General features: G+C 36.6%; 4 protein-coding genes across 7 annotated transcripts; all 4 read right to left on the bottom strand.

Moving 5' to 3' along the window:
• Positions 1-23,429: 23,429 nt before the first annotated feature.
• Positions 23,430-34,657, bottom strand: stx12 (syntaxin 12). The gene is made up of 11 exons (XM_051137436.1): positions 34,558-34,657; positions 33,014-33,200; positions 31,233-31,302; positions 31,030-31,129; positions 30,744-30,867; positions 29,727-29,740; positions 29,055-29,098; positions 28,859-28,964; positions 27,032-27,104; positions 24,487-24,569; positions 23,430-24,390 (listed from the first exon to the last, which is right to left on the bottom strand). The coding sequence occupies exons 2-11, from the start codon at positions 33,108-33,110 to the stop codon at positions 24,298-24,300; spliced, it is 804 nt and encodes a 267-aa protein (XP_050993393.1). The 5' UTR covers positions 33,111-33,200; positions 34,558-34,657; the 3' UTR covers positions 23,430-24,297.
• A 993-nt stretch (positions 34,658-35,650) lies between these two features.
• trnau1apa (tRNA selenocysteine 1 associated protein 1a) lies at positions 35,651-41,717 on the bottom strand. 4 transcript variants are annotated; one of them, XM_051137115.1, is made up of 9 exons: positions 41,507-41,717; positions 41,280-41,377; positions 40,230-40,329; positions 40,045-40,097; positions 39,413-39,448; positions 39,200-39,319; positions 36,347-36,509; positions 36,158-36,188; positions 35,651-35,958 (listed from the first exon to the last, which is right to left on the bottom strand). In XM_051137115.1, the coding sequence occupies exons 1-9, from the start codon at positions 41,528-41,530 to the stop codon at positions 35,780-35,782; spliced, it is 804 nt and encodes a 267-aa protein (XP_050993072.1). In that variant the 5' UTR covers positions 41,531-41,717; the 3' UTR covers positions 35,651-35,779. The 4 variants fall into 4 exon arrangements, with proteins under 4 accessions (XP_050993072.1, XP_050993071.1, XP_050993070.1 ...); XM_051137114.1 differs by having other exon boundaries at positions 39,413-39,544; positions 41,318-41,377; XM_051137112.1 differs by having other exon boundaries at positions 35,652-35,958; positions 39,413-39,544.
• Positions 41,718-46,804: 5,087 nt separating this feature from the next.
• On the bottom strand, positions 46,805-53,548 carry sh3bgrl3 (SH3 domain binding glutamate-rich protein like 3). Its single transcript, XM_051137322.1, has 3 exons — positions 53,387-53,548; positions 51,164-51,331; positions 46,805-48,669 (listed from the first exon to the last, which is right to left on the bottom strand). The coding sequence occupies exons 1-3, from the start codon at positions 53,429-53,431 to the stop codon at positions 48,604-48,606; spliced, it is 279 nt and encodes a 92-aa protein (XP_050993279.1). The 5' UTR covers positions 53,432-53,548; the 3' UTR covers positions 46,805-48,603.
• Positions 53,549-61,226: 7,678 nt separating this feature from the next.
• Positions 61,227-67,264, bottom strand: paqr7a (progestin and adipoQ receptor family member VII, a). Its single transcript, XM_051137616.1, has 2 exons — positions 67,028-67,264; positions 61,227-64,579 (listed from the first exon to the last, which is right to left on the bottom strand). The coding sequence occupies exon 2, from the start codon at positions 64,481-64,483 to the stop codon at positions 63,395-63,397; it is 1,089 nt and encodes a 362-aa protein (XP_050993573.1). The 5' UTR covers positions 64,484-64,579; positions 67,028-67,264; the 3' UTR covers positions 61,227-63,394.
• Positions 67,265-72,089: the final 4,825 nt, after the last annotated feature.

The following is a 72,089-nucleotide window of genomic DNA, read 5'->3' as shown; positions in this document are numbered from 1 at the left end:
TACCGATTTTTTTCCAGGATGTTGCCTTTGATAATGAAATTTAACCACAGTGTCCTCAGCGGCTCAGATGGAGGGAGTCTATGGAGACTCCTGTGTTCGTTGGTGCATCAGAAAACACAACACTTGTAATGCCTCATTGGTAGAGGTCAACCGATGTATCGGTTGTGTTGATTAATCGGCACCAATAGTTGATTGGCGGAACTATCGGTTATCGGCAAAAATCCATGCCGATAGTTTTTTTCTGGGCTGGGTCTGTTGCTGGAATGGCTAAGAAGGTCGTCTTTATACAGCAATGTCCCTATAGTCTTTGTTATACAGTATGAGAGCGGCCTTTAGTGGCGGAAATCACTGACAGCATGTGCCATTTGTTTAGACATGTGACACTGCGCGCTGCAGATTTAAAACATCGACAACGAAACAGTGTGTACAGTATACTGTAGTGCATGTTTTTATGTCATTACTAAGCAGTGAATTTGTTGACTAGATGCTGCATTAGTGGAGAAAAGACAGCAGTATACTTTTGCCTGTTTGGTGATCAAATAAAGTCTTGTAGACCACCGCTTGAATTGAATGTGACGCGTCCGCTGTGTGTGATACTAGATAGCTGCGAGTTCTTCTATAGGTGGTGCTGCACTTTTGCCCGTTGCGTGACTAACATATTTTTATATTTTGATTAGATAACCACAAATGTTTTAGAATAGAAGCAGTTAAATTGTAAAAGTACACAATATCCATATCTATGCAATTTCAATACTGTGGCCTTTGTGTAGATAATGGTAACACTTTACAATATGAGTCCATTTGTAACATTAAGATTGATAAAAGCTGTAGAATAGAAGTATTGTTTTTTCTTAGAGTGTGTTAATTTTAGCATTTACTGATATATTTTAAAAATTTTAGTTGCTTTTGTTAACATTAATGAACAATAAACTAACTGTAATGATCAATATATAATTAATATTAATATTTTTATTCATTTACAAAGTATGTTTCAGTAGGCTACTTTTTTTTTCTTTTAATAGTAGAGCACTATTAATTTTCCACTCAGTATCCATTTTAAAAACTATCAGTCGATTAATCGGTATCGGCCAGTGTGGTCCAACCTAGTTATCGGTATCGGTAAAATCCAATATCGGTCGACCTTTACTCTTTGGGGCTGACATTGTATATCTCCAGTAATGGCAGACGGATGCTTCTCACTCAGGGCTGTGTGTATACTAATAGGGCAGAGATTGTCACAAATGGGCGGGAGTTTTTCCCTACGATGATATGTATGTAGGGAGAATCTGAAATAGCTTGTTCAAAGAGACTGTTTATTATTTAGTAGGATTATAAAAATGAGTGGGTGGATTTTTACCATTATAGGCTGGTTGCTTTCACACTGCGGCCACACAACTGCATTCAAACACCTTATAAAAGGGATTTTTGCATAATAGGTTCCCTTTAATCTGTAAATCAAGGTCTTGAAAATATCAAGTTGGAAAGTCTACAGGAAGTTAACTCTTCCTAAGCAGGGTTGGCTATCCTAGTTCTACAGCTATATCTCAAATCCACAATAATTTGATTTCCAAATGGCTACCAGTGTTCATGCATTAGCTCTGGCCTGTGCATACTGCTCTGTTTTGCACCATCCTTCACAGTCATGTGACCAAAGGGAGCTTTTAAGAAGACGAAGGGCTCCATCACGTTTCACCTTTGAGGAAGGCCCCTCTGTCATCATTTTAAAGTTTTCCTGTGTCCTTTGACCCCTTTATCTATTTTCGACGAGTGAAGAGTTTCCTTTCGGGAGTTCTTGGCTGCTTTTAGAGGATTTTCGGCAAGGGAAGGCGGCCTCTGGCTGCACTTTCAAAAAGCATCAAGGACATTTAGCTAAAGATCTTCACTGCTAGAAGGAAACCTTCAGAGAGACAAATAGAATCAGGGGAATTGAAGATGAGAGGAGGGAATGTTAAACACATCCACATGTGATCAGATAAGTATTGTGCAACATACCAAGACGTAAATAAGGGCCTTTTGATGATTCTCATTTGAGCGGTTCTTATGATTAATTATCTCTCCATTAAACGTAAAAACAATCTCGGAACATGAAGTGCAAAACATTTCACATTTCACAAAGGATAATTTGCGCTGACAGGTTAAATGTAATGCCCTTTTGTGAATAACATGACTACGTAAAGTGATTCAAGAGACTATACTGCATGAAGATTCATGATCAATGATATATGTAATGTTTTCAGGAGAACACAAGGTTTAAAGGTCAAATTAGGTGTTGTAGAAAAGATTTAAATTCTCTCAGTTTACATCCATGAATATGCCTTCACAGTTCTTCATGTGTTTGTATCCAAACTCATATCATGCTGAGGTCTATTGCATTCCGATCTGTCTATAATGGATTAAAGGCTAATGCAGAGCAGAAGCTAGGAACGGTTCCTGTACTGATGACTTCTGGTAAACATTAGCCATTATAATTGCATAATGGTTCAGTGTCAGACTAGGTGTAAAAATGTGAAAGCACATACAGTAATAGAGAGGGGAATGTGTTGCTAGATAAGACCACAGGTATTTTTACACCGTGTGCACTCAAGCTTCATTACACTTAACAAACAAACCAATGCATGTGCAAGACCAGCCGTCACCTTTTGGTGGAAACATTAGACACATGTTGCCATACATCCTATTTCTTTATATGACGCACAGGGATAAAAAATAAAGAGATGGATGATTCAGCTGCCCATGTATTCATATGATAGCACAGTTTCCATCTGCTCCTGCCACAACGAGAATAAAAATATTCCATGACAGCTCAAAGATCAGCTTCCATTGGGGAATCCACGGTGAAGAGCCATGGAATGGGAGACGGAAAGGTGCTAGATGGATAGATAGAATGGAGTCATAGCAAAAAATACCAAATACAAAGGGCATCACCATGGGAAGACCAGCCTTCAGTACAGCTGATCTCCCATAACTAAAGACTGGAAACAGTGATGATGATTTCTAACCTCACTGACACTCGAGTAAAGCAAAGGGCGCTCTAATAACAGCTCAGAGCCAAAGGCCTCATTGTGTCTGCATCTTGATTTATTTTTAATAGAGGGATCAGAGACACGTGGCATTTTTCCTAAGGGCAGAATGCCCTAGCGCATTCCAGTAGCCCACTATTATTATGTGCTTCGGAAAAACAGTTTATCAATGTAATTTAATTGCCAGCATATGCAGTGTTATGCCCGTCTACCCTCTTCACAGCTGTAAAATGTTCACAACTGAGATGCACTGAAAAGTATCATTGTGTTACTTTTTGGATATATTTCTTCGAAATATCTTGGAAAACCATATACCATTGGCAATCCTTCAGTACCATGATATGTATCATGAGGTTCTGATACCATCTCTCTACTGTTGCTCTGCCACAACACTTTTATGTAATAGTAATTCTTCCTTCAGCAGTGGGCTAACCTCGACACAAAACTGAGAACCTCACACAGAGCACTTAACATTGTGACAGCTGACGAGGCAATAGATTCAGAGACTTAAGTGAATTAACGTCAGGCTTCTTACCATACAGCAATTAATCAAGCTGCTCTTTGGCATTCGTTCACGAAAGACACACAGGAGTGGCTGATTTTTGTCTGACAACCAACTTTATACCAACTTTATATACTGAAAATACTGCTGATGACAGCTCTTTGGACCGGTATCATTTTGTGGTCATAGTACATCTTAAATAGTCAGCAATATTTGAGTTACAACAGTCCTAAATAGGAGACCAGGCACCACAACCAGGATTTAGCTTAAACTTTATTAATGATAGTTTATGTCTACAGAACCATTATAATGAATATCTTTATGCCTGTGTGTTTTAAAAATGACAGGGTCATTTACTGTTATAACAGGGATTTTTACTATTTAAAACCAGCACCATTGTATTTTTGTATTCTATTTAAAACCACCACACCGACAGAGGCCGGTCCCACAATAGTTGATTGACATGAGCATCTTACCTCAGACCTGTCAGCTGTAACAGTCCGACCTCTATTGTTTTGATGCTGGAGCTGGGATGTAAGTTAGACAAGAATATCTCCAAATGAGTTGTTGTGTTGCTGGATGTAATAATGAACATAGTGGTCGTCATTTACTCCCGACATATGAGCCGCTGAAGATGCAGTGGATTACGTTTGTTTGTGAAGGGAATGCGCCTCCCGATCTACATATATCCGTCTATGTTCGCACAAATCATTCGTGATCCAGCTTCACTTACAGCAGAAGTGAGTATAAGTGTTTTTTTAATGAATCTTTGCGATCTCCTAATAACGTGCTAGTTACCAAGTTTAGCGGCTAAACGTGGCTGAATGCGGCTAAAGTAAACAGGCTCGTCACTCCACAGAGAGAAGAGAGGAGTGGGGTGAGCGGAGCTCATTAACATTCAAAGCAACCTCAACCAGAACAGGATGATTTTTGCAGAGCTGATTTTGGCAAGGAAAAAAGGTGTTATTTACTCTACCATTGAGAAATTTTAACCAAAGCATGTTATAGACTTTTCATTAAGACCCTAAAGAATCATATCAACTTGTGGAAAATTGGCATCCAGTGATCCCTTTAAAGACCGAAAGGTTTATTCATGCCAACCCAACTAATAAAAATATGTTCTTAGAACTGGAGATTCTCATCAATCTATCCTCCATACCACTTATGCTCTCTATTGTCAAAAGGTTTTCTATCCCACCATCTCAGGCCACAAGAAGGGGAAAAACTCAATCTCTGCTCTCCTTGGGCTCAAACTGGGGACCTTCTTGCCTTGAGGTAACAGTGCTACCCACTGAGCCACTGTGCTGCCCTGCATATGGTTATGTTGATATTAATTTAAAGGATGAAAATAGATCTAATCTATGCAATTAATTTCTTAAAGCCACAGGCATGAATTTTAAATTAACAGAATTTTTAAAGGGGTAATGAACTGAGAAACCAAAATTCCTGTGACATTTTGACATATAAGAGTTCATTGTACTATAAGTTTCAGATCTTAAAACTTTCTCATTAGTCTAAAAACAGCTTATATTGAAGCCAGTCTGCCAAAACAACAGGTTGTGGAATGTGCCACTCTAAACAACGCCTCTGCAGAAGAAAATCAACGCCTGCTTTTACATCGCTGTCTGTTTAGCCCCACCCACCGATTCTACATCACTGTCTGTTCAGCCCTGTCCACTGATTCTACATCACTGTCTGTTTAGCCTCACCCACTGATTCTACATCACTGTCTGTTCAGCCCCGCCCACCGATTCTACATCACTGTCTGTTCAGCCTCACCCACCGATTCTACATCACTGTCTGTTTAGCCCCACCCACTGATTCTACATCACTGTCTGTTCAGCCCTGTCCACTGATTCTACATCACTGTCTGTTCAGCCCTGTCCACTGATTCTACATCACTGTCTGTTCAGCCTCACCCACCGATTCTACATCACTGTCTGTTTAGCCCCACCCACCGATTCTACATCACTGTCTGTTCAGCCCTGTCCACTGATTCTACATCACTGTCTGTTCAGCCCCGCCCACCGATTCTACATCACTGTCTGTTTAGCCCCACCCACCGATTCTACATCACTGTCTGTTTAGCCCCACCCACCAATTCTACATCACTGCCTGTTTAGCCTCGCCCACCAATTCTACATCACTGTCTGTTCAGCCCTGCCCACTGATTCTGCATCACTCTGTTCAGCCCTGCCCACCGATTCTACATCACTGTCTGTTCAGCCCCGCCCACCGATTCTACATCACTGTCTGTTTAGCCCCACCCACCAATTCTACATCACTGTCTGTTTAGCCCCACCCACTGATTCTACATCACTGCCTGTTCAGCACCACCCACCAATTCTACATCACTGTCTGTTTAGCCCCACCCACTGATTCTACATCACTGCCTGTTCAGCACCGCCCACCGATTCTACATCACTGTCTGTTTAGTCCCACTTACGATTCAGCATCACTGCCTGTTTAGCGCTACCCACTGTTTTTACATCACTGCCCTGTTTAGCCCTGCCCACCAATTCTACATTGCTGCCTGTTTAGCCCCTCCCACCAATTTGTGCATGTAGTGTAAATAACGAGTTACGAACACAGGTCTACACAGAAACTAAACAATAAAAATATAGCTCAGAAGACAACAAGATGCTTTGCAGTGCCTAGTTGTGGAAAAACAACTGATCCGAATGTTAGGAAAGAGTTTAGAATGAGGATGAACTTTATGTTTAATGAAGGTCCAGACCGTGTCAGTACGAATTTGGTCCTTTGTTCACTTCATTTTACATTAGATTCATTTACAAACAAGTAACAATTTCAACAAAAAGGCTTTTAATCTAAATATGTTAGCCTTTAGGGTCTTAATGAAAGGCCGATAACATACTTTGGTTAAAATTTCTCAATGGTGTGAAACAACACCCTTTTTAACATGTCAAAATGAGCTCTGCAGACATCAGCCTATTTTGTTGCATGTTGCTTTAAATGCAAATGGGCTCTGCTCACCCCACCCCTCTCTTCTGTGGAGTGCTCTGAGAGACTGTTTTTTAGCCACATTTATATAAAAAAAAAGCCCTTATACTCAGTTCAGGTGAAGCTGATGATTGATGAATGATTCGCGCAAACATAGATGCATTTATATAGATCGGGAGGCACATTCCCTTCAAAAACAAACATAATCCACTGTGTCTCCAGTGGCTCAGATGTCGGGAGTAAGTGACAACTGCTATGATCATTTTTATATGAACTCCTCAATCGTTTAGAAGCCATTCTTGTTTACTCCTGCTCCGGCATCGAAACAATGGCGGTTGAACTGTTACAGCTCACTCAGGGTGGGTCTAAGGTAAGACAGCTGTGTCAGTCAACTATCGTAGGAGCGGCCTTGGTCCATGTGACATTACACAGACAAGAAGCTGAGAATGGCCTGATTTGAAAAAGGGGATATTATTTTTAGGGAATAAATAAAAACCACTGGGTGGATTTTTATCATTATAGGGAGTATGTGTACACACACAGCCAACACAAATTTATGTTCAAACAACATGTAAAAGTGAATTTTGCATCCCCTTTAAGGTTATCTAGTATGCTTCAGTGACAAAATTCACATTTAGAAGATATATACATTCAAAACTTACAGTCTCTAACTTCTGCCAATATAGATCAACAATTTTGATGACATCACACTGCACGTCAGCTTCTCATCAAACTTTCTGTCCAGTCAAATGCTCTCTGGAATCAGAAGCGGCCCGCCCCATACATTATAAATAGACGCTGAAGCGGCGGCTGAAATCGGACACTTGTTAACATAATTAGTATTTCAAAACGATTCAGACAGTGTTAATATGCTTTCCGTTGGGGCGAATAAAGTCTGGCTTTGTGTTGTGTCACGCAAACCACCACAGTGCACACACAGTCTGCTCCAGTCCAGGGACAAGATAGCACAGAGCGCATCATTTGTGCGAGTCGCGCAGACCACAAAACTGAATTTGACCACATTTGAATTCTTGACAGAATGGTATATTTTATAGCAAGATGGGTGAGTTTGTGGCTGTCATACGCTGTCAAATGCGGCTTTACTGAGCTCAATGGCTCCGGCTCAAGCTGTAATATACAGGTGCATCTCAAAAAATGTGAATATTGTGAAAAGTCATTTTTTGTCAAAAACTGAAACTTTCATATATTCTAAATTCATTACATGTAAAGTAAAACATTTCAAAAGTTTTTTGTTTTCATTTTGATGATTGGAGCTTACAGGTCATGAAAGTCAAAAAATCTCAAACAGAAAAGTTCAGGTTCTTTAAAGTATGTTAGTTTATGTACTCAATACTTGGTCGCAGCACAAATTACAGCAAATGATTTGCTCCGAGCACAAATTACTGCATCAGTGAGGAGTGGCATGCATCAGCCTGTGGAACTGCTGAGGCACTACTGAGCCTTCAGCTCGTCTGTATATTTTTGGATGGACTGTTTCCTCATCTTTCTCTTGAAAATATCCCATAGATTCTCAACAGGGTTCAGGTCAGGCATGTTGGCTGGCCAATTAAGCACAGTAATATCATGCTCAACAAACCACTTGGAAGTGGTTTTGGCACTGTGGGCAGGTGCTAAAATCCTGCTGGAAAAGGAAATTACCATCTCCATGAAGCAGATGAAAGCATGAAGTGCTCCAAAAATCTCCTGGAAGATGGCTGCACTGACTTTGGACTTGATAAAACACAGTAGACCAACACCAGCAGATGTCACAACACCTCAAATCATCACTGACTTCAGAAACTTCACACTGAACTTCACGCAGCTTGAATTCTGTGCCTCTCCAGTCTTCTTCCAGACACTGGGATCATGATTTCAACATGAAATGCAAAATTTACTTTTATCTGGACTTTGGACCACTGTGCAACAGTCCAGTTCTTTTTCTCCTTAGCCCAGGTAAGATGCTTCTGACATTGTTTCTGTTTCAGAAGTGGCTTGGTAGCCCTTTTCCTGAAGACATCTGAGCGTGGTGGCTCTTGATGCACTGACTCCAGCTTCAGTCCACTCCATGTGAATCTCTCCCAAGTGTTTGAATTGGCTTTGCTTGACAGTTTCTCAAGCTTACAGCAATCTCTGTTGCTTGTGCACCTTTTCCTACCCAGTTTCTTCCTGCCAGTCAACTTTGCATTTAATATGCTTTGAAACAGCACTCTGTAAACAGCCACCCCTTTCAGTAATGACCTTTTGTGGCTTTCAGTCAGCAGTCTTCTTCATTACTGTGATTTCAAAGAACAAGAAACACCCTGAATTTATACTGTAGGGATGGACATTTAATGAAACTCAAATGTAAATATTGTAATATTTTGAGATAGCGGATTTTTGACTTTCATGAGCTGTAAGCTCTAATCATCAAAATTAGAACAAAAAAACTTGAAATGTTTATTTTACATGTAATGAATCTAGAATATATGAAAGTTTCAGTTTTTGAAATAAGTTAAAAATTAACTTTTTCACAATATTACATTTTTTAATATTTGATATGTCCCGCACTGGCTTCCTGTTTCAGTTGAAATTATGTCAACGCATAGAATAACGCTGCATGTTTCAAAGCACTTCAGTGGACCTTTAAATCTAATAGAGACCTCTTAGTGATGAAGGTCGAAATGACTAGTGTGCCCGTCTGTGCCTCCGCTGTGCGTTTGTGCCATTGTGACTTTATGTGCTTGGCATTTTCCCACCATGTCCGATATCAAAATCAGTGCGACAAACTTTGCAAAAAGCATGCATTGTCGACATGGCTTCCGAGATATGAAATTAAATTCTTTTGTCCAGCTGTTGTTAAATTTATATATTTTGTAATATAGTACAAATATGTATAAGGAGGCTTGGGCCATACAAATTACGGGAGTTTCCTGAGAGAAATAACAAAACAGGAGGGGGGCAGGAGAAGGTTGTGAAATACGGGGGATTCCTGGGGAAAATGAGATTGTTGACAGATATGCCCTTGATGTAACTAAATGAGGCACAGGCAAGTTTGGTCCTAGAGAGCCTGCAGTCCTGCAGAGTTCAGCGCCAACCCTGAAGAAAAACTCACCTGCCTATTAAAGCCTTAATGTGCTTCTCAATACTCAAATTGATGCTCAGCCATCTTGAGGGACATCTCAATTCTCTAATTGCACTGCGAGGAGGTGAGGAACAAGGAGTGAGGAGGCATCCAGAGGAGCTTAAAGATACACAGATGTATCCTATGCGGAAGTCATTTTCAGTGAAAAACCTGACACATATATAAATTCTCCTCCCCCTTCAATTTTTAATTTACATTTTATCTTTGCAGTTTAAATAAACCATACATGCCATATATATACACAAGGCATCTTGCTGCATTAATATTTATTATGAATGTCTTAACAAACTTTAACAACATAAGGGCAGATCCCTTTAGCGCACCTGATGGCGCTTTGAAGTGATGCTTGAAGGGTCAAGAATGTTCCACTGTATTAATATACGTTCCTTTAATTCCTCTGTCCTCATTTTCTTTCCTTGCATCCTTCTCTTGTATCCTAAGAGGGTGGAGCTAAGATGTGAGGAAAGGTAACAAGAATGCACAAGTAAGAAATGAGAAGCACCCTTAGTATTAGCTTGTTCAGTGTGTTTGGTTAGGGCTGGGGCTAGTTATTTTAGGTTAAAATGTATTTTAAACAACACAATTAACAGCATAAGGATGTTCTAAAAACTTTGTTCTAAGAACATCTTCTTTTAACATTGCAAAATTGTAATTAACTATACATTAATAAACATTATCTTAAGAACATTTTGTCCTAACATTTACATAACTTTTAAAGGGGTCATTAGATGCAAAGTTCACTTTTACATGTTGTTTGAACATTAATGTGTGTTGACAGTGTAAGTACACATCTACCCTATAATGATAAAAATCCATGCAGTGGCTTTTAATTAATCTCTAAAAATAATATCCCCTTTTTTTAACTGAGCTATTCTCAGATGCCTGTTGGTGTGGTGCCGCACCGACAGAGGCCGCTTGCACGATAGTTGATTGACATGAGCGTCTTACCTCAGATCAGCTGTCACAGTCCAGCCTCCATTGTTTCGATGCTGGAGCAGGGATGTAACTTCATTTGTGATCCAGCTTCACTTACAGCAGAAGTGAGTAAAAGGGTTTTTGTATGAATCTTTGCGATCACCTTTCCTAATAACGTGCTAGTTAGCAATTTTAGTGGCTAAACGCGGCTAAAGTAAACAGGCTCGTCACTCCACAGAGAGAAGAGAGGGGCGGGGCGAGCAGAGCTCATTTGCATTTAAAGGAACAACCCCTCAGGATGGGATGATTTTTGCAGAGCTCATTTTGACAAGGTAAAAAGGGTGTTGTTTTATACAACCATTGAGAATTTTTAACCAAAGTATACTATAGACTTTTCATTAAGAATCTAAAGAATCATATCAACTTGTGGAAAATGGGCATCCGATCTTTAAAGAACATTAGGGAAAGTTATGGGAACATTCCCTGTTACCCAGGAAGACGGCCTCCATCGGTCTAAATGAAGATGAAATCCACAGGCTTCCTTTCATCAAAAATACATATTGGGTGTGAATGGGCTTATTGAAAAAGCCGTGGACAAATGATTCCATATGGTATTTTGAGGTAATGAGCAGCTTTCTGTGTTTGGGTGGTTGAGTTGTGAGTAACACTGGTGTTATAATGTACTAGATGAAACTGCACTGTATGTCATCACACTGGGGTACGGTGTATGGAGTAGATGGGAGGAGTTGAAGGACATGTCAGAAGTCATCAGTTAAATCCTCTGAAGCGTAGAGCTTGGTGGAGCCGAGTGACAAAACCAGAGTGGGCACCCAGGGGCCCATAGGATAAAGGTGTAACCAACATCTGCAACCCATTGCGCCCCCAATTATCCTCGGGTGAACCTCATGGAAAATACGACACAACCAGCTGGAATGTAAACACAACCCAATGGGAACTCCCATTTATTTTCTCTCTTGCGTGAGCAGCAAACTCTATTTTGTTCTGTCTTTCCTCCTTTCCTCGTTTTGCTGTTGGCTGGCTGCTCTCGTTTTAATGTAGACAGACAGCACAGGTCCCTTTCATTAGCACGTATCCCATTGCAATTACGCATGTTTAGAATTGTTCCATTGTTCGTCAGGTGGTACCTGATTCACTCTCTCCTGTTTTGCCAGGAAGTGCCAGTAACTGCTACAACTGAAATAACGCAGTCTTTTCAGGATTCGTTGATGTTACAATTCAGGGTACATTGACTCCAAAATATTGGATTTCTCCACAACAGTGAACACATGTTTGTGTACACACTCGAGTCACACCACAGGTCTGCGGCCCAGCTGTCTCCGGTGAGGGTCTAGGCTTTAAAGACCTACCAATCTCGCAGGCACTGGCAGATTTATCCCAGCAATCCAAATAAACCCCAAATACCAGCTTGTGCAAATCCTAACGATTCCAAATGCTGAAACAATTATGGTGTATTGACAGGGTGTGAGAAACCATCCTCAACCAGTGCCGTTTGACTAGGCTTTGTTGTGTGATTGATAAACAAACCAATTAACATTCCAAAAAAGAGAAAATAATTTGGGTTGTGTTATGAGTATTGTTTGGCTAACAGTATGGGTTTTTAAATGACAGAAAGTTAGAGAAGTAATGACGGAAAATGCACAAACCAATTAAAGGAAGGTCCATAAAAGAGTCATTTTGTAAATTCACTAAACAGATCAAACCATTATGTGACATTCTGGAATATATTTTTATCTTTCGGTAAACATCTTTTAGATTGGTGCTTTAACATTGTGTTAAGCAGTGTTTCACTCTTATTTTGAATGGTAGTATATGTAAATGAAATTTAAGATATTGATTGTATTGCATTGTAACTTGCTTATTAAGCCTAAAGAGCAGGTCACATGGCTTTTCGAAAAATCTCTCTTTCGCATTTTGTAAGATATCCATCCTTCTAGTTATTAATCAAAAAGTGCATGGAAGATATTTTCTCTCAAAAGAAAGATTAGACTCAGAATCGCCTTAATGAGTTTTTCTAATCTTCTGCCTGTTACCGATATACGTCACTTGGTAACACATTTGCATAATCCCCGCCTGCCCACAAAATACTAACACTCTGACCCGCCCACAAACACTTAGTTAGTGTGTTTACATCATGTCGAGAAGAGCATCACAGCGAGTTTTTGTTTTCATTGCCGAAAGATGATGATGTGAAGAATCAGTGGTTAATATTCATTTTTTCCACGATACCACAGCAATACAATCTGAAATTTTGTTGTGTGCTCATCATTTTACCGAAGGACTGCTTTTCTAATTTCGTAGAGTTCAGCACTGGATAAACGCTTGTCTAAGAAAGATCAGTACCTTCTTTATTTGGACCAAAAAGCGTCTCCAAACCAAAACTTGTAAGTACGATTGATACATTATGTGTACATTTTTAAATGAGTGCTCAAAATATGAGGTTTTTGTGCTAATACTTGATGTATACCTAGTGCAGCTTTAGGCATTACTGTCTTACTGAAATAGTTCTGATAATTCATTGTGGAACCATTATTTCCTAAGAAGGTGTTGATTAATGTAGACTTAATGTAGGCTAACATAGTCGTTGTTCTACTTACTGTTTTTAATAATAAAGAATGTAGACAACTTTTGGTTTACATACTATATTGTTTCATGAGTTAGTCATGTTAGCACTAAGCTAATGTATCCACCATTATTGTTGTTGTTAAGTGTTTACAGTTTAGCAGCTAAACTTTAGCTGTGGACACGACTTGCCTGCATAGTGTTAATCAAATTATTTTTTTTTAATGTCATTATTTTAAGAACGGATAGACCAATTATAGAAATTCAGGTTAGATATTGGAATAGTCTTACAGATCCGAAACAAGGATGATGTTTTTGTGGGCGGAGTCTATCTGGTGATAGAAAATAATGGTTTTCAAGTGGTAGTCTATGGAGCAATGGAATAAAAGAATTAAAAAAAAAGATACATTTGATTTTATATTTCAAAATTCTGACTTTATTCTTGTAATTCAGAGATTACATCTCACAATTCTAATAAGGAAAAACAACTTGTCATTCTCCCTTTTTTCCTTCAGCTCAGAATATGAGTTTATATCCCACACTTTTGACTGTTTCCCCTCCAAATCGAAACTCACTATTTTTGAGTTAAATTGAGTTATAAAGTCTGAATTAGGAGACATAAACTTGCATTTGTGAGAAAAAAAGTAAAAACTGTGAGATTAAATAAATGTTATGTAAAAATGTTAATAGTAATAGGTTTAAATAATATTTCATGTTGTAACTGTAGGGCTAATACAATATGTCCCCTATGAACCGCATATGTGAATATTATGTAGACCTATTGTTTAAATTAAACTTATGCTTTAAAAGTAGAGTAATCATAGCAGTTGTCATTCTTAGTTTGTGCGTTTAAGAGTATGCATTTAGCTTCAAATTGCGTCTTTGATGACAGTGTTAAAAATGATTTGCGTTCAGATTGCACAAAAATTGTTTTTCTCTTATTCCATGGATTTTTCCTATTTACCTCCACTTGTTACCAGTGTTTTTCTGCAACCACTATCCGTGCACAGCTGCAAGTGACGTTAACTGTGACGTCTACTCCAAATTGGTCTATTGGAACATGCTTTGTCAACGGCAGCGCTCACTAATTTGCTCAAGTACTCCTCTCTGTGCCAGTCACAACTGGCTTGGCCAGCTGACCAGTCACAGCAGGGTAGGCTTATGGAAGGGAGGGGTTTACAGACCTTGAGCTCAGAGCTGCTTCGAACGAATTGTTTCGAAATCATTGACAAATGACTCTAATATTAAATGTACACTCTGAAAAAATGACTGTTTTCTGACATTACATGCATTTAAACCTGTTGTAGAAGACTCCAACACAATATTGGGACGTTTTAAATAAAACAATATGTGCATCAAGAGCACAATTAATTAAAGTTCACGTCTAAAAAGAAGCTTCTAATCACATACGAGAACTGTAGCTCCAACTACGCAAGTTTGCAATACATGACCTGCCATTAAGCATATTAAAAACACCAGACAGACATGTAAACAATATTAAAGACTTGTTCAGATTTGTTTGATCAGAGTTCGAGGGCCAGAGTTGGGAAACCCTAATATAGGTGCTTTTTGTAATTTATAACTCTTTGCCAAGAGTAAACTTCTTCACATTTAGCAATGTTGCACTTTTCAGCTCCTTCATGATCTTTTTGTGTGTTTTCCCCCAGTTGTAAATCACTTCTTGATAAGCTATGCAAATGATGGTTATCTATTTATGTATATTTCATATATGTGCATGTAAGGCTTTAGTTCCAGATTTTTCAGTGATGATGTAGTTGGGGAGTGTGCAGCTGGGATTCAATTCAAGACGTCTCAGAGCTGTGGTATAAGACCTGTGTGTTACACCTTCAGGGAGTCCTGATGGTCCTTCTCTGCTCACAACCAACCACCCACTGCACAAAGCTGTGAGGATAACAGAAAGTCCTTGAAAGAAGAAATATGGAGTCCCATTACCATCTTTTTCATCTCTCTTCCCACGCACCCCTCCAATGGGACCACGATTAGACCTGTCAGAGCTGCAAATAAGCATGCGTTTAGCCAGTGTTTATGCCAGCAAAAAGCGAAGGAATAAACGACACATGAGTGTTATAATGAAAAGGTCTGGACAACAAACCAAACTTCTGACAGTCACTTGTGGTTTGATTATGTAACGCTCCAGCAGGAGGTATGTGCAGCTGGAGTGTTAGTCTCTGCACTAGCTTCAATTAAAGAGGGACAGAACTCCAAGTCTAAAACCAAGAACGCGCTGCTGGCCAAGATACAGATGGCAGAAAATGTGCAATGTCAGAATTTTGCAACCAACTGCAAGGAACAGACAAAAAAGCGTTGAGTCATCAAGTTAAACAAGATAGACGCTAAACGTTAAACGGTTAAACGCTAAACTTACAATACAATTTAATGCAGAAACGCAATGACGGTTTTCAAGTTTCAAACACTGACACTGGTCGAAAGACTGAACTGCATTTTGAAAAACTTACCATAGTGATTTTCTCAGAGCTGGTATATCCTCATTACCAAGTACTGCAAAAGTGGCCTCAAAAATAATAAGAATAGGAAGTGATGTCATGCTGCAATACTAAAAGCCTGTAAAAGTCACGCTCTTGCTGGATTCACTTCCATATATTTCTGCACCTTCCTCACGAATATGAGGAAACATGATAGCTCTCATAATTACAGAGAATCATGCAAGAATTGTGACTCTCAACACAGATGGACAGGAGAGGCTTTAACTTAGAAACCACAACTGAAGAATGACCTCAAAGCTGCAGCATAAAGTAGGCTAAACCAAGAGGTTTCAGCTCTGGCCCTCGAGGTCCACTTTCCTGCAGAATTTAGCTCCAACCTTAGAGTTTAGGTTGCCTGCCAGTAACTTTCTAGTAATCCTGAAGACCTTGATAAGCTTGTTCAGGTGTGTTTGATTAGAGTTGGACCTAAACTAGGGCTGTGCAAATAATCGGATGCGATTATCATGCACATCTCGTCAGTAATGCCGGTTCCATGATTAGTCGTAAATAGAGGGTATGCATGTGAGTGGCTGCGGCTCCGCCCACTGAGTGGCAAAAAGACAGAACACACAAAACACCTCTAAAACCAGAACGAGCTTTGCGACTGACTGTAAAAAGACATTTGACAAGAAACCTAAGGTATATTTTTACAGACTGCTGAAAGCTATTGAAAAGAGAAGCAAATTAATCGCTGCAGTTTAAAGAAACAAATGATCTTCAGGCAGCAAAACACAGATTTGCAGTTATCTTTTCCTGTTTATATGTTGAATTATGCAGTAAAATCATATCCTATATATTGTATTGTAGTATATCATATTGACAACTCATCAACTAAATATTACCGTCTTAAATTCTGCATGACTGGGTGTTTTTAAATAAACACTGACAAAAAATGTATACGTTTTTCAGCTGGACGATATGACGATATATATAACATTGATATAAGTGATCACCCAGGGTTTAGACCAACCTGTTTTGCATTTACAAAATTTGTTCACAGGCAAATTTGCTTTATTTATTTTCCCCGGCATCAAAATCAGACACAAATAAGTGATAGAAAACACGATTGCTGGCTGCATCGACCACTGGATATTTGTTAAATTGTTAGGAACATTATACTGAGTTCAGCAACCTTCAGTTTAAACTGATTATTGTTTGTTTTACTCGCGTTTTTCACATCTTCCCTATTAAATTCATTCACGTTGAAGGCTCTTTTGCCACTCAGTCCGGCTGAGGGGGCGTGTCCCGGAGGGAAAGTGACGTCAATGCATACCCTCTATTTCCATCATGTGCAGTCAGATGGAGCGGCACTCACTACACAGAGCTGTAGTTCACTGACAAGCCGCGCAATATTGCGTTCATTATCAGAGATGTATCGCCTCCGATGATGAACGCGATATTGCGCAGCTTGTCAGTGAACTACGGCTCTGTGTAATATATGCAGCTCCATCTGACAGCAGGTGATGGAGATTTACGACTAATCACGGAACTGGCATTACTGACGAAATGCGCATGATAATCGCATCCGATTATTTGCACATCCCTAAAGCCAGGCTCACACTACAGGATTTTTAGCCCGATTTTGCCCCGATTTTCCCTTCCCAAGAATCAGAGCAAAAATCTTGTCGAGCACCTCGATCGGTCCCGATGTTCGGCACGGATTATCTGGTAATGTGAGATGTTCACAGATCGAATCTTGCACCTCCCGATCTGCTCTCACACAAATCGGGGCCGCCCCCGATCATATCAAACATGTTTGATATTCAGGATTTTAAACTAGGATGATCACGGCTATGATTACGTCAGTGCTTTCACAACAGCCAATGCGCGACCGCAAAAAACTGCTGTACGGTCCACTGGATACTGGAGATGGAGGAAACTGCTTCTTATTTTTTTGTAGTAACACTGTCTGTATAATATGTTGAAAACATACCACAACCGCATGGAGTAAGGAAAGCTCTGGAGTGAATCATCTCAGTTTTGAACATACCGGGTGAGTGCTGCTAGCACGCTAGCTAACATATGTAAACATTAGTTGCTGAAATGACGATCTGTTTGCGTAAGATCATGTGATGCGCTCCCTCCGGCATGATAATCTTAATAATATCTTGTAGTGTGTGATACGCCAAGATTTTCAAATCTTGTAATGTGTGCATGTTTAAGATTTCAGGAAAGATAATCTGCAAAGATTCTCCTTATGTGTGTGCTGCAACCAGATTTCATAATCAGTTAAGATTTTAAAAATCCTGTAGTGTGAACCAGGCTTAAGCTAAACTCTGAGAACACCTTAAGTAAACTAACAATGGTAACCAACACAACTTTTTCTAATCATTTAATAAAGAAGATGCTACATTACTTGACAAGATGCAGGAGTAGCCAACACTGCTCCTGAGGATTCCACTTTAATCCTAAACAAACACACCCGAACCAGCCATCAAGATGTTTAGGATTACTTGAACATTACAAGCAGGTGTTGGAGCAGAGTTGGAACCTTCTGGAGGAAGGTAGCTGTCCAGAAACAATGTTGGCTTCCCCTGTGCTACAGAATGTACTGACAGATTCGACTTTGTTGCCGGAGCATGCCCACCGCTTCGCACATGTATTTGTCGAACATATTTCAAGGTTCCAATGTTAGCTTCACTTCCTGCCTCCTGAGATACCTTCATCTGGTGGATAGGGGTCTGGGGATATTCAATACCTTTGATATCCCTCAATCCTGTGCGTTCCAATATGTGATGGTTGAGCAAAAAAATAAAGATGGCATCTGAAAGTTGAATTTTGTGGTCATGCATGTTTCTGATCAACTTCTTGCACTTTTTATGTTATTTCTAAAGAGAAATCAGTATTATAGTAATTAAAAATTCACTTAGTTGTCACCAAAGTTAATTCTATTTTGTTGTAGATCATTAAACCGTTACGCTGCCTCAGAAGCACGTCCGAAATCAGTTTTGTGAGGTACTTTCGTGCACAAGAGCTGCCTGCGGAGTCATTACTGGATAAGGCAGCGAGGCAACTAATCAGCTGCCTAGGTATTCGGATGCAGCCTATCGGTGCATTCCAACAGGATATGTCCCCCTCCGAAGAGCACTTCTGAGTGAAAACTATTATGGCCACCATACTGAAGGGTCGTTCCAAACCGAAGTGCTCAAAACTAGCTGACTGACTGGCCCTTCGGAATGAAGAATTTTGAAGGATACAATTGTTGTTTGAACAGTTGTTTGGTCCCCTACACTCCTTCACCCTTCAAAGCTCTCACTCTGGAGGGTAAACTCTTTGAAGGGATTAGGGCATAGGGACGAGCCCTTCCGAATGCAACGCACGGCATGTCTTTCTTATCTGATGCACACAACTCAGTTCATGGAGCTCTTTCCTAACAAGCTGATTATCTGAATCAGGTGCATTAAAAAGGCAGACATGAAAAATATGCCGAGCTGGGTCCCCTGGTTCCCAAGACTAGGATTAAGAACCACTGCATTAGTATGAACATAACAGTGGACACTATAGGGTCTGGTCCTAAATGCTGCCCTCAACCCACCATGACCACAAGTCCACACTTTAGTTGCATAATACTGCATAGACCAGGGGTGTCAAACTCCGGTCCTGGAGGGCCGCAGCCCTACAGAGTTTAGATGCAACCCTAATTAAACACACCTGATTCAACTAATCAGGTCCTTCAGGCTTAATTGAAAACTGCATAGTATGTGTGTTGGAGCAAGTTTGGAACAAAACTCTGCAGGGCTGCGGCCCTCCAGGAACTGAGTTTGACACCCCTGGCATAGACCAAATCAACTTCCTGGAGGGCCACAGTCCTGTAGAGTTCTCCGACACACCTACAACCTTGATTAGCTGGTTCAGGTGTGCTTAATTGGAGTTGGATCTTAAACTCTGCAGCGCTGTGGGCTTCCAGGAGTTTGAAATCCCTGGCATAGACTTTTGGGAAGACTTTTTGAGTCCAATATGGAGTCTGCAGCAATGAGGATGCATAGCAGCCAAAAAAAAAAGACTCGTCAACATCTTTAGGGCTAGTTTCCACCGAGAGGTACAGTTCAGTTCAGTACGCAATTATTTCCATTGTCAGAAGCTGTTAATGGTACCAAAATAGCAAACTGTACTGTACTGTACCAATTTTTTTGGACCCTTTCGTTGGGGTACCTAGCACGGTAGTCCGGTATCTGAAAGGTGGAGCTAGACTCACTACAGAACACTGATTGGTTGACAGAGAATCATCACTTGCACATGCTACAAAGGGAATGAAGCGTCTCCTTTACTCGTTCCACCATGCTGCTCATGCATGTTGGGCTTGTTTACATCTGAGTGCACAAACACACAAAAAAAAAATACACTTTATAATTTTATATTTTCACACATTACACACCGACAGTGGCACACTTCTTTGTCCAAGAATGATGTTGACCGCTATTTTCTGGAATACACCATGCCTGTCAAGTAAAGGTATCATGGTATAAGGCTGGATCAGGGTGTTAAACCATCCTGAACCGTACAGGGGTGCATTTCCCAAGAGGATTGTTAGCTATGGTTGTTAGTTCCATTAAAGTCTAATGGTAATGACGGAACTTGCAACCATAGTTGCTTTTGGGAAACACACTCCAGCTTGGTGAAAAAGAGCCATAAGGGTCACCCTGCAACCGAGACATTCTACAGCTGGGTTTCTCAAATCGCACCCGGGAGGGCCTCTGCACTTCAAAGTTTGATTAAACTTTGATTAAACTCACCTGTAATTTTCTAGTAACTGTGATTTTATTTAGTTTAAGCATCTTCGATTAAGTTTGGACAACCTGGTCTCATGACAAAAATGTACTGGGGGAACTTTTCGCAAGACACGAAATACATACCAGTAAGTACATATCAGTACATATCACAGTAGAGGCAGTAAAACAACAAGCAATTTTAATTATTCTCGTACAGTTATAATTACAGCTCCGTATCTTTCAGTTTCCAGTGTTCTGACAAATAATGCTACCTATCAGATTATGCTATCAACACTGTATTTTACTGTACTCATAATACAGTAGCAATAGGTTTAGGGCTAGGGTAGGTGTACACGACAGGGTAGCACAAATGGACACAACACCAGACATAAGCTTGCTCGGTAGTTCAGGCGGCATGGAATCGGACTCTGGATGCAGAAACCTTGGGTACAGTTCCCATGAAAAACACGACTCATGATGAAAGAGCTGAAAGATGAGAGATCGGAAAACAAGCTGATATATTTACCATAAAATGTACCATATGTACATTCATTTGTCGTTGGGGGGGGGATAAACACAAAAAAAAGTGTGTTTGTGGGGACAAACACACTTTTATCACCATCCAGTGGACATTTCTGTTGGAAACTGAGATTGGGTTCCTCTCCCCTGCTGTAAAAATGGCATTCTGGGGGCACCTCAATAGGACCGAAAGAGCACTTTAGCATTGGTGGCCAAAGAGCAAAAAATGGGTCTAAGAGACTAAATAGTCTATGACAACTTGCAGTGTTACATATCATTGAGGCTGAGAAAAGAACACAACACTGCAGACAACAGGTAAATGCCGTTATCACAGTTTTCCATGTTCGGGGAGTAAATATTTTTTGGCACGGCTTTTTAAAAATCCAGGCTGCCGGTGTTCGGTATGTGTTTGGCCAATCAGAGTACACTTATGTCACAGGTAGTTTCTATAGATCTGTTTTAGACCCTACTCTAAAGCAAAAGTTAATTTAGTTCCCTCAAACGTAGTTCCTAGCACTAAAACCATTCATAGTTCCTGTAGTGCGAACACACCAAAAAGTGGGAGTTTCCTCCAATAGAATTAAAACCTTAAAGGGGTCATCGGATGCTCATTTTCCACAAGTTGATATGATTCTTTATGGGTCTTAATGAAAAGTCTATAATATACTTTGGTTAAAAATTCTCAATGGTTGTGTAAAACACCACCATTTTTACCTTGTCAAAATCATCCAGTTCTGGTCGAGGTTGCTTTAAATGTTAATGCTCTGTTAGAGCTCTGCTCGCCCTGCCCCTCTCTTATTTACACAGATTTTAATTAATTAAAATTAAAAACCACTGCATGGATTTTTATCATTATAGGGTAGATGTGTACATACACCGCCAACACAAATGAATGTTCAAACAACATGTAAAAGTGAACTTTGCATCCGATGACCCGTTTAAGCATTTGTCCAGGGCTAAAGAGAACTTCAGAGTACATAGGATTTGGACAAGTTTGGTACCAGAATTGGACTGGGCTAGATTGAGAAAACAGCCTTTGTCTGTATACAACCTTAGAGTAAGTACTCAGTCCTGAAAACTCTGTTCTGAATTTCCAGAAAAGACAAGCATGATGCTCTTGGTGCACTCATTGAAGATCAAACAAGCGAGAACTCTGGGCTCATGGTGACAACTCAGTTGGAGGTTTGGAGCCAGATTAAGCAACAGATGCACATGAGGAGAGCCGAATATCAAAGTCTTGAACCATATCCACACCCATTAACCAGCCTGATGAATCCCACACCATTTCCAGGATTCTTTTGAGGATGCAGCCCAGCTATGGGGAGCATGAAATGAGGGACATGAGCTATGAGCAGTACTGTTGGGAAGCCTCAGACAAGGTTGACTGAGGTCTTCCCTGCGGCAGACAGCGCTGTGTAAGCAAGCCAGGAATTCCCCCGCTGTATCATCCATTCACAGCCTTGTGCTTCATTGGAATTTTACCACGTTCATACCTGCAAACCTGATTGATACTGCAAACAGAGCCAATCATTTAAACAGGTGATGCTCTGTAATCATATCTTTCCACACTGGACATATATACACGACAAACTACGATCAGAATAACACAGCATTTATATAATAAAACTGAGTGTTTTCATAACCATACGTCTGCAAAGGGCAAGCTGCTCCTTGGCATTAACCACTGACTGATTCACCACAGAATGCGAGCAACACATCCATCATGAGCTCTGGGTTCACACAGAGGCTCAGTCAGACTAATATCAAGTCAGATGATGAGAAGAATTAATGGTTAGTCATTTTGTAACTGGCGGCAAGTCACTTGAGTTTAAGCATATGTTTTTAATTCCAAGAGTCAGGCTGACATTACTTTTAAAGGTCCAAAAGGAAAGTTAAACTTTGTTAGTAGGAATTCTAAAATGATCACACTGGTAGCTGGTTTGCTTTGTAACTACGTAACTTTGTAAACAAATAATGCACAGGACAAAAAAAGACATGTATGACAAGTAACACTTGACCAGTACTGAGGGTTATATCCTCAGTAGAGGCAATGTCTTTATCCCAAATAACTTGTTTTACACTGACATCTGCTGTTGAGTCCATAATATTTCTATTCTGGTACCTGAACGCATCTAGAAAATACATTTGCTATTAAACACAGGTCACTGTGACGAGTTTGCCAAAGTGTATAAGCACTTTTACGCAGCCGCTAAAATGTGCCAGATGGTTGTTTCTGGGTGGCTTCTTGTTATTGTCCACCAGATGACATTTCTGGATTAAATATGATCCGTTAGGAACCTGTCCTTGACGAGCCACAGAATTTGTGGTTTCATTCATGTCTGAAGCATAAACAGTTACACGAGTTGCCTGGCAAAGTTTGGCTATTTTTAATGGTAAGCCTAGAGGGTACTAAAAGCCCTAAACTTTAATTAGCACACACAACCAAAGCCAATCAACAGAGTGGAGAGAACACTGGGTTGCTACACAGTGTACTTTCTGAAATATATAGCATATCCTGACCGCTCACATTCACAGTGCTCATTTCACCGCTGCTAAATGCGGCTTCGCCATTTCTAAAAGAGAATCAGGAAGGCAGACTTGATTAAGACACGTTTCTTTACTCATAGAAGTCATATAAATCAAGTTTTAAAAAAGAAAAGACAATCATTTTTGCATGTTCTAAAAGTACGGGTGCAATTCTTTTTACATAATTTTAATGTACTGTGCAGACTTTTAATATTGTAATATACAAATCCATTTCAGCCATAATATTGATTACGAGTTCTTATACAACACATTTACAGCTATATGACCACCATATAATAGACCTTTATAATAATCAGTTAACACTAGTAACTGAAGTTCAGAAATGTTTCAGCTTTAGGTATCATTGCTGCGTCATATTTGCAGTTCTACTAGTCTACTGGTTTACGGTATCAACAACGTGGGGTCAAATGTACGATTAATTTTGCAGCTCATCTAAGCAGTTGTTGTTAACCTTTGGAGTGACTTGAAAACTTTGAGTTGAAATGTACATTTTACAAGACCAAAATTATATTACAGTAAGATGTAAAAAAAAAACTTCAGTCATAGAAATGTCATTTTTACACTTTATCTCATATTGAACTAACCTGGATTTATTAGGAAATGTAAAGTAGTGTTAGTGCTAGAAATGTATCACAAGAATCAGAGTGAAATCTTTTATAACTTTTTTTCCCACCCCATCCGTGAGCACATCCTTCTTCATTATGAACTAAAGTTCTAGAGAGGAGAGGCTAGGGAATGTTACATTCGCTTAAGCCACTTCATACTGTATCTAACCCTGCAAAAACTACAGAGACGGACCTACAGGTGTTGCCGAGAGCCTCTGACCTCCCTTCCCGCGTGGATGGCACTGGGTTTGCGAGTGAGAAAATAAATTAAATAAAGAAATGAGAGAAAAAGGGGAAGGGTAGAGGAAGGATCTTCACTTTGTCGACTGCCAGATGATAATGGCGATGATGCCGACCACTATGACAAGGACCACTGCCAGGATGCACATCTTCTTACGAGACTTTTGCTACAGTTAAAGACAAAAAATAGTCATTATTAAGCAGCATGTATGCTATATGCATGTTTTGGATAAACATCTAAAATGCCATATCTCTTCCTGTACCTGATAGTGAGCTGCTCTCTGGAGTTGCTCAGCTCCTCTCTCCACATGCACTTCTGCACTCTCCACATTAGCCTCTATGCTATCTGTAATCACACATATTTAGTGCATTTAGATTAGAGATTACAAGCTGTTTTAGACAATATGACAACCTTTTGTTAAAGGAGAAGTCCACTTCCAAAAGTAAGATCCACATATAATGTACTCATCCTCTCGTCATCCAAGATGTTCATGTCTTTCTTTCTTCAGTCGTAAAGAATTTGTGTTTTTTGAGGAAAACATTTCTGCATTTTTCTCCATATAATGGACTGATATGGTGCCCCGATTTTGAACTTCCAAAATGCAGTTTAAATGCGGCTTCAAACGATCCCAAACGTGGTTGTAAACGATCCCAGCCGAGGAAGAAGGGTCTTATCTAGCGAAACGATCAGTTATTTTCATAAAAAAAAATACAATTTAAATACTTGTGCTCATCTTGCCTTTTTCTCCACGAACTCTGTGATTTTTTGACTCCAGACAGTTAGGGTATGTCGAAAAACTCCAATCGTATTTTCTCCCTCAACTTCAAAAATCATTTCAAAATTATCCTACATCGCTGCAGAAGTACCGACCCAGTCAAACACCCTTAACAAAAAATGATGTTGATGGGAGTTTGTTGACATACCCTAACTGAGACAAGATGAGCATTTGACATTAAAAGTATATAAATTGTATTATTTTTATGAAAATAACCAATTATTTCGCTAGATAAGACCCTTCTTCTTCGGCTGGGATCGTTTACAACTGCATTTGGGATCGTTTGAAGCCACATTTAACCAACATTTTGGAAGTTCAAAATCGGGGCACCATATCAGTCCATTATATGGAGAAAAATCCTGAAATGTTTTCCTCAAAAAACATAATTTCTTTACTACTGAAGAAAGAAAGACATAAACATCTTGGCTGACAAGGGGGTGAGTACATTATCTGTAAATTGTTATTCTGAAAGTGGACTTCTCCTTTAAACATACTCAGTTTACATTATTAACATCGTTGATTTAAGTACATCTCAGACTCAGAATTTAGAAGTGCCATATAACCATTTAAACCTGTATTTCCTAAAACATGAAATAATAGCCGGATTTTTTGTTGTAATGGAACAGATTATTGAACCTTTACACAAAATATTTTAAAAATAAAAATCTAAAAAACAAAAGAACATTTTCATGCATTTATGGTTGAGAATATGGATATCAAAATATCAAAAATTTACACAATTTAATGTTTTTTTTTTCTAAAATTACATATGGATAATCAGGTAAACCTAAGTTGCTTCAATCCAAGTATTTCATTTGAAATACTAACAATATCAAAGTTATTCTTACATTTACCTTATAAAAATTAGTAAAGAGGAAGTACAACATGTTCTATTTGGATGTTTATTTCAGTTTTTTTTTAACCGACAGCCAACGTTCGTTAACTGATTATTAACCGTTAACCAACAAGATTTTTTAAAAAATTCAAATGTAATTATTTTAGAAAGGATAAGTGTCTGTGACCCGTTAAATATACCAACATTTGTTTTCCAGAGATTAAACATGCACAAAAAGCAGCAAACATCAGAACATGATGATGATTCACATCACATCACGCACCTGCGGCGCTTCTGCGAACTGAGAAAAACACAATAAAGCTAGGCTATATTGAATGAATGGACCTATACAATAAATATTTTTGGTTAATTAACTAAACGAATAAAAAACCCTGTACAACAAATAGCTAGTATGCAGAGTTTTGGTTCTTTTTTTTTGCTGCACGAAAAGAAGACGGCTGAAAGCGGCATTCTGTTTTTCTTTATTTTACAAAAGCACAAAGATCTGCTTTTATTGTGAATGAACACAAATAAAAGCAAACCATTTACCATTTCAATTATATGTATGACCAGAAGGAGTCTTTTCCACTGTTAGAAAGAAAAAAAATAAAAATAAAATAAAATCAAGCGTTTTATGCGTTTTTATGTTTTATGTGGATACTGGAATGTCAATGTACAAAAACCAGGTTTACATAATGAGTAATATTTGGCATCCAAATACATCTCAAATATGGAAACATTTGGATTTGTGACACATGAGAGACCCAGCGTTAGTCTGAGTTATCACTTTAGCCTTACTAAAATACTAAAATAGCCTAGACTATACTACGCGACATCCCTAGTGTTTTTTTCTCTCAAAGACACAATTTAGTTTTATTTTAACGTTTTAAAATATTTTGATAAATTACTGAAAAAAAAAAAAAAGAAAAAAAAAAAAAAAAAAAAAGACCTTTTAAAACGTTTAACTGATCGTATTAATCGGTCAAAATTCTTTCTGTCAGGTAACAGTTAATTGGTTAAAATGAGCTTCCCTAATTTAGAGGCCTTAAAATTTGGAAAGTGTATACTCCTTGGAAGAAAGTCATACAGGTTGTGTGAATAATGCATGAATCAATGACAATTTCCATTTTGGGTTCAATTATCCACATAAATAGCAGCGGTGTGGAGAAGTATAGATTAAAGAAATATTGTACTCACCTATCATTTCACCCTGATCATGGATCATCACTGCAAGATCCTTGAAAATCTGATTCACATCCAAAATGTCCGACTGCAATCACAACAGAGGTACAAAATTAGCACAAATGTGTAATTTACGAATAGAGAAATGCACTATATATTAACAGCAGGTGTAAACAAAGTTAGTGTACTGTATAATTACAGCTATTTAAAGGGAGAAGTCCACTTCCAAAACTCACTGCCTTGTCATCCAAGATGTTCATGTCTTTCTTTCTTCAGTCGTACAGAAATTATGTTTTTTGAGGAAAACATTTCAGGACTTTTCTCCATATAACGGACTGATATGATGCCCCGATTTTGAACCAAAATGCGTTTAAATGCAGCTTCAAATGATCCCAAATGCGGCTGTAAACGATCCCAGCCGAGAAAGAAGGGTCTTATGTAAGTCTTATCTTAAATACTTTTTAATCTCAAACGCTCATCTTGGTTTTCTCTCCCTGAACTCTGTGTATTCTGACTTAAGACAGTTCGGGTATGTCGGAAAAACTGCAGTCGTATTTTCTCCCTCAACTTCAAAAATCATTGCAAAATCATCCTACATCACTGTAGAAGTACCGACCCAGTCTATGCAAAGTGAACATGCAAAGAAGATCAAACACCTTTAACAAAAAAGGTAAAAAAGCGATATAGGATGATTTTGAAGTTGAGGGAGAACATGAGATGGGAGTTTTTCGACATACACTAACTGTCATGAACAGGAAAACAACAGTCCAAGCAGAGTAAGACAAGACGAGCGTTTGAGATTAAAAAGTATATAAATTGTATTATTTTTATGAAAATAACCAATCGTTACGCAAGATAAGACGTTTCTTCCTTGACTGGAATAGTTTAAAACCGCATTTGGGATCGTTTAAAGCCGCATTTAAACTAAAGATTTAAACTAAAGAATTAAAGATTTTGGAAGTTCAAACTCGGGGCACCATATCAGTCCATTATATGGAGAAAAATGGAGAAACGTTTTCCTCAAAAAACATAATTTCTTTACAACTGAAGAAAGACAAACATCTTCGATGACAAGGGGGTGAGTACATTATATGTGAATCTTTGTTTTGGAAATGGACTTCTTCTTTAAGACCCTCTTAATGGCTAACCACTGTCTTAAGAGGTTAATTTGCATATATACACTACAGGTCAAAAGTATGGAATAATTTTTGAAAGAAAACATATAATAGAAATTTTCTGATTTGGTGCTGAAGAAACATTTCTTATTATCATTAAGGCTGAAAAGAGTTTTTGCTCTTACACATTCAAAGGTTTGGGGTAAGTGAATGCATTAAATTAAATGATCATTAGTGAGAGTAAAGACAAAGCTATTTCAAATAAATGCTGTTCTAAAATAATAGTCCAAAATAATATTAAGCAACAAAAACATGTGTTTTCAACATTAATAATACAAAGAACCATTATTAATAATTGAGCAAATCAGCATATCAGAATGATTTCTGAAGGATCATGTGATACTAAAGGCTTAAGCAATGATGCTAAAAAAATAGCTTTGTTTAATATTTAATTTGTAATATTTAACAATATTTGTACTGTATTTTTTAATCAGATAACACCAGCCTTGGTGAGCATAAGAAACCTTTCTAAACATTAAAAAAAAAAAAAAAAAAAACTCCAAACTTTAGACCTGTAGTTTAGGTTCTGCAGCACTTTCTTTTTCAAACACCATATACAATATTCCAAGAAATTGATTAAGCAAAAAAAAAAAAAAAAAAAAAAAAAAAAGAGGAAGAATGGAATATGTGTGAATGTGTGTGGCAGGCAGTGAAAGAGGAAACTAACCTCAAGCTGTCGAATGGCAGTTTCTCTTTCTTTAATGAGCTCCAGATCCTCCTCTGTTATGGCCACGTCTTCTGTCTGAGTGATGGTCTTCCCCCAGTCATCATTACTGCACATGCAAACACACAAAGAATGGTTTCAGATCTAATGCTTTGACTCAGTGCTGGAAGATCATAACTAGGGACTTTCTAAAACATACTTATCAAAGGAGACCAGCTGCTCTTCATGGCCTCCATCTTCAGCCTGCAATTAATCACAACACAAAACAACTTCATTGAAGAGTACAATATGAATTTTTGAAACATTAAAAACATAAAACAGCATCAGCATCCTATTTTACTAAGCTTCAAGGGAATTAGAATAGTCATGGGAAACATGTAATAAAAGAAAAGGCAGAATTAATTTTATCCACTGGGTATTGGTGTAAAGTGGATGTTACAGAATTGACAGAAGCTTGATTCCAAATAATAAACTTTAATATAACAATATATATATATATATATATATATAAGTATGTATATGTATATATTTATTTATTTATTTAGACAAAATAAGAAAAATTAAGAAAAATGTACACATCTTGAACATCTGTTCAAAAGTTTACACCCCTGGCTCTTAATGATTCTGCAAGGTGTATGTAAACTTTTGACCTCAACTGTACCTGAATGTTAATTTAATTACTGTTTGTTAATTAAATTTGTTAACTAAATACTGTTTGTAATTTGTTTTTTATTTAAATAACAATGATCAATGAACATTAACAGTGTGAAATTTTCCCTTCCTGGTCTGTATTATTTTCTTTTATGTTCTTTATTTATTTATTTATTTATTTGTATTTTTTACCTCGCAGGTCTATATATTTTTTTTAAACTGAAATGAGTTTGCCTGTACTGCTTGCTAACTTGAAAAAGAAATGTGATAAAAAATGTGATAAAATTATGGATTGTGATCCTCTCTAAAAAATAAAAACAATAAAAGAAATTAAAAGAAAAAGAAAAAAGAAAGATATATTTAATATGCTATATTTTTGCCACATCATTTAAGAAGGAAATGATCTATTTCATAAAATATTTGTGTTTAAGGTATTTTTTTGGGTTTAAGTATCAGTTGTAAGCTTATCAATGTCACTTTTAAAGGGTCATGAAACACCAAACTACTTTTTTCCTGAGATTTTAGCAGAGGAGTTTGTGTTGCACATCATAGAAGACAATGCAAGCATTTTTTATTGTTGTAGAGAATCTATTCATTTTGAGCTTTTTTGCACAATTTTCATCTTTCATCAGTTTAAAATCCACATCATGCTGACGTCATCATTTGTGACATAGCAAAATACTATAGTACTTTAATGAAGCGTCTGTTTCTCATATTTACGAGAATGCGTGTTCTTTTCCTATAAGAAGATGCTTCGCTTGATTATTCACAACAGCACATACCGATTTCCTATGAAAGCGAGACTGTCCATTAAGTGAGAGACGTGCATTCATTGATCGAAGGTAAGTGCTTGCTTTTGCTTTGTAAGAGTTCGGCACAAACGCGACTTATTCACTACATGTAACCGTTTTTTTTACAGCTGCTTGATGCAACCCGTCAAAAGGCTCATATAAATGCCACAAAATAAGCCTGAAAAGTTGTTAGAGGTGCAACAGCGCGTTCATAAATTTTGCGATGCAGAGTGCAAATGCAAATGGCTGTGCATTGATTTGTGTTTTTAACTCAATGGGAAAATTAAACGCATTTTTCAAAACAGTGGTGAGATCTAACCAGTGCTGAAACATTGGGCTTCATGACCCTTTAAAGATGCTGCCTATGTAGAGAGTTCACTAAGGTTTGGATCAGAGCTGAAGTGGAAAACATTACTCCTAGAGTGAATCTTACTGAGAGTCGAGACCCCGCCGGGCTCTGGCCACTGACTCCTTCTCCTTCTCCGCTGCTCGACGCTGCACTGCCTGGAAGTTGTTGAGAGCGGCGGAGAAATCATTCATCAGCCGCTCCCTCTGGATTTTCTGCTGTCTCTGTTTACAGATGAAATTCAATGAGTTAGACTTGACATTCAGATAATATTTTATCATTTAACAGCACCTTAAATGACCTTCCCATTTCTATTTTCATTTCCTTATGCTTTATGTAAACAATTTCTCTGGAGGTTAAAGGTGAGCCTGCACATACAAGCTCACCTGTTCAGACGGGGAGACGGGTAGAGAGAGCGAGCCGAGGTCTTTTAGGTGTTTGTTGGTCTCCTTGGCCAGCTGGTTTGTGTAGTGCTGCACCTGCTGACTGTAAACAAATCACCCATTCTGAGAATACAAGAGCACAGGAGGAACAGGAAATGCATAGCCATAAATAAATGAAGAAGTCATTCACAGTCGAACACACTCACAGTCTCTCCCGCAGGTCACTGGTGTCTTGTTTTGTTCCCAGTTGGTTTACCAAGTTCTTGATTTGTGCCGCTGAAGTAGAAAACACAAATTGACAGTAATATCAGGCTCTGTAAAGGCTATGCAGGTTTGTCACAGCAGACAGATGAAGACAAGACTGTGAATCTCATGAAGAAATGTCTAAATTTTATTTAACATCAAAACAAGAACAAGGAAAAAAATCAGCAAAATTGTTTTTTTTTTTTTTGCATAACAGTAAAAAAAAAAAAAAATCATGTTAATCGCATTAATAATATTAAAAGTTCAGATTATTCATTCACGACTTGAGCTTGCGCTCAAAAATATTATTGACCCTGAATTTATATTACATTATATTAAACCGATCAAAAGTGTCAGTAAAGGCACTTATAATGCTAAACTATTTAAAAACAACAACAACAACAACTTTGCATTATTTTCTTTTTTTTTTATAAATACAGTAAAAACAGTAATATTGTGAAACATTATTACAATTTAAAAGAATGCTTTTCTAATTAACCATATTTTAAAATGTTATTTATTCCTGTTATCAAAGCTGAATTTTCAGCATCATTACTCCAGTCTTCATTGTCACATGATCCTTCAGAAATCATCAAAATATTAGGTGTAAACTAATAAATCAATTATATTAAATAATATTAGATATAAAAAATTATATATATATATATATATAAATAAATAAAATAAATTACATAATCAATATAAAATAAAATAATATTAAATAAAATAAATTACATAATCAAATAATTACATAAAATAATAAATTGTTACTTATTATTAGGTGTTAGCTTACTATTTTTGCTGTTTAACATTTTGGGTAGAAACCATGATATTTTTTTCTTAATTCTTGAATGAATAGTTGCAGAAAAGAACAGCATTTGTGACCCTGAACCACAAAAACAGTCATAAGTAGCACAGCTATATTTGTAACAATAGCCAACAATACACTGTATGGGTCAAAATTATCGATTTTTCTTTTACGCCAAAAATCATTAGGATATTAAGTAAAGATCATGTTCCATGAAGATATATTGTAAATTTCCTACCATAAATATCAAAACTTAATTTGTGATATCTCTTGTCCTATCATAACAACCCATTCATTCATGGAAAGCTTATTTTTTCAGCTTTCAGGTGTTGTATAACTCTCACTTTAAGTAAATATTTCCTTATGACTGGTTTTGTGCTCCAGGGTCACATTTGTTTGAAACAGAAATCTTCTCTAACGTTATGTCTTCACTGTCACTTTTGATCAATTTGATGTATCCACGCTGAATAAAAAGTATTAATTTCTCATTTTTCATTTATACTTACCCTACACTTTTGAATAGTAGTGTATCACGGTTTAATAATATATCACAATAGTATTGTTTTACTGTGTTTTTGATCAAATAAATGCAGCGTTGGTGAGCAGAAGAGATGTTTTAACATTTTACCAGTACTACACTTCTGAACAGCAGTGCATGTCTCAACAAGTCAGATATTATTATGAGCCACCACATAATAATGTCAGAGCTGGCTGACTGGTTTCGCGGATCTGAATTCCTTACTGAACAATTTTTTAAAATGTCAATGAAGAAAACGGCGGAGAAAACAGGGACGGAGGCCACAGTTAAATTATTAGACAGGCTTCCGCTACATTGTCAAATAGATCTGATGTACCCCCTGGCCTGCGAGTATTGCTACTAACTAGCAATTTCAGATCAACATCACATCACTGAACAGCACAGATCCAGACACTCACTGTTCTGTGTGATCTTTTGAATGTTGGAGCTGCATGTCTGTATCAGACTGCCGAAGTCCTTTGGTGGGGTGCGCTGCTCTGTCCTTCCGTGCGACATGACTGCAGGATATTCAGCTGGCTCTGATGGATGTTTTGGGACAAAGCCTGGAGGAAACCAGAGCAGGAAGTGTATCAGTGCCTGAAAATGCTGAGGACAGAGAAACATTTTGTCAGAACATATAAAATAGCATTGACCTGAAGCAGTCAGCAATCAGGCTAAAGCATTACAGATTATAACACCTTTTGCATTACAGCTGCCTCATGCTTTTGATTTCAAGTATAAGAAACAGCATGTACCATCACCTTACATGCCTGGCAATGATTAGATAACTAGATTAATACAGCATGACGGTAAACAGCACAGATCAGACTACTAATCTGGGTATGAGTGAGCACTTCAAAGCCTGTGTACTACAGTGTGTGGTGACTGAAATACTTTCTCACTTGCTATGACAGTGAGCTAAAGGTTGATGATTAATACAGGAAAGTAAATTAAAAGTCGGGCATATGCGTAAGATACATAAACATGACACACAGACAATGTGGTGTCAAACTGCTTACTCATATTACAGTGTTAATAGATATACTTCACCAGCATCACTTCAGTTTAGTTTAACCAGCAGTAACTGTGTATAGAGCACTAGTGTGGTTATTTAGAGCAAATGATAGCCATTTATGTAAGATTAGGCGTCCTTAAATAAGATCATACTATATACAAATGAAAACATTTTTACTATTGAGCATTTAAAGAAACTGTGGTAATATATATATATATATATATATATATATATATACACATATATACACACATATATATATATATATATACACATATATACACACACATATATATATATATATATATATATACACATATACACACACACACACATATATATATATATATATATATATATATATACACATATATACATACATACATACATACATATATATATATATATATATATATATATATATATATATATATATATATATATATATATACACACACATATACATACATATACATACATATATACACATATACATACATATATACATATAGACCATATAAGACCATTATTATATATATATATATATATATTATATATATATATATAACTGACCCCAGATCAGTGAATGCTAAGCTAAGGAGCACAAAAACTAAACACTCGTCCTAAAGTAAAATACCGCTGGGAACTGTTGTTTCGTGATTAAATAATTATGCTTTATGTATCTAAAGTGACAGATGACAGACGGGTTTGCTGTTTAATAACACAGAAAACTACAACAGAGACAAAAAATCCGTTACAACACAAAACAACACCGTCAACAGTATTAGCAAAAAATAAACAGACACAAAACATTATATGCGACATTCGACCATCCGCATCTAAACTCGTCTGACATCCAGAGACGCTTTTATAGACATTCCGATTATATAATAATAAAATTACTGCGTTGTTTTTGTTAATTCTGATAAATAAATATAATGATCTTACTTCAGCTCAGGGCCGCTCCTCACTCGGGACTTCCGGTCTGATGCACTTTGTACTTCCGCTAAGGGGCAGAGCCTTCAAAAGCACGTGATGGCACAAAAACCACCTCGAAATCCCACTAGAATGCAAGTAACGGAACTCTAAACTAGTACAAACTGTACAAGTCTCGTTCTCAATCTCGTTAAATGTATATAAATAACCGTATGGTTTCATACGTTGTTATATATCAACCATACTTTATCACTCATATTTTATAATTATTACGTCTGTGTTTTTATTACACTTCGTTTTTTGCTATATACGTTTTCAAGCAATGTATACATCTATACATTCTCAAGCACAGACAGACAGATAGATAGATAGATAGATACAGATATAGATAGACAGATAAGAAGAGTTTTTGAGATATTAATATTATTAGTCCATTTAAATGTTACCAATGTTTTGTAAGAAAAAAATCTACTATTTTTTCTTTAAGAGAAACAAATTAAACCTGTTGCAACCTTGACATTACCTCTCTTTTTTTACCTTTTTTATTTATTTTGTTTTATAGCTTTTATTAAAATTTGTCGTCAGTTTAATTTGGATTGTATAAAGCTCAGTTGATTAAAAAATGTAATGTTTTAAATATTAAAATTATTATTACAATTATTAAAATTGGTAATGATGTATAAAGCCACATGGATACAAATGTGTAATGTTTAAATATAAAAAAAATATATTATTAAAATTATAAGACTTTTTAATTATGTAAAAAGCTACATGGTAAGAAATGTGTAATGCTTTAAATCTTTTCATGGGAAATGTATTTTATAACTTTTATTTTATGTTTTTTTTTTTTTTTTTTTGTTGGATGTATAAAGCTACATGGATAAAAATATGTATGTATGTATGTATATATACTGTTTAAACCAAAACTGTATGAGAAATAAACTCATTTCAGTTCTTTATTCTACTAAACATGGCGTACTGTACTTTAACTTCCCATTAAACAAACCTAAATTAATTTAATTTATACACACCTACAAATCACATACAGTACTGCATAAGCTGGTTTCTTACAAAAAAAAAAAAAAAAAAAAAAAAAAAAAAATTATTATTTAAAAAAAAAAAAAAAAAAACAGAAAGAAAAACTAATGATTCTTTTTAATCCTCAGTTAACTTAACAATTGGTTCTTTGTAATATAAACAAATAGTAACTATAAACAAATGATGGTACATATACTCAGTCCATCTCCTCATACTGATAAATTGGCTCTGGTAGATAACATGTAACACTACAGGTGACTCCGTCCCATGATTCAGGGGGCTGGAAGAAACAACTCATCAGAGCACTGTACAGTTCTTCACTCTGGTCCATAAATCTTTCATTTGCCTCCATCACATTTATGTCAGAATCTGGATCTGCAACACAGAGAAACAAAATACAGGCCTAAGACACCTCATTTACTGAAATCAATGCTTTTATACAGTATAAAGTAGTAAAGTGCAATTATGATGACATCATTCTATGATTAAAAGCTGTATTAAGCGCATTTGTGGAATATTGAGCCCAAAGAATAAAGAAAATAAAAGTCTAATCTAATATGCAAATTAAACTTACACTCTAGGCTGTCATCTTCTGTCTCTTCAACCTGCAATTACAAAAACAGTAAATAAAAAACTTTATAAATCTGATAAATTGATAAAGAATCAGTAATAGGAACATAATTCTATCCCTAAAATATCACTGATTGGTTCAGGCACATTTGGTTAGACTTGAAAATGCATTCAAAAATAAAATCACATTCACCTGTGTGAAATTCTGTGAAGGATTCAAGTAGCTGTAATCGTAGTTCCAGTCATATGTAGACAAATGCTGTGGGTAATAGTACTGGTTCAGATACAAGTTATGGCTGTTACAGCTTTCTCCATGGAACTGACCATTCTGGTTCTCAGACGAATCTTTCTTCTTCCTAAATGAGGGAAGGATTAGACACATTAGTCCTTTTTTTTGTTGTTGTTTTTTTTTGGTTAAACTCCTAACTCATTAATCAATTTCTACAGACATAATTAAGGGCCAAGCACCGAAATTTACATTTTTACAGGTCAAGATTTTTAGCAGTTTAGAATTCTGCGAAAAAATGTACTTTTTCAAACTTGTCCTAGATGGTTTGTCTGATTTTTAAGCAAAATTGGCTCAGGCAATACATAAAGCGCACCAACGAATTTGACGAAATTTGCAAAAAAATTGCATAAGGCTTTAGCGGATTCAGACCAAACTTACTATATGTTATACCAAGCATGACCTGAGGGCACATGAGTAATTTTTTACACAGCGCCACCTACTGGTCAATTTTTTTTTGACATTTTTGTTTATATTTTCTGGACAGTTTGACCAAAAATCATAAGTGATCGTGTTAGATTCAGAGTAGCGTACCAAATCAAACGATACCAACTTTTCCTGTGTCAGTCATTTTGAGCGTGGACCATTTTAAATTTTGTAGAAAATTGCTGTATATTTTAAATGTGTTAACGTATTGTTATGAATCTTAGTATCGCTTTGTGAGAAAGTTATGAAATTTGGCACACAGATAGATGACAGTCTCATCATTAACCACAGCAAATTTGGATTCTCTAACTCAAAGGCTAAATTTGCACTTATGCTTCTGCTAATAACTTCTGAACCGTAACGTCTACAAGCAATATTATTTTTCTTCTGATTCCTTGACTCCTGCTGAGTTGAGTGTATTAAACATTTGCTACAGACATAATTAGGGGCCCAGCACCGATATTTAAATTTCTACAGGTCGCAATTTTAAATTTTGCTAAAAATCTACTTTTTCAAACTCGTCCTAGACGGTTCGTCCGATTTGCAAAACTGGCTCAGATCATCCTCAGACAATGCTGACAAAAGAGTTATCAAAAGCTATTTGATATACCAAACCATTTTTGTAAAGTGTGTCAATGAACTTGACAAAATTTTCACAAAAATGGACATGATGCTATATCTTCGCAACGCTTTTGCGGATTCAGACCAAACTTAGTACGCGTTATACCAAGCATGACCTGAGGGCACATGAGTAGATTTGACACAGGGCCACCTATTGGTCAAAAGATATAACATTTTGACATTTTTGTTTATATTTTCTGAACAGTTTGACCAAAATCATAAGAGTGATTTCATTAGATTCAAAGTAGCATACTGAATCAAACGATACTGTTAGCCATTTTGACATGGACCACTTTGAATTTTGTAGTAAAATACTGTACTTTTCAAACGCTTTAAAGTGTTGTTATGAATCGTATATGAATTGCTTGTGTGAAAATTATGAAATTTGACACACAAATAGATGACAGTCTCATCATTATCGACGGCAAATTTGGAGTCTCTAACTCAATCTCTCTAACGCCACCAACAGGCCAAATTTGCACTCATGTTTCTGCTAATAACTTTTGAACCATAAGGTGTAAAAGCAAAATTCTTTTTTCTTCTGATTCCTTGACTCATGCCGAGTTTAATGCATTAGGCATTCGCTACAAACATAATTAAGGGCCAAGCACAGAAATGCAATTTTGTCGCAATTTTAAATTTAGCAAAAAAAAATAAAAAATACTTTTTCGAAGTCGTCCTAGACAGTTTGTCCGATTTTCACCAAAATCTTTAGACAATGCTGACAAATATACCAAACAATTTTTGTAAAGCGCGTCAATGAATTTGGCGAAATTTGCAGAAAAAGGGTTGCTATATCTTCGCAAGACTTTTGCAGATTCAGACCAAACTTAGTATGCATTATACCAAGCATGACTTGAGGGCACATGAATAGTTTCGGGACACCCAACAGGGCAAAAAATATAAAAATTTGACATTTTTGTTTATATTTTTTGAACAGTTTGATCATAAATCATAAGAGTTATCTCATTAGATTCGGAGTAGCATACCAGTGGACCATTTTGAAATTTGTAGTAAAATGCTGTAATTTTTAAACACTTTAACATATTGTTATGAATCTTAAAGAATCGCTTGCAAAAAACTCATGCTGAGTTGACTGCATATGAATTTTTTAATTTCTATGGTCAATATTTTTTACAATTTTGAATTACTTTTACTTTTTTTGAACTACTTTTTCGAACACATACTAGATTTCACCAAAATTGGCTCAGATCAAATTGGATTTAGAGGATTCTGACAAAAGGTTATCAAAAGTGTTTTGATATACCAAACCATTTTCGTAAAGCATGCTAAGAAATTCTGACCAAACTTGGTATGTCACAAGCATGACCTGAGGGCACATAAGTAGTTTTGGCACAGCACCACCTACTGGTCAAAAGATATTTAGTATTGACATTTCTGCTTATAACTTCTGACCAGTTTGGCCAAAAATAGTAAGATTGGTCTGGTTAGATTTGGAATGGCATGGTCTAATTTTCCTATGTTGGCCTTTTTGGGTGTCGGCCATTTTTAATCTTTTAGTAAAATTCTGTGATTTTTGATCAATTTAATGTATCCTTGCTGAATAAAATTATTAATTTCTTTCAAAACAAAATCTTACTGTGCTCAAACCTTTCAACAGTAGTGTACAGTATTTTTATCAAAAGCAGTACTTGTCAAGAGAAAAGAGAAACCAGAATGACACATAATTTCCTCTCATAACATAGCACTCACAGTTTATTTGCAGCCAGACTGAGGCGTAAACGTTTCTTCCCGAGTCCTGAGGCGCCCTGGAGTTCTGCCAGAGCCCGTTTCTGCTCTCTCTCGCTCTCAAAGCTCACAAAGCCACAGCACCTACAAACAACAGCAATCAGCAGAAGGAAACGTATAGAAATGAAGATTAAAAAAAAAAAAACACCTGACAGGAATTTATTCATTAATTCTCACTTTGAGTATCCACTGCTGTCCAAAACGATCTTCCCACTGCAGCAGGATGAAAAATGATAATGAAAGAACTCATATAACATGCCATCATCCACGTCCGGGGTCAGATCGGACACAAAGAGGGAGAAAGTAGAGCTGTAGGGAACAGCAGTAAAATGGTGCTCAAAACATCCATACTAATGGATAAATCAAGGTAAAGAAACAAACTGAGTTCATCTCCTCAGTTAACACTTCTATAGCAATTCATTGCTATAGAAGAGTCTGAAATCTGTTTTCACCTATGGACAGTCTACTGACGACCACTTCCTATCTGCATTCAATTCTCCAAAAACAAGTGTTGTAGTCCTCTAGTCAGGACTCAAGTTTTGAACTCGGAATTGGACAACATTGGAAACATTGGAAGTTGAAAACAGGACAACATGACAGTTAATAAAGCAACAAAATTAAATTTGTGCTAAAATTAAACCCTGAGCTCAAAAGCTTCTGTACAGGCTTGCAATGATTTATTTATATCCAAGCTTCACTTCTTCTTTCTGTCCACACAGGATGCTCTTTGAATAGTTGGTTGCTTACAGCTTGCACCAATCATTTCAAAACACGTAGTATTTGCAAGAAAGGAAAAATGCATTTCTTACCAGCTGTCACCATGTTTCCCGTAGGTGGCACGACTCAGCTTGAACCTCTTCAGCTGTAACATCACATTATGATTAAAGGTTATGATAATACAAACTAACATTTTATTGTATGAAACTGTCTGATATTTTGCACATGAACTTGTCTGCACTTAAAGTGAGCATAATAGTGACTTGTGCATAATTACAGGAGTGGCACCAGGCAAGGGTTTCCCATTCACTTTGCGGAGACATCTCTCTACTGAAGTCTCATCCATCAGCTCCACAAAGCCATAGCCTGCATTTTGCCTGGAAAGATCAACAACAATCTGACACTTAATGACTGATAGATGTCTCCGCCCTAACGCTTAATTATATTTTTCCCAATAACACTACTATATGTTGAAAAAGCCATATCTTCTGTTCAAAAATGATGTTCATATCACATACAACCCTGGTATTCAGCTGTCAATTTTGTAAAGTTGCTCATTCTACTCTGCATTTAAGCATGAAAATGACCTCAAAAATAAATGTATTTCATAGTTTTGCTTTCAGTCAGACTAGGTTATCAAGACATTTGGGTGTGCGCTTCAAAAATAATAAGTGTTTATTGTGATATAACTTGTTTTATTTGTGTCCGAAAAACCATTGTCAACTAAGTTACCCACTAGAAACCCCCCTCAAAAAGGAATGGTTTGTCCCATTCTGGCATTATTTGCACAGTATGATGACATTTTTCTCTAGCAAACGTGTGTCAAGAGTGGATTAACTGACTGTCAACAGTGTTACACAAGTATTATTGCTGCAGATTTTACCAGGACAATTTAACTAAAACTTTTTGTTTGTGAAAATATATTTCTAAACATACCATATGCTCAGTAGTTCTAGGCTTCTATGTTGAGTACAGGCCCAAAACACTAAAAATGTCAACTAAGGTACCTGTCAACTGTGTTACCCAGTAAAGGTAACATGCTGGACAGTAGAAAATGGTATGGTATTTTGGTATGGAAAATTATATTTTATGCACATATTCCTAGAGATCACCTTTTTTATATAGCACTTACACAATATAGATTGATTCAAAGCGGCTATGTAAGGTCATGTTTGGGTTTTAGTGAAAAAGGAAAACTTTTGTCTTCACATTGTCAAATTCTAAATGCAGATAGATAGATAGACAGACAGACAGACAGACAGACAGACAGATAGATAGATAGATAGATAGATAGATAGATAGATAGATAGATAGATAGATACTTTACCCTGTTATTTTGTCTCGGATTATTCTGACTCTTATTACCGTTTCTCCCATATGAGCAAAAGCTCTGGAGATGAACTCTTCATCCATGTAAGGTTCCAGCTACACATACCACACGCATCACAAACACACAGCTTGTTACTGCTAATGCCAAGATCTCGTTTATCTGTGTACATAATTTAAGCAAGTCCTAGTACAGGTATAGACAGAGATGTTGTCTGCCAAACTCACGTTGCCCATCCACAGGCTGTTCATTTTGCGTTCCAACGTTCTTTGGGTTCATTCGAGATTTTTGCTGTTTCTTTATTAATTTTTTTGTAGTATGTATTTACATTGTCGTCGAATTATTTATTTATTTTTTTCCAAACCGGTGCTTTTTGGGTATTTTTGGGATGTTAAAACAAGTTGAGAGACTCACAGCACGTGCAAGTTCTTTATTAAATGTCATGTTGTCCCATAGCGCCATCTAGAGGCGAGAACCAGAACTGATCTGGCATTAGTAGCCTATGGTTTAATGTGCAATATAATTTTCTCTATATAGGGCCTACTATTTCAGTCTGAATTTTGAAGGACGTCACCTGCTTTTCCTCCCAACCATATATGGTCATCTGCGTCACAGAAAGCCTTAAGTAAATAGGGATTCTGTCGATGAATCCCACTCTTTCACATTTTCTGATTGAGATTGACTCACTGCTCACATCTTTTTGTTTGACTAGCAATAATAAATGTGTCAGGTTTTTGGAAATATATGAAAAAATTATTTCTATTAACTCTGATTAGGTTTAGATAGCTTTCCTTCATTGCTCTTACATTATTATTATTATTATTATTTTACTATTATTATTATTATTATTATTATGTAGTCATTTATTTTTATATTTTTTTTCCTTATTCTAAGCAACATACCCCCTTATTATAATTTATTTCTCCTCTTCTTACTTCTATCTTCTTTACATTGTTAATGTTCTCCTGAGGGTGATTGTATATTTTCAAAAAAAAAAAAAAGATTCTGTCGATGAAGTTTACATGTAGGCCTATGTATTTTTAATACCTAACTTATGGCTGCAGTTATGTCTGACACTGCTGTCATCCCTGAAAGTCCCGTTCACCACTGGATATTCACCCAAGGCTTGAGGTTATTATTCTTATTATTATATTATATTATTAAGTTCTTTTGTGATGAATGTTGATCTGAATAACTCGAAGGCTGCCACCTTGCTCAAAACAGTTTACCTTCACCTTGACAGGACCCTAAACAAAATCTTTTTGACAGAGCCCCTTCTCAGTTTGGTTAGTGGATTAATGGGCATTTCAGTATCTATACAAACACATTCTTTTTTCCTCTGTGAATCAACCTACTTTCAACTGGACTCTCAACTTGATTTATTGGCATGGAAATGCCATGGCTTTACATTGCTTATGCATTGGTGGAAAAAAGAAAAGGCAAAAACAGTACATCATGATTTGTTTTATTCTATATGCATGTATTTGCCAGATAATTCAAATGTGACATTTCCAAAAGTCAAGACTGTGATCATATTCCCTATTGATTATTCTTTTCTTTTTTAATGTCCATTAGATGAATATTTAATTCATCTGAAGTGGATGGTGGAAAGTGGTTGTGTGTTTTTTTTTTTTTTTTTTTTCACAGCCATACAGTCATCATGAAAATGAATGTGCTTTCCTAACCAGCCTACCTTTATAAAAATACCTACAGTATAAGGGTCATTCTGTAATTAGGGGTACATTTAGAATTTGACAATGTGAAGAAAAAAAGTTTTCCTTTTTCCCAAAAACCCAAACATGACCTTACATATCTGCTTTGAAATAATATATATTGTATAAAGTGCTATAAAAATAGGAATATGTGCATAAAATACCATCTATGTTTGCTACTGTCCACCATGTTACCTTTACTGGGTAGCACAGTTGATATTTTTAGTGTTTTGGGCCTGTACTCAACATGGAAGCCTAGAACTACTGAGCATATGGTGTGTTTAGAAATATATTTTCATAAACAAAACATAAGTTTACTTAATACTTGTGTTACACTGTTGACAGTCAATTGACACAGGTTTGCTAGTTTAACCAATATTAGGGAAAAGAGAGAGAACAGCTTCTAGTGTTTCCTCCATGTGCTTCTAGAGGAAATATCATCATACTGTGTAAATGATCCAGAATGGGACAAACCATTCCTTTTTGAGGGGGGTTTTCTAGTGGGTAACTTAGTTGACCAATTTTTTTACGGACACAAATAAAACAAGTTATATCACAATAAACACTTATTATTCGTTAAAATTATGAAATAAATTTATATTTGAGGTCATTTTATATTTGAGGTCAAAATTGGACAGCTGAATACCAGGGTTGTATGTGATATGAACATCATTTTTGAACAAAATATATGGGTTTTTCAACATATAGTAGTGTGATTGGGAAAAACATAATTGTGTACTAGAAAATTAAGCGTTGGGGCTTTATATTGATGAAAATATATTAAAAATATACTTAACGGACATTAGATGTACCCACAATTATAGAATGACCCATAGACTGATTAAAACATACTGAAAATGTACGTGTACTGAAAATTTCCATTTTCTAATGTTAAAATAATAATAAAGAGCCTTTAAATGTCAACATTCAATTTTAAGCAGCAAATCAATATATTAATATTACTATTTTTATTTTTATTTTTTACTTTAAAGAAACTTTTAAAATCAACAACAAATTAAATTATTAAATTAAAACAAATTCTTTAGGAAGCAGCCCAGCAGTGAAAAGCAGCACGTGCTCTTTAGCTAGACAGCCACATTTCTCATATTGATAGATAAAGGAACTAAACAATAAAAAGGAACATTAAAAAAATGATATGGCAGACAAATCTGATACTGAAGCCTGGAGAATTCAACCTTATTCTGAATATATACTGAAATGAACGTAATAGCTTGGTCAGCTTGAGATATTTTCATATTTTGGCACAAATTTACATTTAATATCCACAGATATAACTATGTGTAATTAGCAGGCAAGTGAATCTAATCTAATGCTTATGGCCTGTCTCAGGCCACTTAATGTTAAAGTGTCAGTGAGAGTGCAGAGCTGATAGTGGGGATGAATAATTAACTACAACTCCCTGATCATGTGTCAATATCCTCCCACCAGGTTCAGGTCCAAAGATTATATGCAAAGTACAAGTAAATCATGTAGAGTGCAGCAATACAAGACACTTCATTTAATGTCAGTTTTCATTATAAGACTTCAGTTACCAAACAGTACACCAGTTAAAGGAGAAGTCCACTTCCAGAACAACAATTTATGTACTCAAAAATAATGTACTCACCCCCTTGTCATCCACGATGTCCATGTCTTTCTTTCTTCAGTCGTAATGAAATCATGTTTTTTGAGAAAACATTTCAGCATTTTTCTCCATATAATGGACTGATATGGTGCCCCGATTTTGAACTTTCAAAATGCAGTTTAAATGCAGCTCCAAACAATCCCAAATGTGGTTGTAAACGATCCCAGTAGAGAAAAAAGGGTCTTATGTAGCAAAACAATTGGTCATTTTATTTTTATTATTATTATTATTATCTTCTTTATTTATTTTTATTTATTAACATTTTTGATTTATAACTTTTTACAGCAGAGCCTGAGATCTGCCCATATACATAAACAAATAAAACAAGTAAAATAAAAACTTGTGATACAATACATTACAGAACAATATTAATGTGATAACACGTACATCTCAGGATTTCAGGAGGTCTGATAGAGGGTCAGTAAGGTCCAACCAAAATTGTATTTTGGCTGTGGTACACTCCAAAAGGGCAATGTCCAGCAAGTATGACATCCACGTCGATCTAACCGGAGTAGATGGATCCAGCCACAATTTTAGAATAACCTTTTTGGCAGCAGTAAGAGCAGCAGACATAATACTTTTTTGATTGACAGACAGTGATAGTGACGAATTATCCATCAAAAGAAAAACCAGTGGGTCGTTTTGGATCTGCGTCTTCAGTAGATCTGACAAAAAGTCCTGTACCAGGGACCAGAGCAATGCAATTCGGGGACAGTCCCTAAACATATATATATATATATATATGTACATTGATTGGAACTACTATACAGGTGACAGAAGGGGTCAGACTTTCTTTTCATTTTAAATAATAAACAGGGAGTGGCATATGCCTTACATGATTGCTTATTTTCCTTAAAAACTACAATTTAAATACTTTTTTTTTTTCTCAAATGCTCATCTTGCCTTTCTCTCCTTGAACTCTGTGTATTGTGCCTCTAGACAGTTAGGGTATGTCGAAAAACTCCAAACGTATTTTCTCCCTCAACTTCAAAAATCATTTCAAAATCATCCTACATCACTGCAGAAGTACAGACTCAGTCTTTGCAAAGTGAACATGCAAAGAAGATCAAACACCCTTAACAAAAAAGGTGAAACAGTGATATAGGATGATTCTGAAGTTGAGGGAGAACATGAGATGGGAGTTTTTCAACATACACTGTCATGAACCGGAGAAAAACAGTCCAGGCAGAGTAAGACAAGACAAGCGTTTGGCATTAAAAAGTATATAAATTGTATTATTTTTATTAAAATAACCGATAGTTTTGCTAGATAAGACCCTTCTTTCTCGGCTGGACTGTTTACAACCACATTTGGGATCATTTGAAGCCGCATTTAAGCTGCATTTTGGAAGTTCAAAATCAGGGCACCATATCAGTCCATTATATGGAGAAAAATGCTCAAATGTTTCCCTCAAAAAACATAATTTCTTTACGACTGAAGAAAGAAAGAACGTTGTGGATGACAATGTAAATTGTAAATTGTTGTTGTGGAAGTGGACTTCTCCTTTGAACCACTGAGCACTGCTGGTGTCTTCAATCCTGATGATCATGTTCACCAGCAAGATTTTACAATGATTCAAAGCATGCTGAGTTTTAGTGGAAGCAAGAACATCTGAAAGTTTCCCTGATCAGTGCTGAAAAATGTTATTTTATTAGCGACCATGAAATTGTTGGTAACACTTTACTTGTTGCATATATGCCTTGTAAATGTACTTTATAATACATTCATCTGCATTGTATGATCTCATGAATAACTGTAATTGCAATTATAATACATTAAAAAACTTATCTACTCATCCTAAGAAAGTATACCACATGGCAAACAACCAATTTCAGATGTGACAAGGAATCTGCAAATAAATTATGATTAATTATTATTTATGAAAAGATAATGCATTGCAACATACATTATAGTTTTATAATGCATACATAAAGGCTAGTGTGTTTTACAATTTTCAAAAAAAATCCTAAAAGTGTTTGCTTCCAGGCTTAAATAGTGCTATTTCAGTCCTATTTTGGACTTTAGGTCCTAAATGAACAATTATAACTGAGCATATATTGGCAGTTTTGAATAAAAGCATTTGTAAAAATTCTAACAAATGTTTGTGTAAATTCTGCACAAATGAAAAAATTCTATGGCAGCAATATATAAATAAATATTGAAAGTCATTTCTTTTTGCACTTTTTATTTGACCCATACATCACAATCTTCTTGGAAGACAACAGCATATCTTTCCCTAATGATCATTGTTTTATGTTGGCCAAAAAGGGCGTTGGTCCAAAAGCAAAGCAGTACAGCACAAAGAGACCACAAGAAATCGTTACAAACAATAACGACAGAGGAAGATTCACAATCGTTTCGTGAGCCAGCTGTCTGTGCGTGCAGGTCCCACATCCTCAACTTTGACCGCAGAGAACAATAATGGCATATACTGTAAGAAAGACAAACTGGGAGCAGCAGACATGGTCAACGCCAGGTGAAATGAATTAGATGTGGGACCACGACTCGCACCGAGACTGTAAGACTGTGCCACGTATACAGTATAAATTAAGTACCAAAATGATCAACATAACATGCTAGAGGATAACCTGCTGGAAAAATGTCAATGCTACAACCTCCAGTGAGCTCAATTTAACGGCAATAGACACTTGATGGAACAGCATGTACATGTGAACTATGCCGTATGGAGTGATTCGGCTACTAGATGATGAATTTCGTGCTTGCAGCAGAAGTACTGAGCTAATTGAGAGCTCAGGGAAGGTTTGCATTGCGCATCACAGAAACACCAACATTTAGTGCATTACCAGAATGAAATGAGATGAAATTCTGCGGTATAACAGGAATGTGTTAGAGTATATTGCCTACTTATTGGGTTAAGCAGTTAAGCAGACCTCGCTCACTATTCTGCTATTAAATTTATGGTTGAATTTCAGGAAACGTGTCATGAATGTGCCTGGGTCATATTTCTAAATCATTCTAAAATCAAAAGACAGAAAAAAACTAATATATTTTGCAGCGTTATGCCTTTTTGCATTTTGAAATTTTAGCACAGTTATCATTATAGCAATGCAAAAAATGTAAAATATGTATCGAAATTTTAAACAACGCTTATGTGTTTAACTGTTATGAAATATCACAATGCAAAAAAAAAAAAAAACCCTGCAAAATATGGTTTCTTATTTCAAGACATTGTGAGATTCATCTTTATAATAGATTTTCAGATTTTGCAATAAGGTTTGTACCCAGAGGAAATATGGTTGTATGGAAAACAGATTCGTACAGACATTTATTGGCACAGTTTAACGCGAAGGAACGTTTTTCGGTCCCTGAATTTGGGAATGTTAAATGGAAATCTGTCTCGGAGAGCATACCTGTGGTTTCAACACTGCCGAAACACACAATACGAAGCAGTGTGCTTAATAGAGAATCCAATGCAGCTGATTCACATTAGGGCCTGTGTTTTTAAGGTACCAACACATCATAAATTTCAGCCCATGGAGATTTAACCATTTCTATATGAAGGCCATCTACACAACTACTGGACACAAAACGATTCTCGGATTTCTTGGACTGTGGATTAGTTCAATCTGGACTAAACACAGGGTTGCTGGCCAGATTAGGTGACCTAATTACTACACATCCAAGCGCTCTGATCCAAACAAGATTAAGACAAATTAGTGGCGTTTAAGCGTCGGAATCAAAGAGGACACAAGAGAGGAGATAAACAAGATCATCAAAACAAAAGCAGGAATGAACGAGCGACCGGGTCTCAGTTTGAGGGTAAATATGGTGGTACAGAGTGAGCATGTGCTTTTCTGTTGATTGTTTTTGGCATGTGGCATGGCATTGAGACATCGAAGGCAGGCGCCGCCAGCGGAGCAGAGGGGGACAGGCAGGCCTCCCTTTGGGAATGTGGACATGGACCAGGGGAGGGAAGAGGATGATGGTTGCTACCAGGGTTTGGCTCTCATGCAATCTTCAGAAACTGTTCCACTGTGTCTGCCTCCACGGCATCACTAAACATCTCGTAGTTCTGAACAAAAGAGAAACACACACAGTATGAGTTCTAGTACATCTGTGTAGATCTAAAACTAAATTAATCTGATAAAAAAAATACTGTAGGTTTGTTATTGAACAACTTTCAATTTGGTGAATTCTCAACAAGATATTTGTATAAAAGAAATTAATTATATTTAAAAGAAAAGAATGTTGGTAACCAAACAGTTGATAACACAATGGGAACCAATGGGAAAACTGTTCCCAACATTCAGCATTCAGAATATCTTCTTCCACAGAAGGAAGTCAAACAGGTTTGGAACTACATGCGGGTATGATGACAGAATTTCCATTTTTTGGTGAACTTTCCCTTTAGCAAAAACGCTTACTTTAAAACACTCAAGACGTGTCCAAACCTGTATGACTTTCCTTCTTCTGTGGAACAAAAAGTAACATATTCTGAAGAATGTTGGGAGCCAAACAGTTTTAGTTCCCCCCTCAAAAAAAATGGAAGTCAATGGGAACTAGGGATGCAAAAACACAGTTAGTCCACGGTTCAATACATACCTCGATTTTTAACCACGGTTTTCGGTTTGGTTCTGATAGCTTGCTACATCAGTGTGTTTTTTTTTTTGCCTCTAATTAACAACAAAATGCTCCTGTAAACCTCTATACACTGGAAAAATTGTGGATTATTATATGTCTGCTTAATATTTCTTTTGAGAGAGGTATTATTGTTCCAATTTTTACGCAAATAGGATGTCTTTCATTCATACTGGACACCAGAGGGCGCCCTCGTGCAGAAAATCCACATATGCGTCAAAGAGATAATGCGTGATTTTCTTTTCTTTATCTCTAATATGTATAAAGGCATGGCTATTGTTGTAACAATTAAAACAAGATATGACATTAAACGTTTTGAATGATAAAAATTTAAGGACAATAAACACTCGTCTGCAATAATATATGGTTTATCTGTGTTCTTCAAGCCATCTCGGGTTTTTTTATAACAATTAAGCATATTTGTAAGCCATTGCTAATCGACATACATTATAGAATATATTGTCTGCCTCATTCTATGATAAGAAGCCACATCAGATCACAAAAGGAAGTTATTTCAAACACTCGACTGATGCTGTGAAGTAAAAATTATTTAGTTTTTTTTTTTTGTTGGTCAGCAAGTTTAGAAAGGCTTATCATTGCATTTCATTAGAAGGGAAGATGCGCTGTGTGTGTTGCTTTTTCAAATATAAACAGGGAAGCGTTTCCTCATCTCAGCATGTTAAATCATGGGCCAACACAGCAAATTTTGAGAGAAATAAAACAAGGAAATTATTTAAATGCAAAACCGAAAAACTGCAATTCACAAGCACGTATTGAACCGTGGATGTCCTACCGAACAGTTCGATATTATATTGAGAATTGTGACATCCCTAATGAAAACCAAATTGTTTTGATATCATCAGGCTTCAAAGAATCTTGTTTTGCATTTAGAAGAAAGAAAGAAAGTCATACAGGTTTGAAACAACATGAGGGTGAATAAATGATTTTTGACACAATGACGTTTTTGGGTGGACTATCCCTTTATGTAAACCCAAAAAGAAAACAGTGAGATTTTACCACTGTTGCTGTGACGTTTCATTCACACTTGTGTTCACTTGAAGGCAAGAATGTCAGTAAATAATTACATAATTTTGGTCTGATAGTCCCACAAACCATCATATGGTTTCTGACAGTCTAATCTTATGCTACTTTGGATTTGTTTTGGCACAGTTCCCATTTACTTTTGTAACATGGGACGAAGTTAAAAAGGATACTGTTAAAAAATTATGATGGATTTGCAATGACATGAATGTGAATTTGTTTTTTTTTAAGTAACTATTGCTTTAAAGCAATAGTTCACCTAACAATGAAAATTGTGTCATTAATTACTCACCCTCATGTCATTGCAAATCCGTAAGACCTTTGTTTATCTTCAGAACACAAATTAAGATATTTTTGATGAAATCCAAGAGCTTTCTGACCCTGCATAGACAACAATGTAACTGACATGTTCAAGACCTAAAAAAGTAGTAAGGACATCATTAAAATAGTCCATGTGACATCAGTGGCTCAACCGTAATTTTATGAAGCTACGAGAATACTTTTTGTGCACAAAAAAAACAAAAAACAACAAATGTGCATTGAAGACTGACACACAGGAGAAGAAACTGAAGAAACAGAAAGAAACTGTTAGCAAAGCCGTTAATTTTGTTTTCTTCACAGTTTATTATGGTTAAACTACTGATATCACATGGAATATTTTAACAATGTTCTTACTACCTTTCTGGGTCTTCAACGTGTCAGTTGCGTTGCTGTCTACGGAGGGTCAGAAAATATCTTAATTTGTGTTATAAAGATAAACAAAGGTCTTACGGGATTGGAACGACATGAGGGTAAGTAATTAATGACTGTATTTTCATTTTTGGGTGAACTATCCTTTTAAAGTCTTAAGTTCAAGCCAAAAACACCATGCTGCCAGTCCTCCTTACCCCACAGTACTTGTCTTCATTGAATATCTGAGGTGGGATTGCTGTGGGGTTGCCAGATTTACTCCTCATCTCATCCCGAACAGCACCGCCCACAGAGATGTCAATCAACTCATACTTGATGCTCTTACTGTCCAGAATACGCATCACCTCTGCCTGCTGAGACTTGACCTGAAAAAAAAAATTAAAAATGCAGTAAGTAACTGCACTTTCCTTTCTGGCAGTGCTCTTTTGTTAAATAACTGAACTGAGCTCCTGTCTCATTTGCATTTGTCAAGTCACCACTAACATTATTCAGATTTAGCTCAAGATTCAAAGACTGCTTCAAGAGAACAAACTATAATTGATACAAAAGACACAGTCTACTTAAATTAAGTTTCTTCAATAAAATACTTTACAGGACAGCAATAAAACTTGAATGCATCTATACACTACTTGCTAAAAAGTCATATAATCACATGAAGTTCATTCATTTACAGCCATGCAGAAAATGCATTATAAACAGTATACTTTTTTACCAACCAAATCAAACCATGCATGGCAAGGAAAGGTGTAGAAAAGTGCACGTGGCTTCTGCAGCCAAGTTTTCAATCACAAAATGCTGAGTTGATGATTAATAATGAAACACTGTGGCAAAGCTGAATTCAGGAAGTTAGGTCATATCTGCAAAAACCACACCCTGGGCAAGACACCAGTTAAAAATTAAACACTAACCTACATTAAAATGGTAAAAGATGATTGGGGCTTAATATTTCAATGCAAATCTCACACATTAAACATGTTTCCAAGAATCCCGTCAGCTACCACACTGGGTGACCCATTATTTAAAACTATTATTTAATACATCGGCCTACTGCAAGTCTTATGGACCCTTTTCACAAGACTGTGTTTTAACAGTTTTTTTCAAAAATGTATGTACATTTATAAGACTATACTTTGTATCAAATCACCTGTTCATCAAAAAACAAAAAAACGAGTTAACGCTAATGCGAGGGTGTTTCTAATACCGCGCCTATGGGAGGGACGGTAAATTTGACATTGTTCTCTCTTCTGACTGCCGATATCAGTCTCTCTCGATTTTTTTCCTTTGACTGAAAGTCGTGAAAACACTACCGTGGAGTTTTTCTTTTGTTATTTGAGCAAATGGGAATGCAAAAAATATATTTGTGGTACGGTAGTCAACATTTTAAGTGCATCAAAACCTTTCATCAAAGTTGTCCTAAAACCAAAACAATACCTGTTCTTGTCTTAGGACAACTTTGATTAACTTTTTCGATCCACTTAAAATGTTGACTACCGTACACTCCCATTCACTGCTCTCGGACTTTACCGAACTGTGACGACTTCCGCTACGAGAAACCCGGAAATGTGTGAAAGGCCCATTGTTATATTATTTAATTTGCTTTGTGTGTGTTTTGTAAAGCACATTAAGTACTGGTTGCAAGCACTGTATTTTTTTTGCTATTACTATTTGTAAATTGTAACATGCAAATAAATTCCATGACAAAGTTGGTCATGTGATCTCAACATGGTGGCCCCCATGAGGGGGCGACCCGACTCAATGCACAATCATTTATTTTAATAACATTTCTCAAAAGTCTTGTTCATTTCATAACGTCTAAAACATTAACAGAAAATAAAATGAGTATACCTTTTTTGCTTTTCACATGATTTGTAGCCCCGCTTTTATATAAGTGCAACAAAATCAGTCGTAAATTAAAAACGCATTTTTTCTTTATTCATAACAGATGTGCACAGACTCAAAGCTGCAATGCAAGTGTAGCGTGCAGCAGCTCAAGTATACATCGACGCAATCCCATTTGTCACAATGTCGCGTACAGGATTTAAAGAGGACGTTTTTATTTACAGTTTATAACGCTCACACTCATGCACCATCAGTGAGACAGCAACTACATTCAACACAGACAACATGACTTCCGCTCTCAATCCGATGCACATCATGCCTTGAACCTCCCTACAGATACAGAATGTACAAACAATTGCGCGTTGCGGTCACATAAAACGTCTTTGCCACAATAATGTCTTTAGTAATGCATTTCTACGCGTTCTGTGTCGCAATCGCATTCAAATGTGGCTAGATGTGTGGTAACAGAGCAGTCGGGTGTGTCTAGAAGCCTAATCCTCCATTTCAAATGTATTTAACTCTCCATTCTTCACATGCACTGCGCGCTTACTGAGTTTGCATGGTCACAGGTTTATTCTCACCTCTCTTGATGCAGTAACGGTGGTGTAATACAGTTTGATGCCCATAGCTGTGGATCGTAATGTGCCTTTGTGTTTCTGTAGGCGATCAGTTCCCGTTCTCTTGCTCTACAGTCGCTGTTTCACCGCTGATACCCGCGAGTCACTCATTTAAAGAGACAGCGCCTTATTTGTGTATAAGGAAATAGATGAAGATTAAATTGGCGGCCTTTTGTTTCCGTCATGAATATATGTGACGCTGGACCACCAAAGCTTAAGTAGCATTGGTATATTTGTAGCAATAGCCAAAAATATATTGCACGGGGTAAAATGATCAATTTTTCTTTTATGCCAAAAATCATTAGGATATTAAGTAAAGATCATGTTCCATTAAGATATTCTGTAAATTTCCTACCGTAAACATATCAAAACTTAATTTTTGTCTAGTAATATGCATTGCTAAGAACTTCATCCTGACAACTTTAAAGGCAATTTTCTCAATATTTTGATTTTTTTTTTTTTTTTTTTTTTTTTCGCACCCTCAGATTTCAGGTTTTCAAATAGTTGTATCAATATCCAAATATTGTCATATCCTAACAAACCATACATCAGCTTTCAGATGATGCATAAATCTCAATTCAGTTTTCTGGTCCAGGGTTACACATGTGTAAACAGTTTGTTTAACAATAATTGTCAATAACAATAGACAATATTTTTAATTTATTTTACAAAAATACACACATTTTTGTCTTTGTTCATTATGGGGAATAGATTCTCAAACTTTGTTGTATTAACACATTTGGACAATAAAGGCCATTTACAGTATTCTCTGTTATATTTTAATGGACATAATGATTTATGTAAATACTTTCAAGGGATAGTTCACCCAAAATCTTTTTATTTATTCCTTTATTTCTTTCGTGGAACATGGAAGATGATATTTTGAAGAATGCGGGTAACAAAACATTGACTTCCATAGTATTTGTCCTCCATACTTTTTCCTTTTTGATTACCCAATATCATCTTTTATGTTCAGCAGAAGAAAGAAACTCATATAGGTTTGGAACAACTTGAGGGTGAGTAAACAATTACAGAATTTTTATTTTTGGGTGAACTGTCCCTTTAAGACATGCATTAACAGTTACTGTTGTCCCCGTTGTTAAAATGATGTACAATTCCATAAACGAAACAGCTTTGTCATAATGATATCAACTCTTTATTTCCTCCTTTTCAAGGGGACAGTTTTAAATAGTCAACACTTTTTCCATGATTTTATACTCTAAACAACTGACTATGGAAACTGTTGAACCATTGCATGTTTTCCTTTCTAAACATAGCCCCATTTAGAACTGTCTTATGGAATGGAATATTATGTGAATATTCTTTCTTTGTCTTTTTCCCCTTGACATTCAATGGCAGAGAGGGACTTATTATTTATATGTAGTTGTTTCCTAACATGTTTTGTTGATATTTCACTGTAGGTTCCCCTGGCATGACATCTCAGGTTTGGTTTTAGGAGTTACTCAACACAGAACTAACTGATATTCTTATTACTAAACCACACAATTCTTTCACATATTCTAACAAGGAAAACAGGAAAGTAAGTGAACTGACATGCACATGTGTACACTGACCCAAATGTCCATAGTAACAGTTCTGAAAGAGGAAGTTCCTCCCTCAGATAAAGTTTATCAGTGTGTTGGCAGTGGGGAGTTTGCTCCAGTCCAGTCGCAGCCCTGCATTATTACATCAGACGTTTTTCAGGAAGCTGTCAACGGTTTCCTGTTGTACAGTCCGCATGGGAAACTCAAGTTCTGCCTGTTTTCTGACCTTTTCATATTTGTGCTAACAAAACTATTTTAAACTAACATAAAACTGACCACTGCAAAGAAAACACAAGAGGGCAGTAGAGCATCACTTTGAGTGCTTTTATACAAACCACATGACCATCTCCAAACAAGGTGGCCTTTCTTTCATAGAATGTTCTAGTCAGGCCCAGATTTGCAAGATACAGGGATGAAAGCACTTAGAGAACAAGTGTAGGGATTCCCAAACTTTTCTGTAATTGAACTGCACATTTTTATGTTCACAATTCCTTCAAATTAATGGTCACATTATTATAATTTCACATTTTAAATGTAAATAATCAAAATGTAAAATAAAAGAATTCATCAATTAAAATTTAGTTGATTTCCTTTTTATTTAAAGGAATAGTATGCCCCTTTTTACAATGCGTAATATAAGTCTCAGGTGTCCTCAGAATGTGTCTGTGAAGTTTCAGCTCAAAACAACCCGCAGATAATTTATTATATCATTTTAAAAATGCTTATTTTGAGTGGAAGCAGACGCTGTTTTCATGCATGTCTCTTTAAATGCAAATGAGCTGATGCTCACCACTAGTGATGGGTCCTTCTTGAATGATTCATTCATTTTGAACGAATCTTTAATGTGACTCAGAACGAACGAGTCGTCTCGGGGAGTGATTTGTTCAGTCGCACATGCGCAACATCCTATTAGGTTCTGTGCTGGAATTAGTTCACCTGTTTCGAGTCTTTGGGTTTTTGGAGTTCATCTTATGGGGCTGTCACGTGATGAATGAATGACTCAAACCCGAAGACTCGAGAGATTAACTAATCGATTCTCTTTCCAGCTCAGATTGCATAGATGAATTTTGTCTTGTTTGTAATCAATGTTTGTGTAACATTTTTTTATTATATTTTGCTAAAATGAACTAAATGAACAAAATGACTTGAAAAAAGACTCGTTCATTTTGCTGAGCAAGGCTCATAGGTCCGAGTCTGTGAAATGATCCGAACTTCCCATCACTACTCACCACAACCCTTTTTCAGAATAGGGCTGTGCCTTTACAGCTCATACCTCTGATACTCTGCTAAAAAAAAAATCTGTTTGGTTTTGATGATCAAGACTATCACGCTGAAATTGTGCATTTTATACTATATTCGTTTAAACTTCTGATATAGGATTTTCTGTGCACACATCCGAAACTCACACAGAAAGTGGCTGTAACAGGACATGTGAGTACTAAACTAAGTTCTCTTTCATGTCTTATTGTGCTTAAACTGTCAAATACACACAAGTTAAAGACACTGTTATATACACAAGTTAAAAACACTGTTAAAAAACAGTCATTATGTCTGAGAAGGTAAACAGCTGGGAAAGAAATTGCATGTTTATATTAGATCTGTGTGGCAGCATCATAATGTTCAGTAAATAAATCAATAAATGCACTGCTCTCTTGTCTCCTCTGAGGCTGGGACTCTAAATAGTAATCTGTGCTCATCTGTGCAGCCAAAGACAGAACAGTTTGCATGCTTTGCTCTAACTTTTGACATAGCGTTAGAACTGGTAACCACTGTCGCTTGTGAAAACAAAATGATAGAGCTGTGGATGGAAACGTGCAGAATAAGGGGCGGTAATATTATAATAAGATTTTACGAATCTAAATAAGAAATAATATATAAGATAAAAGAAATTACTAGTCATCCATTTTTATATCAACTATGCATTCTGTTAGTTTTTCAAATTGGTATGTTTCATCAGGCCGGGAAGAAATATAGATCTGAGTATTATCAGCATAACAGTGAAAGCTAACACCATGTTTCCTGATGATATCTCCCAAGGGTAACATGTAAAGTGTTTAAAGTAAGGGCCCTAGTACTGAGCCTTGAGGTACTCAATACTGCGCTTGTGATCGATATAATACCTCTTCATTCACTGCCATGAATTGATGGTGGTCAGATAAGTACGATTTGAACCATGCTGATGCACATCAACTAATGCCAACAAAATTTTGTAGTCTATTCAAAAAAATGTTGTGGTTGATAGTGTCGAATGCAGCCAGTTTGAAGGTCCCCAATTTATATGCAGATGTCACTCCTTGCAAACTTGCAGCATGTGTGCCACAGTGGTCCTCTTAGCAGCATCAAAAACAACTTTTATTCAAATATGAAATGCACTATAAATAGACAAGAAAGCGTGCAGAGAGCACTCCCTTAATCACTAAAAAGCTATCAGTCATTTCAGTTTATCGCAATCTCAGAAAATTCTGCTATAATCTACACGGCACAATTAATCTATTATTTACATTGCGTCTACACTTTGTTATAATGAGAGGATTCGCGAGCTTCCAGAATGCAGGGCTGAACTTGGCAAGTGGATTCTGACACACGAAACACCTCTGATTGGTAATTACATTCCAGAAATCAACAGATTTGTCTGTGATTGTCTACAATGTTCAACACTTCAAAAACAGAGCGCAAAGACAAATACACATTGTTTTCTGCCATGAGGCGACTGCTGCTTACTTTCGTTGTGTTGTTTATGCTTATTTAGTTAAAAAAGTTTGCCGGTTCCTGCTTCCTTCCTCCCCAAATCTTAAACTTTGTTACGCACATATTTATAATTTCCTCAAATCATCCTGGCGACCCATTTTTTAAGTCTCGCGACCCACCTCATAAAGACATTACTGCTGTGCTGTTGGGAAATGTCAACACCTGATGATGGTTTATATTTTGTTAATTTAGCCACTGTATTGAATAATTACTTAGGATTATGTTTATTTTCTTCTAAAAGAGACAAAAAGTAATCCGATCTACCAGTTTTTAATGCTTTTCTATAGGATAGGGTACATTCACGCCATGCAGTACAAAATACCCCTAGTTTTGTTTTCCTTCAGCTGCGCTCCATTTTCCGGGCTGCTCTCTTTAGAGCGTAAGTCTGCTCGTTATACCATGGTGTCGGACTGTTTTCCTTAATCTTCCTTAAGCGTTAAGGAGCAACCATATCTAAAGTGCTAGAAAACAGAGAGTTCATAGTTTCTGTTACATCATCAAGTTTTTCTGAGCTACTGGATATGCTGAGGAATTTAGATAAGTCAGGAAGATTACTTACAAAGCAGTCTTTCGTGGTAGAAGTGATGGTTCTACCATACTTGTAACAATGAATTTACAGTTTTAGCTATCTGGAGTATACACAAGACTAGATAATGATCCGAGATATCATTGCTTTGCTGTAGAATTTCAAAACCATTAACATCAATTCCATGTGACAGTATTAAATCCAGAGTATGATTTCGACAATGAGTAGGTACTGACATGTGTTGTTTAACCCCAATAGACTTCACAATGTCTATAAATGCTGATCCCAATGCATCTTTTTCCTGATCAACGTGGATATTAAATTCAACAACAAATAAGACTTTATCTACTAAATCAACTAATTATTAAATAAAGTCTGTATGGTACCCTGGTGGCCTGTATACAGTAGGCAGTACAAACATCACAGGGGATTTATCGTTAACACTATCCATTTCTCTGGATAATGTTATATAAAGCACCATTACTTTAAACAAGTTATACTTAAAACCCATCCTCTGAGAAATACTGAAAATTATTGCTATAAATTGTAGCAACACCTCCCCCTTTACCCTTTAGTCGCAGCTCATGTTTATAACAGTAATCTTTAGACTCTAGACTTTAAAATAATGTAATCATCTGGTTTTAGCCATGTTTCTGTCAAACAGAGCACATCTAGGTTATGATCAGTGATCATATCATTTACAAAAAGTGTTTTTGTAGAAAGGGACCTGATATTCAACAAGCCATGCTTTACCATTTGTTTATATGTATTATATACATTTTTTATTTTTTGAATATCAATTAAATTGTTACTCTTAAATTGGTTTGGACGTTTTTTGTATTGTCTAGTCCGGGGAAGAGTTGCCACTGATCACAAAAAGGGCAAAACAAGCCCTTTAAAACACAGTCTAATAAGCAGATAGTCTGCCAGGGAATAAATTTAAACAATATAACTAGTATTCTATTCTACAAAATTAAAAGGAAGTCAGTGTAATTTATTATTAATAGAATATTTCAATATAAAATATTTAGATATAAACTGATTGAAATCAAGTGCAATGTTAATACTGGCAGTTAGTCATGTTAGTCAAGCTTGCATCAGCTGACTCTCAGCTGATCCACATCTTCCTATAGGAATATGACCCCTATCTCAGCTTGCTATTTAAGGTCCTTCAGTATTATCAGCAGCTTTCGTGTTGCTCAATAGCTAATCACCCTCCTCCCCCAAATCCTCCTCTCATCCAACATTACTGAACATTAGTGATATCTGCAATACATTTATGTTGGTTCTGTTTCCCTATGGGGGATTATTGCTGCTCTCCCTGCTTTTATCCTGCATGGATACACAGTTCTTGTCCAAAACAGAACCATACCATCAATCCAAACTGTATGCTAATTGTCAATCATCTTTGACGATAATGGTCCTGATAGAAATTAAACAATAACATGAGATTTATAAATAAGTCAGAAACACCTTATTTAAAGTTTAATTGCACCTGAAAGTTGCATGTAAATACAATACATACCGTGAAACTGAATTTTGGTCATAACCACCCACCCCTATACTTGCAGAAAAAGGCTTACCCCCCAAAAAAGCAGTTGTTTTTCACATTTTCTGGGTTGGTGGATGCACTGGAGTGATTCTAATATGTCACCTTTAAACAAATATTCTGCAGTTCCCTCATGAACCCCCAGGGGTCACAAACCCTAGTTTGCAAAATCCTGGGCCCGTGCTCCTTGTGAAAAAATTCTAAGAAAATTCTTAAAAATGTGGGTGTTTCCTCCTAAAGGGGTCATTGGATGCCCATTTTCCACAAGTTGATATGATTCTTTAGGGTCTTAATGAAAATTCTATAACATGCTTTGGGTAAAATTTCTCAGTGGTAGTGTAAATAACACCTTTTTTTCCTTGCCAACATCAGCTCTGCAAAAATCATCCTGTTCTAGTCAAGGTTGCTTTTAATGTTAATGAGCTCTGCTCGCCCCGCCCCCTCTCTTCTCTCTGTAGAGTGACGAGCCTGTTTACTTTGGCTGCATTTAGCCACTAAACTTTCTAACTAGCACATTATTAGGAAAGGCGATCGCAAAGATTCATTAAAAAACCCTTACACTCACTTCTGCTGTAAGTGAAGCTGGATCACGAATGATTCATGCGAACTTAGATGCATTTATGTAGATCATGAGGTGCATTCCCTTGTAATCCACTGCATCTTCAGCGGCTCAGATGCCGGGAGTAAGTGACGACCACTATGTTCATTATTACATCCAGCAACACAACACCTCAATCGCTCAATTGGAGATATTCTTGTCTAACTTATATCCCTGCTCCGGCATCGAAACAATGGAGGTCAGACTATTACAACTGATTTAAGGCGGGTCTGAGGTAAGAGCTCAAGTCAATCAACTATCGTGGGAGCGGCCTCTGTCGGTGATGCAACACCGACAGGCATCTGAGAACGGCTCGATTTGAAAAAGGGGATATTTTTTTACAGATTAATTAAAAACCACTGCATGGATTTTTATCATTATAGGGTAGATGTGTACATACACTGCCAACACACATTAATGTTCAAACAACATGTAAAAGTAAGCTGTGCATCCGATGACCCCTTTAATATTAAAGAAAAGATCCTAGAAAAAGAAAAAAGTAAAAGAAAGCATCTTAACCCTTAAAAGAGGCTTTACGTTCCAAAATTGTTAGAAGAAGGCTTTTGAGAGGCTTAAGAGTTTCTTTCGCAGTGGAGAAAATTGACAAAACTTCAAGAGTTAGATTGGTCCTGAATCACTCTTAAGTTAAGATAAAGTCAGAGCTTTCTGAGAGAATTCCTAGAAGCTTCAAGAATATGGGCCCTGGTGTTTACTGTTCAATATTCAGTGTGCAGTATGCTAAAATACCATTCAGGAACATAACCATTATCATTCAAACAGACTCACATTATTTACACACAAAACTGGGATGCAAAAAAATTGTGGCAACAAAGTAGGTGTTGATTTCAAATACTTATTTTTAATAATTTCGTTCCGATTCACATACTGTCAAACAGTAGTAGGCATTATACACTGTGGTACATTATTTAGTGCTTTAATTAAGGATCCCAGTCGGGACAAACAAAGTACTGGGTGTCCTTTTTACATAAACAGTAAAAGCAATAACAATATATATAGGATGAATAAGGATGGCACAAATGGTAGATGTGGTAAAGTGTTTCTTCATTGCCTTTCCCTTTAATATCCAGACAACTGACTGGTTATATTGTAAGTAGGCACTGGTTTGTTTGATTAAAGCGCAGTAAAAGGGATTGGTATGTGCAATAATGCTATAAAGAAAATCAGTACACTGCCCATTCAAAACAATACAAGTAATCTCAATAATACAGTGCTACTGTTGTTACCAATCACACAAGATGTGCACGTTAAGAATCACAGGCTCATCTAAAATGCTCATTAAGGCACATTAGTGATCGTGATTGAACTGGTAATACTATCCATGTGTAGAACACATTAAAAAAATAAACAATCACAGAATCACTGATATAGAATTTAAGACAGATTGTCATTTTTACTATCCCAAAAGCCAATATGATGACTAATGATGTACCTTTGTGAGCATTCATAAAATCTAGAATTTACATACTTCAAGTAAAATAGACATCTAAACACCTAAATATTCAAACATTTTTCTACATTCTCAATACTGCATGCTGGTTTCTCTCATGTTTAATTGAGCTGGTGTGTAACTGAAGTAAGGTACATCATCGGATCAATATTAAAGGGTAGTTCACCTAAAAATGAAAATCCTGTCATCATTTACTCTTCAATGTCTCGTTTCAAACCTGTATGACTTATGTTCTGCTGTGAAAACAAAAGTCAATACTCAAAACTGTTTGGTTACCAACATTCTCCAATTTTTGTTCTTCTGTAGAAGAAAGTCAAAGTCAAGAGAAAATAAAGACAAAATGAACTTTTTTGGGTGAACTATCACTTTAACAGAAGCAGTTCACATTCAAAAATGCTAACACAGAAGATGATCCATTTGAACGTTAAGCATTTGCTCAAAGTTCAGTCCTTGAACAGCACATATATAAAACAAACACAGTCATAGCATGATCCCTAACCTAACACTGTAATCGAATTTGATGATAGGAATGTTGTTACAGGACCAACAAGAATATTGATCCAGAAACCAGCAGAATCACTACTTGAATAAACCTTTTGATCAGCCCATGACTGTAACGCTCCTTGAAAGTGTGTCCAAACGCTGACCATCTACCGTTAAAGTCCACTTCCAGAACAGAAATTGGTAGATAATGTACTCACCCCTTGTCATCCAAGATGTTCATGCCTTTTTTTCTTCAGCCATAAAGAAATTAGGTTTTTTGAGGGATAATTTCAGGATTTTTCTCCATATAATGGACTGATATGGTGGCCTGATTTTGAACTTTCAAAATGCAGTTTAAATGCAGCTTCAAACGATCCCAAATGTGGTTGTAAACGATCCCAGGAAGAAGGGTCTTATCTAGCAAAAAGATTGGTTATTTTCATAAAAACAATGCAATTTATATACTTTTAATGTCAAACGCTCATCTTGTCTCATCTGTTTTTTTCTGGTTCATGACAGTTAGGGTATGTCAAAAAACTCGTCCTATATCACTGTTTTACCTTTTTTGTTAAGGGTGTTTGATCTTCTTTGCATGTTCACTTCGCAAAGACTGTGTCGGTACTTCTGCAGCGATGTAGGATGATTTTAAAATGATTTTTGAAGTTGAGGGAAAAAATACAATTGGAGTTTTTCGACATACCCTAACTGTCTTGAGTCAGAGTACACAGAGTTCAGGAAGAGAAAGGCAAGACAAGCGTTCGAGAATAAAAAGTACTTAAATTATATTTTTTTAATGAAAATAACCGATCGTTTCGCTAGACAAGACTCTTCTTCCTCGGCTGGGATCGTTTACAACCACATTTGGGATCGTTTGAAGCCGCATTTAAACTGCATTTTGGAAGTTCAAAATCGGGGCACCATATCAGTCTATTATATGAAAAAAAATCCTGAAATGTTTAACTCAAAGAAAGACATGAACATTTTGGGTGACAAGAGGGTGAGTACATTTTTGTTCTGGAAGTGGACTTCTCCTTTAAAGTGCATGACAAACTATTCCTATTCTTTACTTAGTTTTTCCCTGTAACCGACTAATCTTTTGACTTTCGTAAGCATATACAAGGCTATCAAAGCAGAAGTCATGAATGTTAAAATAAAGAGCACAACAAAGAACAATGCCTCGCCATCGGCATGGAGTTTCACATAGAGGTCTCTGCGGTTGAAGTAGTCCAGATATGAAGCGTGGATCTGGCAGACAGTGCACAAAGCCAACAGTACATGGAATACTTGATGCCCCTGACCTAAAAAGTCACAGTGACCTGGAAACCAGCGCTCGGGAACAGGATGAGTGAAGAAAAAAGCGCTGGAAAGAAAAAACATCACCTGGCCGAAGTGAAAAAGCAGAGCAGGACTGCTTCTGAAATCACCCCTCATCCAAGACAGAAACCAGATGATGAAACGATGAAACACAGGGCTGGTGTCCCAACAGTAAGCGAGGGTTGAAGGCACAACTTGGCCAATTTTACGAACCCAGGAAGGAAGGCTGTAATTGCGATATTTCCCATAACAGCAACCAAAGCAAGACAAGCAACACAAGAAGCTAGCTATAGGCATGAAACAACCTCGTACACATGCGTGCCAGCTTTCCTCAATGGCGTAGTAGTAGTGCACCACTGCACTCCCAAACTGATACAGCGCCACTCCTACGTAATCCAGGTAGAAGAAGCTGTAATGGCAAAGTTCAGATTTCGCCGCCAACAGGTGGGCTGCGGTGCTAAAGGTCAAGTAGCTCGCTGATGACACGAGCAGAATGAGGAGCGGCCAGGAATGAGGGTCGTTTATGAAATCGACCGTTTCGGTAAACCGTGCGGTTTTCGCGAGGATAATTAGCGCTCCAATTAGGTGCGTCCAAACATTTATGGTCTCGTTGTGCCGCCGAAAGAGTGACTGGAAGTAGTAGCGCCAGGTCTGGTGGAGAGGCCGGTAGCCGGAGTGAATGTAGCGTTCACGGAAAAAACGGGGCACCTCCGTGTCACGCAGGGTGTCGGCTGTGCATGGCAAGGTCTCGGTGAGCATCTGGGGAACCTGCCTCATCTGCTGCAGATTAATAAAGAGTCGGCCAATCTGCTCCATAACGATTGTTGCCATTGTGATGTCTGGAGTACCGGAGGATGGGAATTTACATTCCAGATATGGATAAACACACAACAGTCCAAGGCAGAACTCCGGACACCCTGGGGTAATCTGTGAATTCAAAGAAAAGATTCAAAGAATTAACATTTTGCTCATTCTTATACATTATCATAAGTATATATGAGCCATTCAACAGAACTGGTGCAAAGTCAGAGTTGAAAAAAGTACACATTTCTAGTCATTTTGCACATAATTCTCATATTATATTTTCATAAAGCTTTGGAATATTTGTCATCACCCCAAATTTGTCAGTACTGAAACACAGCAGTATATAATTTAATAAGAAGGGTTATATTGACCTATTATTATTATTATTTATTTGCAATTTTATTCAAATGTTTCAGAGGTAAACCAATAACAATTACAATAATATTTCAAATGTCATAATAATCACTATCATAATGTCTTATTAATAATTCCATATATTTCACCTCCCGTGTTTTGGTACTGACTGCATATTTTCAGTAGTGACAATGATGTTTGAGTAGGGACCACATCACATTACAGAATTTTAACACTCATACTAAAACACTTCAAAAATACAGTAAAATACAAAAAAACTGCATTGTTAATTTTACCAAATAAAGGATTATGTGTTCCCTTTTGTCATTAACAAAACAAAGATGACATGTTTCGGTCATGACTGTTTCGGTAGTGACAGTTCTATTGGATAACACCCAAAAAGCAAAGCTGTCACTATAGAAACTTCCCCAAATGATTTTTCATACTTTTGAACACATTTACCTCAAAATGATGGGTATCTACTCACCATGTAGTTATGAGAGAAAGTGACACATAAATATTTCCTGATCAAAAATGTAGGGCTGTAGTTAAAATCAGGCTCAGCTAATGGACTAAAACATGCACTGTTTTGGTAGGGATATTAAAATGCAGGACACATTTTTTACATAAAAGTTCATAAATTGCAAAGAAAATATAAAATATACATATTTTTATATAAAATAATTTATATTTATCATTTAAATAAAAAAATCACATTTTTGAATTTCACTTTTTTACTAAATCAAAAATATATTTTTAAAAACCACAGTGGAATAAAATGCACAAATTATTTCAATTTCATTTTCATCAATTGAAATATAAGGGTTAAGGTTAGGACAACCATCTCCCAACTGAAAATACCAAGCAAATGATGATTTTATATATATATTAAGCTTACTGATATTTAAAAAATATTTTTGTGGGTTAGGGTTAGTTATCTATCTATATTATCTATTTTCAGTAGACAATAGAAGGATCTTAGAAGACATTTAAGATTTGAATACTTAATTGCTTAATTTACAAATATTCATCTATAACTGTATCTTAATATCACCATAAAAATGTATCATGATAATTTACAGAAGAATTAGGGAAAGATAATAGTAAAAATGTCACACCTATAAAATGAAGAGATAAATATATCTCTGTAAAAAAAAATGTCCACACCACAGCTATGATGATACAGTGGAACAATATAGTTGGAATCACTTTCAGACCTTTTGTTATCAGCTTATGAATGATAAAACCATTGACAGCCATTCAGAATTCATCTGACTTTAAAGAGCTTGAGCTTTTATGTCTGGACAACGCAACTGCAGCCTGTGATTATAATAAAGAGAATGCCTTAATCTGCTGGTGTAGAAGCTATAGTTATCATCATAGACATCTTTATGATTAACCTTAAGACTTCCAAAGGTTTCTTCTCGATTATTATGTGAACTACCCAAGCTTGCCACTTCTTAAAATAAGTATGTTATGGTAACAGTCATAAATAAAGACAAACAGGAAGCAACATTTTCGACATCCAACCGCAGTTCCTGTAAATTGTTGAACTGAGGGGTTTTGGTAAACAAAAACATTTATTTTAAGTCACTAATATAACCAGTTTATTACAGCAATAGATTTCAAACTATAATTAAACATCTTATTTCATGTCCCATTTAAGAATGAAATTAACATTAGCTCTTGCTGCTTAAGAAACCCCTAAAGAGGAGATCCAAACTTTCAGTTTGCAATAACTATGCTCATGTATATTTCTGGAAAAATGTTAAAAACCATGGGAGTAAGCAAATGACACAATTTGCATTAACTAAACTATCAGATTTTCAGTTTTCTATGCGTTTTCTAGCCACTATAGCAACAGGTGGTTAAAAAGTTACACTATCTCTTCTTACTGAAGGAAATCATATTCAGTTCTACATGAAACCATTAGTTCTTGTGGTGAAACATGTTGATACCTGTACGAAATATTCCAGCATTTCACTCATGCGTGAACAAGAGCCGAATTTACTGTCATAAGCACTGCTATTAAAACGGACTTTCTGTGTCCTAAATTACAATCTACTGAAATGTAAGACGCAGCTATCTTTATACGAGAGCTCATCCAGATTGTATTTCATAACATTAACATACGAGCACACCAGATGCGCCACACACACCAGCGCCAAAACGACCACAGAATGGAAGAGCACTTCAAAAGATCAGGCTGTTGTTTACCTTTTTTGGTGTCTTCCGCAAATCTGGCCCCGAGAATAATTCCCAGGAGAAAACTGAGTGGATATTACCCGACCGAGCTGTTCTCTTCCTCGTATGTTTGTCAGTAGTCACGCCTCTTGAGCAGCGACGCTGGGAGTGAGTGAGGGACGCGATGAAGGCTGTCAGAAAATTATCAACGCTTCATCGCGTTTCTGCGGTGATTCCATGCTGATACGATTGTTTTGTTCTTGTGTTTAAAGCTTACACAGAACATTCTAAAACCTAAAGCAGTGAAAAGCGGAAGTAAGAAACCGTGAACACGGCTAAATGTGACCCTGGACCACAAAACCAGTCATAAGGGTCTGAGTTTTATACATCAGCTAAAACCTGAATAAATAAGCTTTCCATTGGTGTTTGTTAAGACCAGAGGCGGACAGAGTACACAGGTTCATTACTTGAGTAAAAGTACAGATACCCCTTGCTAAATTTTACTCAAGTACAAGTAAAAGTACTACAGTCAGATGTCTACTTAAGTAAAAGTACTGAAGTACTTGTTTTTGAAAGTACTTGAGTATCAAGAGTACAAGAGTACATTTTCTAAATATTGCATTACTACTGCCACAGTGCTTACATTTATGTACAGAAATGGAGTTATGAAAAATGTTAATGTTAATACCTTGGAGAATGTAAAAGGAATTGAGTATGAAATCAAGTCATTTTCATCTTTTTACCATGTTGCTTTATTTAACATTTCTCACTTGCCCACAAGGCAATAGCACAACAATGGCAACGCTCTGACAAACCTCTGCTAGAGTTTTAATGGATTTTTTGCACCCACATTTGAACCGGACTGTGTTAAACACACCGCATACTCAAGAACATCAAAGCAAATGCTCAGCTTACATTAATGTGTAATATCAGAAAAGAAAATTCAGCTAACAATTGTGTGTACATGTGAGTTTCTCTGTTTTTTCATCAATCAAATCAATAAACCTAAACCAGCAAAGGCAATATAGCAATGTTCTGACACACCTCTGAACCTGACCGTGATTAAGTGATTAAAGAAAATCAGCTAATCAGCTGTGTTTAGGTCAGCGTACAAATAAGGAAAAATTAAATTCAGCTCATTTGAGTGGCAATCAGTGGCGCCTGCACAATCCAGTCGTGTTTGAGAGGGAAACAACAAATTGAGGGTTTCTGAGATTTTTCTTTTTTCCTTTTTTTTAGAAGAAGTAACGGGTACTCACGCTTATGGATGGAAATGTAGCGGAGTAAAGAGTACAATATTTGCCTCTCAAATGTACTTGAGTAAAGTCATGAGTACTCCCCAAAAATGATACTCGAGTAAAGTACAGATCCCTCAAAATTGTACTTAAGTACTGTACTCAAGTAAATGTACTCCGTTACTGTCCGGCTCTGGTTAAGACAGGACAATATTTGGCCAAGATAACTATTTGAAAATCTTGAAGGGTGCAAAACAATCAAAATATTGAGGAAAATCCTCTTTAAACTTGTCTAAATTAAGTTCTTAGCCATGTACTGCTAATTAAAAATACAAGTTTTGATATATTTACATTAGGAAATTTACAGAATATTTTCATGGAACATGGAACATCCTAATGATTTTTGGCATAAAAGAAAAGTCTATAATTTTGACCCATACAATGCGTTTTTGGCTATTGCTACAAATATACCCGTGCTACTTAAGACTAGTTTTGTGGTCCAGGGTCACATATGTGGTTTTAAAGGGGTCATCGGATGCCCATTTTCCACAAGTTGATATGATTCTTTAGGGTCTTAAAGGTGCAGTGTGTAATATTTAGGAGAATTTATTTGCAGAAATGCAATATAACATACAAAACTATGTTTTCAGAGATGTGTAAAGACCTTACTTAATAAGCCGTTATGATTTTATAACCTTAGAACGAGCAATTTATATCTACATACCGCGCGGGTCCCCTTACATGGAAGTCACCATTTAGTGCCGCCATGTTTCTATAGTAGCCCTAAATGAACAAACTTCTACAGAGCGCGTTTCGTCAGTACGTTGTTCTACTTCTTCGTTGGTGTTTTAAGAGGCTGCTCGTGTCATCACCACGGTGAAATGTTGAAACGATGTTGAGCCGGCATCGTGATCCCATCGCACCCCTCCTCCCTTTCCCCTCCCGCAAGCCACCGCATCCCAATGCCGTGTTCGGAAAGAAAGTTGTGTTTTAAAGGCATTAAACATTAGATGGAAAAATATATATATTTCATTACTTTCTCTCGTAGTTATATCGTTAAGTAATTGTACTGTATATAAATTGCGGGCATCAGGGGGCCGCTAGTAATGTGCATGGCATTGAAACTGATTTCGTATGCACGATCGCATTTCACTTTCACTTTTCATCATGATGTTTCACTGTAGACTTCGTCCGATGCCAATTTGGTAGACGTTGCCCAACCCTACTAACTGTCATACAAAAAATCTAACTAAAGTCAGCGAATAAACTTGAGACAATGATCAATGAGTAACAATAATATTCGCAATAACATATTGGTTTACCGAATAATTAAGTAAATATAATTCTCTGACTTACCTTTGTACAGAAACCTCATCGCTTGATTGGCTACTGTCAGGTGTAACAGACGACGACATTTTTGTCCTGTGTCAGCTTCCGTAGCTTCTGTATGCGTTTCGAAAGGGTGGGGTGAGCAGGGGACTTAGCCGTTGGTCGAAATTCGAATCCTCACCGCTAGATGCCGCTAAAAATTACACACTGCTTCTTTAATAAAAAGTCTATAATATATTTTGGTTAATTCTCAATGGTAGTGTAAAGCAACACCCTTTTTACCTTGTCAAAATCGGCTCTGCAAAAATCATCCCATTCTGGTCGAGGCTGCTTTAAATGCAAATGAGCTCTGCTCGCCCCACCCCTCTCTTCTGTCTGTGAGTGACGAGCCTGTTTACTTTAGCCGCATTTAGCCGCGTTAAGCCACTAAACTTGCTAACTCGCACATTATTAGGAAAGGTGATCGCAAAGATTCATAAAAAAAACGTTATACTCACTTCTGCTGTAAGTGAAGCTGGATCACAAATGTTTCGCGCAAACATAGACGGATATATGTAGATCGGGAGGAGCATTCCCTTCACAAACAAACGTAATCCACTGCATCTTCAGTAGCTCATATGTCGGGAGTAAATGACGACCACTACGTTCATTATTACATCCAGCAACACAACACTTCAATCGCTCAATTCTTGTCTAACTTACATCCCTACTTCCGGCATCAAAACATGGAGGTTAGACTGTTACAGCTGATCTGAGGTAAGACGCTCATGTCAATCAACTATCGTGGGAGCGGCCTCTGTTGGTGTGATGGCACAATGACTTCAATCTGAGAATGGCTCGATTTGAAAAAGGGAATATTATTTTTACAGATTAATTAAAAACCATTGCATGGATTTTTACCATTACAGGGTAGAGTACATACACTGCCAACACACATTAATGTTCAAACAGCATGTAAAAGTGAACTTTAGCATCCGATGACCCCTTTAACAGAGGCAGATTGAATTTAGACGAAATTTACCTCACAACACATCCAGTCTTTGTCTATATCATATATTTGGGTCATTCTATAATTGTGGGTACATGTTGGTGAAGTATATTTTTAATATATTTTAATCAATATAAAGCCTGTCGTGGCTTAATTTTCTAGTACACAATTATGTTTTTCTCAGTCACACTGCTATATGTTGAAAAAGCTATTTCTTTTGTTCAAAAATGATGTTCATATCACATACAACCCTGGTATTCAGCTGTCCGATTTTGTAAAGTTGATCATTCTACTCTGCATTTAAGCATGGAAATGACCTCAAAAATAAATTAATTTAATAGTTTTGTCTTTAGTTAGATTAGGTTATCAAGACATTTGGGTGTGTGCTTAATTAAATAATTTATTAAATAAGTAATAAATAATAAGTGTTTATTGAGATGTTGTGTTAAGAAAAGTTACCCACTAGAAACAACTAAGTTGTCCCATTCTTGCATAATTTGTACAGTATGATGATATTTCCTCTAGAAGCACGTGGATGATACACTAGAAGTTATGTTCTCTCTCTTTGCCCTAATATTGGTTAACAGTGGATTAATAGACTGTCAACAGTGTTACCCAAGTATTATTGCTGCAAATTGTAACAGGACATTTTAAATAAACTTATGTTTTGTTTATAAAAATATATTTCAAAACATACCATATGCTCAGTAGTTCTAGGATTCCATGTTGAGTACAGGCCCAAAACACTAAAAATGTCAACTAAGTTACCTGTCAACTGTGTTACCCAGTAAAGGTAACATGGTGGACAGTAGCAAACATAGATGATATTTTATGCACATTATTCCTACAGATCACCTTTATTTTTATAGCACCTTTTTATTACACAATACAGATTGTTTCAAAGCATGTAAGGTCATGTTTGGGTTTTTGGGAAACAGGAAAACTTTTTTCTTCACATTGTCAAATTCTAAATGCACCTCTAATCTTTATCCTTATGAACGGACCTTAATTCTAAAAACATGGACTCATCATTCTCCAAAACGGATGCTGCTTTAGTAACCAATATTGCTATAAACCAAAAGAGAGCACAAGGATTTTAGGTGCTAAATATTGTGCTAAATATTGTCCTATCATAACAAACCATACATCAATGGGAAGCTTATTTATTAGGGGTGTGACGAGACCCTTATCTCATGAGACAAGACGAGACACGAGACTGGGTTCACGAGAACGAGACGAGACGAGATGAGATTTTTAAACTTTTCTTAAGAAATCCTCAATGATCAAATATATAGGGAAAATAGTTTTTTATTCAACTGAAAAGGACAAAATGCAAAATGCAAAAAAAAAAAAAAAAAAAAAAAAATGTAGGTGCATATTGAACTTTATGAAATTAAACTTCCATTTTAATGAATTATATGCAGTAACAAACAACATTTAAACAAGAGCTTCATGATTCTGGATAAATTGAGAATCCCAGTTGTTTTTAATAAATTGGAGACCATGATTCTCTCACCATTCTGGAGAAAAAAGATTAGAAAAC

The sequence above is a fragment of the Labeo rohita genome, chromosome 19, assembly GCF_022985175.1.
Source record: "Labeo rohita strain BAU-BD-2019 chromosome 19, IGBB_LRoh.1.0, whole genome shotgun sequence".
NCBI classification, from domain to species: domain Eukaryota; kingdom Metazoa; phylum Chordata; class Actinopteri; order Cypriniformes; family Cyprinidae; genus Labeo; species Labeo rohita.
This window is presented reverse-complemented; position numbering and strand designations above follow the sequence as displayed.

Bases quoted from the DNA above. Each gene is read 5' to 3' on its own strand.
- stx12 (XM_051137436.1), bottom strand. From the start codon at position 33,110: ATGTCGCACGGAAGGACAGAGCAGCGCACCCCACCAAAGGACTTCGGC. The intron at 28,965-29,054 runs GTATGTTTTAGA...TTGCATGTGCAG, and splicing joins CAGCTGGTCTCCTTTGATAA to TAATGATGACTGGGGGAAGA. The intron at 27,105-28,858 runs GTTAGTTTCCTC...TTGTGATTGCAG, and splicing joins CTGCCATTCGACAGCTTGAG to TCGGACATTTTGGATGTGAA.
- trnau1apa (XM_051137112.1), bottom strand. From the start codon at position 41,530: ATGAACAGCCTGTGGATGGGCAAC. The intron at 39,320-39,412 runs GTGAGAATTAAT...TGTTGTTTGTAG, and splicing joins GACAGCAGTGGATACTCAAA to GTGCTGTGGCTTTGTGAGCT. The intron at 36,189-36,346 runs GTGAATGTGATT...TTGTAATTGCAG, and splicing joins CTTCACAGAATTTCACACAG to GTTGAAGAGACAGAAGATGA.
- sh3bgrl3 (XM_051137322.1), bottom strand. From the start codon at position 53,431: ATGGGCATCAAACTGTATTACACCACCGTTACTGCATCAAGAGAG. The intron at 51,332-53,386 runs GTGAGAATAAAC...TTTTTTTTTCAG, and splicing joins CCGTTACTGCATCAAGAGAG to GTCAAGTCTCAGCAGGCAGA. The intron at 48,670-51,163 runs GTAAGGAGGACT...TCTTTTGTTCAG, and splicing joins ATGAAGACAAGTACTGTGGG to AACTACGAGATGTTTAGTGA.
- paqr7a (XM_051137616.1), bottom strand. From the start codon at position 64,483: ATGGCAACAATCGTTATGGAGCAGATTGGCCGACTCTTTATTAATCTG.